This window comes from Terrapene carolina, unplaced genomic scaffold (assembly GCF_002925995.2).
Source record: "Terrapene carolina triunguis isolate 2854851 unplaced genomic scaffold, T_m_triunguis-2.0 Scaffold53, whole genome shotgun sequence".
Classification (NCBI taxonomy): Eukaryota; Metazoa; Chordata; order Testudines; family Emydidae; genus Terrapene; species Terrapene triunguis.
The window spans coordinates 6,279,785-6,350,587 of NW_020664404.1; the positions used below are offsets into that span (position 1 = coordinate 6,279,785).

At 42.8% G+C, this 70,803-nt stretch overlaps 1 protein-coding gene across 1 annotated transcript; it reads left to right on the forward strand.

Moving 5' to 3' along the window:
• Positions 1-32,742: 32,742 nt before the first annotated feature.
• Positions 32,743-60,287, forward strand: ADRA1A (adrenoceptor alpha 1A). Its single transcript, XM_024212154.2, has 2 exons — positions 32,743-33,625; positions 59,605-60,287. The coding sequence occupies exons 1-2, from the start codon at positions 32,743-32,745 to the stop codon at positions 60,123-60,125; spliced, it is 1,404 nt and encodes a 467-aa protein (XP_024067922.2). The 3' UTR covers positions 60,126-60,287.
• The last annotated feature ends 10,516 nt before the right edge of the window (positions 60,288-70,803 follow it).

Here is a 70,803-nt window from a genome sequence, read left to right on the forward strand (position 1 = left end):
CATTGCCCTTTCATGTTCAGCTCCATGACGCAGTTGCGACTCAATACACCAAACACCAGCAGAGACTCCGCAGCCAGACCCTCAGGCCTGTCGTACAGAAATCAGCAAACTCTTGCCCTCTAGAGACAGGAGACCTCCAACTCTACTGAATAAACTATTTGCCTCAAAGTCCTTTTGAAGCTGATGCTGCAAATGGATACAGTTTGATTCCCCCCTAGGGCCCAGGCAACCAACTTAACAGCGCATCAATGTCTCTTCCTCCAGACCTTGAAGTCCGATTCACAAGAGAAGCAGCTTTCACAACCATTCCCTTCCAAACCGACAGATTATTTGGAGAATTGTTGAATAAAGCAGCTGCAGACAGTGGCATTGCTTCTTTAAGAATCTGGCCCTCTCTTCCTATGATCTAATGGATAGTGCACTGGATTTGGGACTCAGGAGAATTGGGTTCGAGCTAGCAAACAAGACCAGCAAATGAGAGATTTGTAAGGAAGTTCTCCAGATTAAGGAGTGACTGTGTGACCCTTGGAGTGAGGCTTGCTTGCCTTGTGCCAGCTTGATTGAAGTTTATAGTGTGGTCTGTTTGGGGGGGTGTATGCTGAGCCTAGCAACCAGCTAGACAAGGCTAAGAGTTTCCTAACAAGGCTCTAGCCTGCTGTCCTTTGGTCCCTAGTCCCTTTGCAAGGGAGCAGAGCCAACTCAAGGAAAACAGGGGCTTAAAAAGACAGCTGCTAATTGACCAGAGGAGCTAGAGAACAGGGGAATTTTACAAGGGAGTTTGAAGAGGGAACATCAGAGCCAGATCTAACAAACATACTTGAAACTTGAGCCAAAAATCACCCTCGACCCCAAAAAACAAAGAACAAACAAACACCCTGCAAGAGTAAAAATAATGCAGGCAGAAGCCCAGCAGCAGAGTGGGGACTGATTGCAACGTGTATGATTACCTGCCTTGTGGGCAGGTGACATATGTCTGCATTTGTTGCAAGCAACTCATGACCCTCAGAGACCAAGTATGGGCTCTTAAGACCCGAGTGGCTGAACTGGAGGAGCTAACGGAGACAGACAGGTACACAGTTGAGACCTCCAGGGACACAGCAAATCTGACAGCCTCGGTGTTGTTGAGAAGGATGAAAGTCCTAAAGGAGAACATCAAGCTGGAGCAGAGGGAAATAATATCATGGTTGGGACCCTTCTTCCAGATGATGTCATGGTATCCTCTCACACTGACGATACCCAGGGAACCCCAGTTATTAGGAAGAGCCAGGTAATAATAATGCGGGATTCGATCATTAGAAATATAGATAGCTGGGTTTGTGATGACCGAGAGAACCACATGGTGAATTGCCTGCCAGGTACGAAGGCTGCAGACCTCTTGAGATATCTAGACAGACTTATATGCACTGCTGGGGAGGAGCTTGTTGTTGCAACCCGTGTAGGTACCAGGGACATAGGGAAAGAGAAAGGTAAATCATCCCTCTCCAATCTATTAGAATTCTTTAAGGATGTCAACAAACATAGGCAAAGTGATCAAGTGTACTTGGACTTTCAGAAAGCCTTTGACAAGGTCCATCACCAAAGGTTCTTAAGGAAAGTAAGCAGTCATGGGATAAGAGGGAAGCTCCTCTCATGGATCAGTAACTGGTTAAAAGAGAGGAAACAAAGGGTAAGAATAAAAGGTCGGTTTTCACACCAGATAGAAGTAAATAACGGGGTCTCCCAGGGATCTGTACTGGGACCAGTGCTGTTCAACATATTCATAAATGATCTGGAAAAGAGGGTTAAGTAGTGAGGTTGCAAAGTCTGAAGACCATACAAAATTACTCAAGATAGGTAAGTCCAAATCTGACTGTGAAGAGTTACAAAGGGATCTCACTAAACTGGGTGATTGACAAGAAACTGGCAGATGAAATTCAATGTTGATACATGCAAAGTCATGCACATTGGAAAACATAATCCCAACTATACATACAAAATTATGGGGTCTAAATTAGCTGTTACCACTCAAGAAAGAGAACTTGGAGTCATTGTGGATAGTTCTCTGAAAACATTTGCTCAATATTCAGTAGCAGTCAAAAGAGCTAACACTGTTAGAAACCATTAGGAAAGGGCTAGATAATAAAACAGAAAATATCATAAGGCCACTACATAGATCTATGGTAGGCCCACATCTTTAATACTGTGTACAGTTGTTCTGGTCGCCCCATCTCATTGGAAAAAGTACAGAGACAGGCAACAAAAATGATTAGGGGTATGGCACTGCTTCCATAGGAGAAGAGATTAAAAAAGACTGGGACTGTTCAGCTTGGAAAAGAGACAACTGAGGGGAGATATGATAGAAGTCTGTAAAATCATGAATGGTTTGGAGCAAGTGAAAAAGGAAGTGTTATTTACCCCTTCACATAACACAAGAAGCAGGGGTCACCCAATGAAAATTAATAGGCAGAAGGTTTAAAATAAGCAGAAGGAAGTACTTCTTCACACTACACGCAATCAACTGTGGAACTCATAACCAGGGTGAAGGCCAAAAGTATAACTGGGGTCAAAAAAGAATTAGATATGTTCAAGGAGGTTGGTCCATAAATGGCTATTAACCAGGATGTTCAGGGACACAACCCCATGCTCTGGGTGTCCCTAAGCCTCTGACTGCTAGAAGCTGGGTCTGTACAACAGGGGATGGATCACTCAATGAATTGCCCTGTTCTGTTCACTCACTCTAAAGCATCTGGCCCTGGCCACTGTCGGAAGACAGGACATTGGGCTAGATGGACCATTGATCTGACCCACTGTGGCCCTTCTTATGTTCTATCTGTGGCTCTGCCACTGGCATGCTGGATGGATGACCATGGACAAGTCACTTCACCTCTCTTTACCTCAGTTTCCCCATCTGTAAAATGGAGATAATGATACTGGCTGACCTCCTTTGTAAAGCACTTTCAGAGCCACTGAGTATTATCGTTGTCATTATGAGTGTTCTGAACCAGTTTTGCCCACTCAAGAGGTCTGGAAAAGCATCTAGATGCTTATCTGAGCTAAATCTTTCAACATTTGGAGGTTTGCCCAGGACTAGTCAGTTGAATCAGCAGCAGGAAATAGTCCTAAATGCAGGAGAAGAAGCTGACAGGCACAGAATACTGCATTCCTCCAAAAGCAGGCAGATTTTAGCTGACTGCTGTACCTGGCTGCCAATCAGTAAAGCCTCAATCAATTCCCAGAGATACCAGTGGCTTGGGGGGAGGGGAGGGATTGGTTAAGCTACAGTGAATTTGTGAAATTGAAAAATTGATTCATACTCTCGCCTCGTAGATGCCTCAGGGACGTCATTTTAATCTGTTTCCCAAAGTGAAACCTGCTTTGGGAAACCAAAGGAATTACAAGTGCAGAGTCAAGTTTCCCTGTATCTTGCCATTAGCAGGGTTTTGAAGGTGGAAAGATTTTTCACCCCAAAGGGCAACGTATTCTAATATCCAACCACTGTTACCAGTGGCTAAAGAGATGAGGACCATTGCTAGAGATGAATGCCTGCCCTTTCTCTCACAGCGTAGTATCTACCTGGATAGCCAGCTCAGTAAAGGAGGCTCACACTATCTGGGAGGAAGATTGTAGTGGTGTGTGCTGTCCCTTCAAAGCAGAATAAATGCCCAGCATGGCCCTGGTCCTGACTGAATGTTAGTGAGAAACTGCCTAAAAAGGAGATCTACAAGACTGTGGAATTGTATCCCAGTGCAAGTGGTGGAAGCCCCATCTCTTGAGACACTTTAAGACTAGACTGGCCAGAGTAGTAGAAATTAGATGGTAGGGAACAACTAAAACCTCTCCAGCGCATCATCAAGGATCTACAACCTATCCGGAAAGATGATCCCTCACTCTCACAGATCTTGGGAGACAGGCCAATCCTTGCTTACAGACAGCCCCCCAACCTGAAGCAAATACTCACCAGCAACTACACACCACACAACAAAAACACCAACCCAGGAACCAAACCCTGCAACAAACCCCGGTGCCAACTCTGTCCACATATCTATTCAAGTGACACCATCATAGGACCTAACCACATCAGCCACACCATCCGGAGCTCATTCCCCGGCACATCTACCAATGTGATATATGCCATCATGTGCCAGCAATGCCCCTCTGCCATGTACATTGGCCAAGCCAGACAGTCTCTACGCAAAAGAATAAATGGACACAAATCTGACATCAGGAATCATAACATTCAAAAACCAGTAGGAGAACACTTCAACCTCTCTGGTCACTCAATAACAGACCTAAAAGTGGCAATTCAACAAAAAAACTTCAAAAACAGACTCCAATGTGAAACTGCAGAACTGGAATTAATTTGCAAACTGGACACCATCAGATGAGGCCTGAATAAAGACTGGGAGTGGTTGGGTCATTACAAAACCTAAACCTATTTTCCCCAATACTAATTTCCCCCTACTGTTACTCACACCTTCTTGTCAACTGTCTGAAATGGACCACTCTCATTACCACTTCAAAAGTTATCTTTCCTCCCTTGGTATCCTGCTGTTAAGTGAATTGTCTCGTTAGACTGACCTCACACTTGGTAAGGCAACTCCCATCCTTTCATGTATTTATACCTGCTCCTGTATTTTCCACTTCATGCATCTGATGAAATGGGTTCTAGCCCACGAACGCTTATGCCCAAATAAATTTGTTAGTCTCAAAGGTGCCACAAGGACTCCTCGTTGTTTTTGCTGATACAGACTAACACGGCTACTACTCTGAAACCTCTCAAGGGAGACAGCATTGAAGATTCTATGGTACTTTCATCAAGAAAACGTGTATGTTAGCCATGGTATCCTGTCAGATTCTGTGGTCCTGACTATCGGAAATTTCTCCTGAAATTTCAGTAAGAATGTGGTAATCTTCACTTCCTGTCCTAAACTGTTATATAGTTTCTGTGCACCATTGAGTATCTGCTTTGCTTCATGCCAGAAATGGTTACATTTCAGTAATTCCTGTATCGTTTGTGTATCTTTTTGAGTTGAGAAAGCACTTTAGGATTATCGCTGATCAGAAAATGGATTTCCCATCCTGTGAATAATATTGAGATTTCAAAAAAAACAACAACCCTTTTGTATTGAATCAGGAAGAAAAGCCAGTTTTTTTTCACAAAGCAGAATTCAATATATAGATAGATTTATCTATATTTCAGGTCAACCAAAATGTTTTGTTTCGATAATTCAAAATGTTTTGTTTTGATTTTGACCCTTTTTATTATTTTATTTCTATAAAATAAATTACTAAAAGAAAAGTTTCTTCAAAATGAAAAATGAAAATTTCAAAATGTTTTTTTTCCAAATTTTAAACAAAATTGAAGTGAAATCAATATGATTTTGCAAAAAAAAAAAATTTGAGTTTAGTAGAAACAGCATTTTCACATAGAAAACTGTTTTGACAAATATTCTCCAATGAGCTCTAATTATTATCATCATCATCATTCATTTATGGTAGCTAGATGCTTTCCAGACATGCAATAAGGGTTGGTGCCTGACCCAAGGAGCTCATGGTATCATATATGCATGAGAGATTTAATGCCAATAAATTTAAAAAAATTACACACCTCAAAGACTGATCTCCTCAGTGATATATGGAGTACAAGCTTGATATGGTTTGAAAATTCCATGTATGAGAAAGCAGTGGATGTTGGCTAAAAGCATCCAGTTAGGTTACAGGGACCACAAGCTATAAGGAAAAGCATTGTGGTTTGCCTTGTACAGAAGTAAAAGGAGGATGTTTCCCAATGTAGCTGAATTGCTTAATATGATAGAAATGGGGAAGGTAGCAAAACCAGAGGAATTAAAATCAGATCCATCTGCTTGGAATTAGCTTCGCACTGGTAGATTGTACTAAAGGAGAATGGGACTACAGATGGGTGAATCTGAGCTATTTGGAACATTGTCAACTTCATTAGATTTCATCTAAATATGCTATTTTATTGAAGCCAAAACATTTCGTGGAGACGTATCTGTTTTGACAAAGTTTTCATCAGGAAGAGGTGTTTGGTACAGGACTCTCTGATCACTTCTGATGAGAGGAAGACAGGGGGAGACCTGAATCAAAAAGTTCAGGTTTTGATCCAAAAAAGGATGTTGTGACACAATTCCGTTTTGTGAAAACCTTCAAAAAAGTTTTGTTTTTGTTCCAGTGTGGAAAACAAATTTTGAAACCTCAAAAGTTGCCACAGAATGGAATTATCATTTGGACACTTCTAGTGTGAATTTTCCAGGGCTTAGATTGTGAAAAGGATCACAAACTGATCTAGGTTTACATGGACATTGGAGATCAGCAACCCGCTCTGCTCTCTCAGCTAGTGCCCGGATCAGTAGGAAAACTAGATGTCTTCAGGAAGGCAGGTTTGGAGATTTGGGGGGTAGAGGAGAAGCAAGATGAGCCATCTCAGGGATAAATGGATGTTTTCACAGCTCTGCCTATGGTCACCAAACCTTCCCAAGCAAGAGGTCCAAGAATATTTCACATAGCTCCATTAGAACTCAAAATTTACCAATGCTTGCTGCTTACATTGGAAAATAAAACAGGACCCAGAATAATTAACTTGGGTAATTGGGATTTCTGTGCTCTAGAGGGAGAGGTGGTCTGAGTAAAGGGCTGGAAGCTGGGAAGTCCTGAGTTCTAATTCTGTTTCTGAACTTGAGCAAGTCACTCAATCTCTCTGTACCTTAGCTTCTCCTAGGTAAAATATGGATCATACTTGGCTTGCAGATGTGTTGATTGTTTTGTAAAGGGCGATCACATATGATCTACAGTGTTTGGTCTCAGCACCATTATCCATAAAACTATAAACCTGCGGCCATTTTTCTGGTATTCAGGCCTTGTTTAGAATGTAGTGTGCTATTCCAAACTCTTAGTTTCTGACAGAAATATTGCAGGAGCTACCAAAGTGCAGCTGGCATTTCCTCCTCTTCAGATCAGATCGCTATCCTTTCCCACCATCTCTCTGGGCCTCTCTGGTTACTCAAGGCTTGTACCATAGGGAGTAGAGGGGGAAGAGAGGAATCTCAAGGAGCGACTTGAGTTCATTTCTGGCCTCTATACCACAAAATCCTTTATAGATCAGCATTGCTAATATAGTCTCCCACCTCTTCCCCAGAAAAATGAAAAGAAAAATCAGTGTATCATAGTTATCATCCTCCAAAAGAAAGTAATGAAAGCTATATTATTAATAATACAGAGATTGCATTTTTATTGCAAGTGAATAAGAAGAACCTGCAGGAACCAATTAACTTGAAATGATATGATTGAAAGAAAAAGCTTTCTGTACTTATTAACCAAACCACAAACTTGCTGCAACATGGTTTTTAAACACCAGTTTAACATCTTGTGAGGTTGTTTTTAAATCCAGGAAGAGAGCTTGGCCTTTGCCTACTACCCACTGTCTTGTGTGTTGCTTTTGTAAAGAAGAACATTCTAAGAAAGTCACGCTAGGTCATTATCATTGGCTTCTTGGGCAGATAAAGTAAATTAATATACTGCTTTTCTCATTAAATTCCTCTTCTCCTCCTTGCCACCTTCCTTGCTAAAATGAGTCAGAGTTTTTAAGACACAGTAGGATGGTAGCAAAATTAACACCAGGTTCAATAATATTGTGCTGCAGGGTTAAAGAACCACAATTATCGTTAGTTTTTCTCCTTAGCCTAAGTTGCTCGAGCATCAACAACAAAGAATTGACTTGCTCTCCCACCTGCCACATACACACTGTTTTGGGTTGGTAAACCAAACAGGAAGAACAAGAAAACCCTTCTCCCTCAATTTTTCCAAACTAAAATCTTTTCCTGATTGATCTCCCTCTTATTAGTCTCCTGGGGATACTATGGCTCCAGGCTGCAATGACTGATCTTAACTCCGAGTTCTCACATGGACACAGCACATTCTGTTTAGAGCCATGGCAAATTTTTGTAACAAAATCCGAAAGTGCGGGTTGATTTTCTTGAAACTTATGAGCTGGATCCAGTTTATGGTTTTTGCATTGAAAACATAAAAGTCAAACAAAACTAAAAGGCTGGGGTTGGCGGGTTTTTCAACTAGAACCTTATCCCAAGCCACGAAGTTCAGAGAAGATCTGGATCCGACTTACTTCCCCAAAGTTTGTGGGTGTTCAGATATAGGGTCTCAGTTCAGGCTCGTTTTTCAGTATAAAGAGAACTTTAAAATCCCACATCCCTGCCAAAAAAGTAGTATGCACAGACATCATGCAAATCAAAGGCCCCGATCCTATAAAAGGTTGAGCACACTCAACTCTTATTGTGGTGTAAGAGCAAGGTGATAGCTACATTAGAGATTCACAGGTGTAGGCCCCCAAAATTGCTTGAGTTTTGCAAATTCTAGGGAGCAGGGATTTTCAAAGGCACGAATAACTCGAGTGTAATTAATTTGTGGAAATGCCAGTAAACTCAATGGGTTTACAAACACAATTCCCATTTTGATTGATCATTGTTGGAAGGTTAAGGGGGGATAATAGTTTCCACTCACAGGGAAACGCTCATCTGAATATCTCAAAAGACTTGACCAATATTAATGAATCTGTAGAACACCTCTGTGAAGTAGGTACTTATGTTCATTCCCTAAGGCACAGAGTCAAATATCAGTCAATGACAGAGCTGGGAGTAGAACGTAAGAGTCCCGACTACTAGGCTCAGATCCACAAAGAGATTTAGGCACTGTAGCGGGGTGGTCACCCGCTCCTGCCTGGGAAGGGTTAAAGCCAGCCCTGCAGAGGGCTGGGGTTGTGGAAGGAAAGACCTGGGCTGATTGGGGGAAGTAACTGCAGCTGGGCCACGCCCCAATCAGGCCTCAGCTGGCCTGTATAAAGAAGCTGGGAGCCAGGAGCTTAGCAGTCTCTCTCTGCACTCAGAGAGAGAAGGGCCTGGCTGCAGGGAGTTGAGACAGAGTACCTGAGTGTGGCAGGGCTAGGGAAAGGCAGAGGAGCTGGGGAGCTCCAGCCTGGAAAGCCCCAGGCTGTGGCCTAGCATTGGGCCAAAGGTACTGGGGGTTGCAGAGGGCAGCCCAGAGGTAGGCCAAGGCAGCAGATCCAAACCCAACCTTGCCTGTGATGAGTAGCTGATACTGCAGTCTGCCCCAGGGAATGGGACTAGATGGTGACTGACAGTGGCCTTATTCTGAGGTGTGGTAGGGATAGTGAGTGGGGGTTCCCCTGGGAGGGGAGACCCAGTGTGTGTGGGTACTGCCAGGGGGCAGCACCCAGAGCAAGGGGCACCGGGATCCTGGGAGGGACACGGGGGCCAGAAGGGGCAAGGCGGATCACCAGCCTGCAGAGGGTGCTCCGGAGGCTGGATTGAGCTAATTCCCGAAGCAACCAGCAGGAGGTGCTGCAGGGGTGAGTCTGACCCCTTAAGGCACCTAAACCCCAGAGTTAGGCACCACTACAATCCACAAAACAGCCAGGGGGCCAGAGAGAAAGAATGACACTGTAGGATGGTGGCTTAGAGCACCCACCTGGGAGCAGAGGCACACCTGGATTCCTGTCTCCTTGTTCCAAATATAATTATTTATACTAAATTATTTATTTAGCAGGTGCATAGTCATCTAGCCAAGCGATGGCATCTTCAGTGGCGTGATGAAGTTCTTCTAGGCCACCGCTGAACCTAGGCAGCAGGCATTCCTCGACAATGTGTGTCATTGTCTGTGTTGTGCTGCAGCTGCACAAAGAGCTGTCACAATGGCCCCAGTGATACCGGTTGGCTGCACAGAGACCTTGCCCGGTCCGGAACCTGTTCAACAGGGACCACTGGCGATGGGGCAGGTCAAAACCAGGTGGGCAAATGGTGGGGTCGGCAACGAGGGACTGGTTGGGGATTATAACCGATATCCATTCCTCTCACCAGCGGGTTTCCACCCTAACATCCTGGCGTGGCGGATGAGATCATAATGGGCAACGTGACGGCAAACGTGCAGCTGGTGGTTTAAAATGAAACCGCTTCAATAGAAGAGATTGAGGGAGACCCACGTCTGACTGCCTCATAGCCCAGTTATTAGGGCACTGTCCTGAGAGATAGGAAACCCCTACTCAAATCTTTTCTCCTGCGTTTCTTGCAAGAACAGAGCTAAGGCCATCTGACTCTCGGAGACGGGTCCCCAGTTGTGGATCGCAAGCAGAGATAGGTGCCGGCCTGTAATCCGGACTTTGGCACCTAAATCCCTGAGCGGGATGAGGTTTAGGACACACCCCTTTTGTTAGCATCTTCCATTGGCTAGCTCAGGCAGCTCCCTGCCTAGCCTGCTGGCTTTTGTGGATCCCATTTGTAGGTTCCTATCTTTCCCCATGCATTGTTTGGGGAATCGAAGTGCCTAACTCCGGGTTTGTGGATCCCATTGTTGCTCCAGCTGTGCCGATGCAGTGTTTTAAGTGTAGACCTGCCCTCAGTGACACAACACTGAAGTCCTCTGTGGACCCTAGAGCCTGATTCTCCATTGCCAGGCATCTTGTATAGCTACTTACCCCTGTGCAGAGGCAGTGTAAAACAATTAAGTGGTAGCATTTTACTGCAGGCACTTGCATTGCACAGCTGTAAATGACTGCACAAAGAGAATCAGATCCCTATCCCGCTGCCCTAACCACAAGGCACTCAGTACCTACTTGGTAATTCCCATTTGTTATCACTGTGAGTGGAAGACTGATTCCTTTTATATTTCTACTTGGCATTTAACATGTGGTCTGAACTTACAAGAATTATTCCTTAGAAAGAATCACTGAGCAATTAACTGTAAACTAATCAGCCTCTCCTCCATTGACAGAATGAGAGAATTTGTGTTTCCTCCTTCTAATTGTGCCTGTAGTCCCTTAGGGCATGTCTACACTACGCGCCGGATTGGTGGGCAGCGATCGATCCAGTGGGGGTCGATTTATCGTGTCTAGTCTAGATGCGATAAATTGATCCCCAAGCACTCTCCCATCGACTCCTGTACTCCACTGCCGTGAGGCACAGGCAGAGTTGATGGGGGAGCGGTAGCAGTCAACTCACTACAGTGAAGACACCGCAGTGAGTAGATCTAAGTACGTTATTCACGTAGCTGAAGTTGCGTAACTTAGATCGATTTCCCCCTTCCCCCCCCCCCCCCCCCCCCCCCCAGTGTAGACCAGGTCTTAGATAGCCAGCTGTTTGTAGTTAGGGTTGGGTCCGGAGAGTGATAAATAGCACAATACATCATTCTTTCCTTATGAAATATATCATGCTTTTCCACTGTAACAAATAGCCCATTTCTTTTCACTCCACTATAGCACAGGTAATATGCAATTTCAAATTTAAACTGCTTTGTAATCCATGTGACAGTGGAAGTTGTTAGGAATAAATTGTGTTCTCCTGGACTTTCATTCATTACCATAGAAGGAAAACGTAGCACATTTAACCATATACTTTGGTATACAAGTTGGCATTCCCAATGTTATTTTGTTCTTGGTGCTGATTAGCAGTACTTCATTCAAAGTGTCATGGGAATATGAGGGAGACGAGGTAGGTGAGATAATATCTTTTATCTGACCAACTTCTTTCGGTGAAAGAGACAAGCTTTTGAGCTACACAGAACTCTTCTTTCTCTTTTGCTGACAGACAGGGCCGGCTCCAGGCACCAGCCCACCAAGCTGGTGTTTGGGGCAGCACCTGGAGGGGGGCGGCGCGGCGCTCCGGCCCGAGAGCAGGGCCGCGACTGGGCTCGCCGCCCTCCCCCCGGCGCAGCCTCTGGCTGCCGGGGAGAGCGGAGCCCCAGCGGGGCTCGCCGCCCTCCCCTGGGGGGAGGGGGGGGCGGGAGGCTTTTTTGCCTGGGGCGGCAAAAAAGCCAGAGCCGGCCCTGCTGACAGATGCTGGTCCCATAAAAGATAGTATCTCAGTAACCTTGTCGCTCTCATATCCTGGGACCAACAGGGCTGCAACAACACTGTAAACAATAAAGGAATATAAGAAATTTATTAGAGCTTTCAGTCCTCTGTAAGATTGTCCCTGACAAGAACACTGTATAGTGTTTTAGCATTTTCTAGTGTTCTGTTCTGGTGGTTTTTAAAGCACTTTCTGTTCCATACAACTTTCCAAAACAGACACGGAAAAGCCCTATTTTCAAACCCTGGCATCATACAAATCAACTCAGACTTAAGCACATACATGTCAGTTTTAGATGCTGATTTAAATGCCCAAATGTGGGATCTGAACATTCTCTGTGGGGGGAAGGCTTTGCAAAATAGACCCAGTGTATTTTACTGCTAACTTCTTGAATTGCAAATGAACTTTAAACAGCAAAATACTTCAGGGCCCAAACTGGTTTTATTTGTGTCTTATAGAATGACAAGTACATTAACAAAACAGGGATCCAGATCCAATTACTAATACTGTACCCTCAAAGTTTAGGTGTGTTTGGATTCAGGATTTTGCTTTAATCTATTATAGAGATAGGGAACAAATGTAACATTTGGAAGTGGAGTTGGCATTTTTACAGCTGAGCACTCGTGAGTATAAGTAGCTCCGTGCGGCCAACCCACAATATTTAAAAAAAGGTTTGAGCTGAGTCCAGTTCTAGAAATGGGTGAAGGTTGAAGGAGAAATCTTTCTTTTCCCTTCTGAACTTTGTTTGCTCCTTCATAATGTAAACTACTTTGTTTATTTGAGTGTTTTACAACAGATATATTTAAAAATGCAATACGCAGAGCTAAAGATAAGATATGCACCCAGTCCAAAGAAAAGATTCTAAGCACGACCCTTCCAGTAATTTACCTCTCCTTCTGGCATCCACGAACCATAAGCTAGGAATGAATAGCATCCTGTGATGAATGTGGGAATTTTAGTAATATTTTGGATTCATGTATGCCTCAGTTTCCCTAGGTGTTTTGTATTGCTATGAATGAGTGTAAAGGGAAAGGCCGAGGTGTTTGACTCATGTAGCCACCTGATTGGACACCAGCATTGAACGGAACAGAGCCTATGCATGTGAATGGAGGAGCCAGAAGAGACAATGGCAACCCAGATGACTGACTGACTTATCACCTGTGGAGGCAGCTGAACATGTGACCATAGCATGGGGAAGAGGTGTCAGGTGTCTGTGATAAAAGCTGGGCTCACAGAGGCACGGCAGCTCCCTCCTGGGACTAAGAGAGAAAGCTCTAGAGCCAAGAGAGATTCTACAGCAGCTTGGATTGGTGGAACCCTGGCTTTGGCCACTCTGAAGTCTCTAAACCTCTGGCTTCTCTATGCTAACCAAAGGACTTCTTGATGCTGTATCTCAGTTGACTAATAAACCCTACTCTGTTTTGAAAAGTCGCTGCAGATACCTGCGAACGTGCATTGATCCCTGAAGGGGATAAAGTCTCTGAACAGGAGTCTGTGTCACTCAGACTCCCTGGGCAGAGCTCATGGTGAAAAACAAGAGTGCTGGAGCCCGAAGGCTCAGCCTTGGAGGCCACATGACCTACCTTTGTGGAAGAGAGTGACCCCTTGGGAGACCATCTATGGTCCGGGACATAGCACAGATCCTGTAAATCCATGACGCCCTATTGGTATTGCACCATGCAGAATTAAGCTATGGGCTCCAGCTGCAAACTGAGGCTCCATATCTGGACTTAGAAACTGTCTGCTCACTGTATACCTCAATGTTCAGAGGACTCCAATGCTGGAGTTAAGTTTCAGCCCACACGAGATATATATATATAATATTGGAGCTGGGTTTAGCTGCTGAATAACCCCCTCTCTGAACTCCCATAGAGCTTAAGGCCAGAAGGGAGCATTAGTCTGACCTCCTGGCTACCACAGGCCATCCATTTTCACCCAGACACCCATGCATTAAGTCCAGACACTTTGGTTAGATTAAAACATTTCAGTGCTTAGGCGACTGAACTGTGTGTCACAGGGAGAGAACAGGAGAGATCGAGGCACCACCGATCCCCGAGACCCCTGTAAAGGCAGGGAATTGATGAGATGAGATATACCCACATGATCCAAGCAGAGAGCCAGGTCCCATGTGCGGAGGAAGATGGAAAAAAACCCAAAGGTCCCAGCCAATCTGACTTAAGGAAAATGTTTGTGGGTGTTCAGATCTGCAGGCTTTGATTCAATTCCATTTGTGTACTCATTTTCTCAGACAAAAAGGGACCAGGATGAAAAGCTGCAGTAGTCATCTGCTCATTAGAGCTGGCTAAGACTGCACTTCAGGTCACTACCATGTTTTAATTTTCTTTGTCACACTTACAATGGTACCAATTACACTGGTCTACAATTTTTGAGAAGTTGTCTGCTTCAGAGATAAAATGTGCTATTTATTATGTATTTTGATGTGAATTCAAATATGACAATTAAAACAACTGATTGGCTACTGTTTCTAAGATATTTAAGTTTTTACATTTTATGTCTATGTATATTGTGTAGATAGTAGAGTTTTAATCATAAATTGTAAACCTAGGTCTTTTCATGTGTTTATGGTTTACATGATAATATTTCACCTGTCCTGTTTATGTAACACTTTAAAAATCAGCAAAAGGGTTATATAAATAAAATTTATTATGAAACAAAAGGCAATAAACTATTATGTACATAGTTTAGTCCTATTCAGTGTCTACTCGGCACTTCTTGGCTTGTCTCTTGTATTCATTAAATGGAGCATCTCTTGTCACTGTCCAGCAATAGTCTGCAAGCATTCATGGGCTCCAACTGCTCCGCAGTTCGGTGGAAAAAATTCTAGATGAGAGTGCAAAAAATGTATCTTTAGTGACATGTTGCAACCAAGGCTTTTGTATGCCTTGAGGAGGTTTTCCACCAACAACCTGTAGTTGTCTGCCTTGTTGTTTCCGAGAAAATTTATTGCCACTAACTGGAAGGCTTTCCATGCCGTCTTTTCCTTGCCACACAGTGCATGGTCAAATGCATCATCTCGAAGAAGTTCACGAATCTGAGGAGCAACAAAGACACCTTCCTTTATCTTAGCTTCACTTAACCTTGGCAATTTTCCACGAAGGTACTTGAAAGTTGCTTGTGTTTTGTCAATGGCCTTGACAAAGTTCTTCATCAGACCCAGCTTGATGTGTAAGGGTGGTAACAAAATCTTCCTGGATTCAACAAGTGGTGGATGCTGAACACTTTTCCTCCCAGGCTCCAATGACTGTCGGAGTGGCCAATCTTTCTTGATGTAGTGGGAATCTCTTGCACGACTATCCCATTCGCAGAGAAAACAGCAGTACTTTGTGTATCCAGAATGCAGACCAAGCAAGAGAGCAACAACCTTCAAATCGCCACAAAGCTGCCACTGATGTTGGTCATAGTTTATGCACCTCAAAAGTTGTTTCATGTTGTCATAGGTTTCCTTCATATGGACTGCATGACCAACTGGAATTGATGGCAAAACATTGCCATTATGCAGTAAAACAGCTTTAAGACTCGTCTTCGATGAATCAATGAACAGTCTCCACTCATCTGGATTGTGAACGATGTTGAGGGCTGCCATCACACCATCGATGTTGTTGCAGGCTACAAGATCACCTTCCATGAAGAAGAATGGGACAAGATCCTTTTGACGGTCACGGAACATGGAAACCCTAACATCTCCTGCCAGGAGATTCCACTGCTGTAGTCTGGAGCCCAACAGTTCTGCCTTACTCTTGGGTAGTTCCAAATCCCTGACAAGGTCATTCAGTTCACCTTGTGTTATGAGGTGTGGTTCAGAGGAGGAAGATGGGAGAAAATGTGGGTCCTGTGACATTGATGGTTCAGGACCAGAAGTTTCATCCTCTTCCTCTTCCTCGTCTGACTCAAGTGAGAATGATTCTGGTGCATCAGGAACCGGCAGTCCTTCTCTGTGGGGTACTGGGCGTATAGCTGATGGAATGTTTGGATAATGCACAGTCCACTTTTTCTTCTTTGACACACCTTTCCCAACTGGAGGCACCATGCAGAAGTAACAATTGCTGGTATGATCTGTTGGCTCTCTCCAAATCATTGGCACTGCAAAAGGCATAGATTTCCTTTTCCTGTTCAACCACTGGCGAAGATTTGTTGCACAAGTGTTGCAGCATATGTGTGGGGCCCACCTCTTGTCCTGATCTCCAATTTTGCAGCCAAAATAAAGGTGATAGGCTTTCTTAACCATAGTGGTTATACTGCGCTTTTGTGATGCAAAAGTCACTTAACTTCTGCTATGTTTGTGGTGATCTGCACTGTTCACACAAGTACGAGGCATCTCTGCTCACTTTGGCTAAACAGAAATGTGTTCCTTTGCAAAATCAAACACTGACAAATAAGAGAGCACGACACTGTATGATTTCTAAAGCTGATATAGGGCAATTTGTTCAGCAGAGTGATGTAAGCTTCGTTATGATAGCATCATCCATGATTTCTAGGAATAACATGATGCAATTCATATCATGTATGACGCAATACCAGCTTCAGATTGCATCATTCATTGTTTTGCCTAAAAAGCAAGTACTGTCCAAACCCAGTCACAGATTTATTTATAGATCCAGTCAAAGATGTATTTTAGTCATTTCTGGTTTAAATTGAGATCCCTTCCCTTTATAACTCACTTATCCTCCGCCATTCCCAAGTCAAGGGTCGTATATACTGACCCAATAGCATATCTTGAAAATTAGAGCCAATCAACAATTTTAAGCATCATTTTCATTCTCAGTGACCCAGAATTAGTAAAGTTTGACTACATTTATTTCAGAAGCATTTTGGCTGTAGAGCAGTGTTATCTACTGAAATAAGGAGACCATTTCTGCTTTGAAAGTCTCCTTGGGAAGAAATACTCTGAGCTTAGGAAAAATACACAGCACTGTTGCATTAAAGTCACGGCTGGTGTCAAAACATTTTGCCTTTGCAAGCCTAATTAGTTATTTTTGCCTGCTGAGGTTTTTAAGCAGAGTAGTTAAATATTCAGTCAGGAGGGTTGGTTATTTGCTTTGTTTTTATTGCTTTGTTTTTAATGAAATGTTAATTTGCAGTAAATTGTATTATACAATCATAAGAATCTGGTTCTGAGGAAGGGAATTACTGATGTGTGTATTTGAGTAATAATGGCCAAAGAGCCGGAAAACCTAAGAAGAGGAATACATTACTCAAATACTCACATCTTTAGGGAGAAATGACAACCTGTTTGCTTTAAGGGTGTGAAAATGCTCATCAAGCCTGCCTCAAATCCCCGCAGCCACAAGTCTGCCACTGAGATGTAAATCACATGTTTTCGATAAGCAGAGTTTGTAACCACACTAGGAGTCTGGAAGTTGTTGATTCACTCTGTATAATGCCATTTGGGCTTTGAGATCTTTACATGAAAGAGCTTATAAAAGTGAAAAGAGTAAAGAACAATTATTTGTATTCTAGTGATACCTGAATATCCTAATCAGCACCTGACTTGCTGTACAGAAATGAAGTAAAAAGGCAGCTCCTACCCCATATCGCTTGGCTTATGACAAAACACAACAGGTGGATGAAGAAGCAAACAGATGCCAGAAGAAAGAAGCAAGCTTTGCCCAAGTAGCATTGAGAGGGTTTTGTTGGCAGCACAGAGTTGAATCTGAAGGAGGATGAAGCAATGTCTTTACGGATTTGGGGGGAGGGGAGTTTTTTCATGTAAAAACCTCCGTAAACCTGCTTTGTCTGTGTTGTCTAGTGGTTAGAGCAGGCGCCTGGGAGCTGTGTGTATTCCCCCTGCATAATACCATTTGTGCTTTGAGATCCTTGGCACTATAAAAGTGCACATCCCAATGAAAACTGTCTAGTAGTTTAGAGCAAAGAGCTGGGAGCCAGGATTGCTGGATTGTGGGCTCTAGAGAAGTGCAGAAGATTACAACGATACAATAAAGAAATACACGCTAGGGCGCTCTTTAAAAAAGGAAAGCAGTTATGTGACTTCCTCTTGATCTATGCCACAGATTGGGGAAGGGGGAAGAGAGTCAGAATGTATATTTTGCCATTGCTCTATTTGTTTATCACTGTGCAGAGGAGAAGTCTCCTGCCTCCTTGATCTAATGAAGCAGATCAGAACTGTAATGCACCTGGGATCAAACTCTTCTCTTCAAAAAGCTTGATGCCACAGGACCATCTCTAGCACCTTAACCCAGATGATACCAATGGGAGCCAACCTATCAGAAAAGCCTTGTCAACAGGGCCAGTTGAAAATGTTCTGGTTCTCTAGCCTATTCATTGGAAAGGACTCCCAAGGAGTGAAACGAAATGAGAAAGCATCGCAGTGTTGATTGTTAACGAAGACCAGCAACCGCAGACTAGGCCGTTTTTCCCCCCTACCAGGCATGTCAGAGGGTGTCATTTAATCAGTGGGAATTATCATAGCGGTTGAAGGGGGGGATTGTGGATACATCTAACCCAAAATCCACATAAATAAAATATCATGTGTAGTCTAAACAGTGTGAGCAAAACTCCCCTGCTACCTTGGGATGATATTCCCCCTTCCTGTCCCCTAATTGACTCTCCGTCTCATCTAAAAACAATCTACTTTTGCTTTTCTTTCTTTCTTTGCTGTTATTTACTATTTAACTGGGTAAAATCATCGACGGGATAGAACTCGAATGTTAGGCTATGTACAAAACAAAGCTGTATTTGCCCCTTTAACAATGATTGCACTGTTGCCAATTCTCGTGATGTTTCTCCTGAGCCTTGGGATATTTGTTGTCGTTTGTTTGTTTTTTGCAATTCCCAACTTCTGAAGGTCTGTGATTATGTGAGACTCTGGAAGAAAGCTTGAAAAATGTGAACCCTAACAACTGAAAAAGCAGAGAGTAAGTTAAAAAGAACTCAATGTTTATTGTTTACAATCTCATGATTGGGGGAGGGGGGCTGACTCATGATTTTTGAATGCTTGGGGCTGGCAATACGATATTGTGTCACATCTCATGAAGTCATCCTTTGATGTTGGTATAGAGCATGGCCTAGTGGATAGTGGACAGGGACTTCAGCTCTGGGTTCTCCTCCCAGCTCTGTCACTGACCTGCTGGGTAACCTTGGACAAGTCACTTCCCCTCCCCGGGCCTCAGTTTCTCCATCTGTAAAATGTGGATGACACTGACCTCCCTTGAAAAGCACTTTGAGATCTATGGATAATTTCATAGCTTTCTATTTGTATTAGAGCGCTATTAACTAGCTTGGAGAATGGAAATTGGAAGAGAAGTTGTTCGTGGGTGTGCTGCAACCTGGGTGTGGAGCAGCTGCTATTGTTATGCAAGAGTGTTGGATGTGGCTGGAGAGTTCAAAGACTCCCCCATCAAGTAGCGATGCAGGGCTCTGACTGCTGATCAGAGCAGGGCGGCCTCCTGCAGCTAGAAGTAGCTTTGGTTGTCGCCTGCTAGACGGATATAAAAGAAATGGGAACTTTATACGATTAACACACGTCCTCCTAGCGTTCATGTGGAGAACAAGCTAGCCTGTAGTCAGCTCTGGGGCTGTGCAGGAGTGGGAGTACTCCGGCTGCATTATAGACTAACTGGATTTTTAAGACAAAGTGGTCTCTCTCCTTCATTTGGTTACCCCAGATGCCACCCACTCTTCCATTGGTATGACACTAGTTATTTATCTATGGATTTATACTACTCCCCCCATCGCCTTTTCTTCTAGATTCTAGAACATCCCCTGCTGGCCAGTCTGTGACAGGATACTGGATTTGATGGAGCATTAATTTATTCTGGCAGTGCACATTCTATGTATAATAGAAAGAGGCCAGTACTCTCAGCAGAGTTTCCAGGGTTCCAAATATTGACTTCAATGGGTTTTGGGTCAGATACCTCAGTCCAAGGGATCATCCTGTCGTCAAAAAGTTGTACACCGCTAAAATGACTTACTGTTGTCATATTTCTTTTAAAGCTGCTGTCTTTCGTAGTCATCTGCTGGGTTCTTTTCCTGTTTATGAGGGTCTGGGACAAGATATATTGTCAATAAATAATGAGGAAACGTACTTCTGCAGAAAGACTGGTAAATCAGTAACACCATCCATCCTTTTCACATCCCCTCTAAAACACTATTGTGTAATGTTGCTGGCAGAGAATCGCTGCCTGGAGGTGGCAGTGGGTAAAAGAGCTCTGCATTTACAGTCTGCAAAGTGCCAAGGGCTTCTTCTAAATGAAAGGTCCTATCTATCAAATGTAAGTGATGGTTATGCTCTAAATTGCTTAGGAGGGAAATTCAGGCAAAAGTTGCTGTTCAAACACAACAGGGAGATAGGGACTTATAAGAGATGACAGAACAATATACTAAATTGTAGGGCAACCGAAATCGAGGATGGCAGCACACAAAGCCCTGGCTCTATAATGATGATCCCAGCAATCACTATGGCATGAGAGGATAGATAAAACTCAGACTGAATTCCAGCTCCAGGCAGGAAAAGGCATCTATATAAACAAAAGAGAATTTCTTCCCCAAAAAGTTTTCAAAGTTGAGATTATTTAACGCAATCAGGGAATTGGTGATTGTTGTTTTGGATAGGAAAGTAAAGGTGCAGACTTATAATGAACTGCAATATCAGACCTAAAGCTAAACCAACGAGGAGTACTTGTGGCACCTTTCAGACTAACACATTTATTTGGGCATAAGCTTTTGTGGGCTAAAACCCACTTCATCAGCTCAAAGAGCGGAGTACATGAAAAGATGGGAGTTGCCTTACCAAGTGGGGGGTCAGTGCTAACGAGACAATTAAATTAAAGTGGAAGTGGGCTATTCTCAACAGTAGAATACCAATGGAGGAAAAATCACTTTTGTAGTGATAATGAGGGCAATGTAATCAGGGTGGCCCATTTCAAACAGTTGACAAGAAGGTGTGAGTAACAGTAGGGGAAAATTAGTTTCTGTAGTGACCCATCCACTCCCAGGCTTTATTCAGGCCTAATTTGATGGTGTCCAGTTTGCAAATTAATTCCAGTTCTGCAGTTTCTTGTTGGAGTCTGTTTTTGCAGTTTTTTTGTTGAAGAATTGCCACTTTTAAGTCTGTTATTGAGTGTCCAGGGAGTTTGAAGTTTTTTCCGACTGGTTTTTGAATGTTATAATTCTTGATGTCTGATTTGTGTCCATTTATTCTTTTGCGTAGAGACTGTCCGGTTTGGCCAATGTACATGGCAGAGGGGCATTGCTGGCACATGATGGCATATGTCACATATATCACCTAAAGCTAGTTCTGTATGAGGAGCTGATGAGTAATACGTTGTTATTTCTATTCCAGTATTGCCTAGAAGCCTCAGTTGCAATCAGGACCCCATTGTGCTAGGTGCTGTACATGCACATAATAAGAGAATAGTCTTTGCCCCAAAGAGATTTCAGTCCAAATGGACAAAACCGACAAAGGGTGGGAGAGAAAACAGAGGTAAAGCGACTTGTCTATGGTACCAAAGCAAATCAGAAGCAGGAACAGACCCCAGGTCATGTGATTGTGTGTCTGGTATACTATGCACTGGGCCATACTACCCCTTGATACATGTAGGTGGCTATGCAATCTACAAATACCTCATTAAAGTGACCATTTTAAAATACATTGCTACAACATACAATGCTCTTTCCATGTATTTATATATTCCCCCCCCACTGGAACAATTCTTTTATATAATACCTTTGAGCCCAAAAGGATCCCAAAGTACTTAACATACTGAAAGCTCAATTCAAGCTAGAGCAGAGAAAGTGGCACAAAACCCCACCTTCACCGTGAAAGGACTTTGTAGAAAAGCCACATGACTATTGCAGAGATGTTCAATCTGGAAACTTGGGCTAGACGCAGAAGATAAACAAGAAGGGGGGGGGGAAGAGAGTGAAACTGAAGTAGATTCTCAGCTCCTGATCGATCTGCTTCAGCAGTAGGTAAAATCAATCTTCCTGAGGTTAGCAATAGGCCTCTCTGTGGTTGGATGTTACCAGATCATCTGAGTCATAAGTCATGCCAAGAAATTCATTAAAGCTATTCTTCCTGAGTTCCATGCAAATAAACATATAAAAATATCTATCAGTGCCAATTGGTCAGCCTTCAGACCCACAGCGATCACACAATAGCCTCAGAGACAGCTCCTCAGCTGCTGGAAATTGGCATAACTCCATTAATTTCAATGGCCCTCTGTCTCTAAATATATCTCCCCCAACCTCTTGTCTCTGTTAAATTACGTGAACGAAACCATTCCAGGTTGGTGTTAGTGGCTCACTTCATTACTAACATTTCTAGGGTGTTCCACGGATGACTGGAAAATAAAACTATTAGAGGGGTAGCCGTGTTAGTCTGGATCTGTAAAAAGCAACAAAGAGTCCTGTGGCACCTTATAGACTAACAGATGTATTGGAGCATAAGCTTTTGTGGGTGAATACACATGCATCTGACAAAATGGGTATTCACCCACGAAAGCTTATGCTCCAATACATCTGTTAGTCTATAAGATGCCACAGGACTCTTTGTTGCTGGAAAATAAAAGTATTTTGCTAGTGTGATTAGCAGTTTTAGGGATGAGGCCGCAAATCAAGGGTTGTGTGTTAGACTTAGAAATGGACCAAGTTTGGAGGATGGACCCAGCTTTCCCAGATGTGGAGCATGTTCCAATTCAGAGCGAGTCTTAAATTCTTTAACAGTGGGATTTTCATAGACTCGAGTCCCATTGATTTACAATCACTTAGGCACTTTTGCATAGGCCATCTTGAACTCCAGGGCTGAATTTTCAAACTCCCACTGCTTTGAAAATTTCAGCCCTCGTCTTTTATCAAAGACATTTGTAAAAACCCCATCATTGTTCCTGTGCATAATTTCCAGCAAACTAAGTGCTGCTGTCCTGCAGAGAGAATAACTCTAATCTGACTGCATTCAAGCAGTACATGTAGATCTGTTCATCAATGTCTCTCCAGTAGGTTTAACGATAAGTGTTATGCCCAAATAAATTTGTTAGTCTCTAAGGTGCCACAAGGATTCCTCGTTGTTTTTTCATGTATTCAATGATCGTCTTCAGTGTATGAGCAACTGTAACCCACCAGCAGTGATGCTGGCTCCTTTCTAAATACTCTGGAGTTGCAATTTACCTCCAACTCAGCTGTTCTATGAACCTCCGGCTTTCCTCATCTCTGGGGAAATCCTTTACCTGCTGAATGGGGGAAAAGTTTAATGGAGCGTATTTAAATCATTTTGCTCATCAGTGGGTTTTTCCTATTTACCCAGGTGTAAACTGAAACTTTCCTAAACCCTGGGGGCTGATTTCTCAAACCAATACTTTTTATCACTTTGTTTTAACAAAGCCAATAACTTGATAGATAGGCTTGTCATAATTTGATTTTTATTGTTTATAATATTGATGGATAATAGTGTTTATTTTAAGCATTTTTGTCTATTTTTATTGATTTAAATTTTCACAATTGTGGGAAATCATGGGGTTTAAGAATTTGTTTTTATTTTTTATCAGTTTAAATGTTCACAGTTGTGAGAAATTATAGAGGAGTCAAATGATAATTATTTAATGATAGTAGCCACTGAGATCTGAAAAGTTAAATCACACTGTTAATGTTGAAGTTAAATTAGAACCATTAAAACACATGGTCAACATCACATTAAAATGTACAAAATAAATATCCTGAAATCAATAAGTTCTCAAGCAGCATTTTTCTTACTTTCCCTATATGTAAATTTCAATTATTATTGATTGAAATATTTTTTCCTTGATGCCTGTGTGCATGGTGAAATTGACACTTACCAGTGTTTACTAGTAAAAATCTAATATTTCCAAGCCTATTAAAGGCATATCAAAGAGCTGGCACCTAAACCAAAGATTAAAATATAAAGATCTCCAGCAGCACGTTGTAGCTTATTTTTCAATTAACTCATTTAGGGGGAAAGCCATATTTTTAGATGCAGCTAAAAGTCGTGATTATCCTCTCACTTACAGTGAAGAGGCTCTATTGACGCAAAGGCCTGAATTCACATTTATATTATGGGTATGTCAGAGATGTGGCTGCAGCAAAGAGGGTTGCTTTGATCTAACATCAGACAATAACAGAGAAGCCGTGGCAGCACAGTCAGCAAACACAACAAAAGGAGAGAAAAGTATTATTATTCACATTTTACAGATGGGGAAATCTGACGCATGGGGACTAAGTGCCAGATCCACAAGGGGCCTTAGGTACCTAAAGCCTAGATTTAGGCAACTAAATCCCAGTTTTAGGCACCATTGTAATGCACAAAGCCCTTCCCCCCGGCTTGGCTTGTAGGTACCTCCACACATTCAGTGCCTACATTTTTGCTACAAAAATCAGCCTTTGTGGAGACCAGTGATTTTCAAGGCACCTAAAAGTCCTTTTGTGGATCCAGACCTAAGTGACTTGCCAGAGATTGAATACAATGTCTGGGGTAGAACCAAAAACTGAACCCACATCTCTTGAGTCCTACTCCAGTGCCTTAATGCTGAGACCATCCTTCCCTCTATGAAACTACGCTACTACTACCTAGGCCATCTCCACCTGATGATGTGACTAGGTGTATGTCATCACTGCATTGTAAACTCTGATCTGTGGGACCCAGGCTTGTGTATTCGGTGTTTCCAAGCCCACCCTTGAGCATCCACACTGAGTTGCAAAACCTGGGTTAACAATTGCTAGGCCCCGTTCTCTCCGCTGTGCTAACGCATCTATACTGTACTACAGAGACCTGAGTCAGGTCTGCGGCTTGAGCTGCATCCACACCTTAAGATGACAGGGAGACCCAAGATTGACCCATCTTCCTGGCAGGGTCCTAGGACCTTGGCCCTGAGTACTTGCTGACCCAAGTCAGACTGATTCATGTGTGAACGGAAAAGGGGCTTGGTCTCAAATCTGAGTCAGAGCGCTGGCTTAGTGTGCAGAGTAAACATACCCTCTAATGGACAGACCATTTCTGGACCTCCAATAGCATGTTTTATATAGGCATATAACGGTCATTGTCAACCACTCCTCTGACCTTGGTCTGCTCAATGGTCTCTCTGTTTCCATGAGCTCCTCACTGCAAATGAATTTATGTTTCTTTGGGGGTTGGAACTGCAGTCTGACACTCTCTCTCCAAAGGGGAGTGAAACAGAAGGGTGTCCTAGGACAAGGACATTAATCTTAAATAAAGCGATTCCTCCGGAGCATGGCATTGATAAGTGCAGTCATGAATCTAAATTTCTTTTTAATTGTGTAATTAAGGGTGTGGAGTAAGCTTGCAGTGCGAGAAGGGTTGTACACGTCTAGACCCCTACAGTGAAGAAACATCAGCTCCATTTAAAATCAGTCTTGCTTCAAAACCTCTTGCTCTTCTCATTTTGATACCATTGCCAGTACCTCCAATTCCCCTAACTCATCAAAAGCCAGGTCTGAACCACTTTCCTTCATTACTCATGGAAATGAGGACATTGGTTCAGGCTGATACCCCATGCAGATAGCCAGCGCAAGGCTATGAACCACTCAAATCCAATTTAAGCCCTCAAAATAGACCCTAAATAGGCTTTGTTTTGGCTCCCTGAATTTCACCCTAAGAACACGTCATCAAGCCATGTAACGGAGATACTTAAACTTTATTTACACCAATGAGAAAATCATGTTCTGATTTATAAGAGTACACGACATATGTATATTTCTCAGCGTGACTTTATTGTAAAATACCAAGAACATGCCTTTAATAGAGTTTGTTGGAAAATGCCAATTGTTTTTTACAATAAATTTTGTAGAACTTTTTTTTCTTTCTAAACTTCCCTCAAGAATATTTGGGATTTTCAATGAAAAACTGAAACTGCATTTTTTTTTCTAATTGTGGTATTTTGATTTGCCTCCTTTCTCTCCCTATTCTCCCCCAATTTTCCAGTGCAAAACTTTCTGCATATTTTTTTTTTCAATTTTTCATCAAGAAACTGAAAAACTTCAACAGAAATAAAAAATTTCCACAAAATTGGTTTCCACTGAAAAGTGATTGTGATGGAATTTTTTCAACCAATTCTAGTCTTGAGCTGTGAACAAAACAACTGCTTTTGATACTGCCTATCTTCATTTGACATTTCTCTTCACTCCAGATACCACTCATCACACTGAACGCTCATTCCAGTGAAAGGCTAACACTGAAAATTCTACTCACTGTAACAATATCTCACGAACAAGCATTTTCTGGTTGTGAAATGAAAACCCATAACACTTCAGGACTCTGAGATCTCCTATGAAAAGCTGAGTAGTATGATCATTTTAGTAATAATGCTTCCCTTCTCCCATTTTTGTCTGTCTTGTCTATTTGGTTGTCTTTCACTATTTGTTTGTACTGCACCGAGAGCCCTGTCACAGGGTCGGAGCAGGCTCGCCCACTTTTGTGCCTGCACCCTGTGTTTAGGCTGGTATAATAAAGAGCCTTCTTTTGCTGGATCACCCAAGTGTCTTTATTTACAGTATTTGTGCAGCTCCCAGATCCCCCAACTGTTAGTACCCCACAGACCCTCCTCAGGCCCTTGAGGTGTCCTTGTTGGTAAGGAGACAGAGATACTACCCTCCTATCTCCTCCCAGGCTAGCCTCCTCACTGAGGTTTGCCCAGAGCTTTTATAGCCCTCTCCTGCTCCAGCCCAGCTGTCACTACTTAGCTCCGTGTGTTCCTCTAAGCCAGCCCTCGTTAGGGCTTGCAGTTGGGCTCCCTGCTGAGTACCTGCATCTCTACACCTGGCCTCCTGGCCCCAGAGCAGGCTGCAGCCAGTATTTTGGCAGGGCTTCAAAGGGGGTTTTACCCCTTCCCCTGCCACAGGCCCCAAGCAGAGCTGGGCGCTCTAGAGTATTACAAATAAGAAATACAATCTTGAAAATACCTAGTAGGGATGAATGGGCAAACCTCAGAAGTTTGAGCATTTGTGAACCTCTTGAACTATTTTTGAGGTTTGCAAGGTTTGAAAAAACTCTTACCTTCTCAGATCTTTTTCTTCTGTAATTTATTCCCATGGGGTTTTTTGTTTTCAAACTAAGCTGGTGAATAATGAGTAACTGCAACTGTCATAAGATGAGGATGGATTCTACTTTTCAAACTCATTCCCGAATAAAAACATTTGGGATCTTCTCAACTTCATATGCTTTTTTGTTGTTCTCTTACACTTTTCTTACCTGCAGTAAAGGCCAGCAGGTGATAGCGAGCTGTATAAAGTTGTGAGCGCATGGGGTCTAGGAGTCAGCGCTTCTAATAGTCTCAGCTCTGCAATTGATTTTCTCCTTGCTAACTTGATGAGCACTCAAACCTTGCTTCACCACAGTTCACCAGTCTTTAAAATGAATATTACTCCCCAAACTCCAGATATTTAGTGACTTCACATGGGTGTTGTGAGACTAAAGGAATTAATGTTTGTAAATTACTTTGGGATCATTTCCATATTAATGTCTAGTATCGATATCATCATTGCTGCTTTCCATAGGTTTGATGAGAAATTCTTTTGGTATCATTTATCTCACTATAATGTACACAGATTGGATTCTTTAGGAAAGAGCAATGAGATTTTAAGTGGCATTGAGATACATATAGGGCCAGATTGTCAGCTGGTGTAAGTTGGCTGATGAAATTAATGGAGCTATGCTGATTTACACCAGTCTGGCCCATAATGGTCCCTGTACATTTTCAGTGCTGAAGCCTGCAAGGTGTGGTTTGCACCACACAAACATTTAATCCACTCTAGATGAAGTCCATCGAATGGAAAATCCAGACCCATTTTGATTTTCATATCATAACCTTTGATAATGCTTCAGACCCTTAGAAAAACACTGTTTTCCCCCCCACCTCATGGGAAATTATTCACAAATAGAGGTGTGCAGTGTTCTCTCTCTCTCTCACACACACACACACACACACACACATATATATATATATATATATATATATATATCAACCCCTCCTTGGCTGTCTAGGTTTCAGCTTCATTGCATATTCAGTATTCAGGGCAGGTTTGTCAAAGCACTGTGACTAATCCTTTTGTGAAACCACATGTGTGACTGAGGCAATGCTCAGAGCTGGACCTCAGTTAGACAATGATTTGGGGCTCAGTTCTGAGACTACATCAAGGAAAGGGGATGATCCTGAAAACGGATGCGTGCTTTTCATCAAATTTCTACCACATGGGGTCAAAATAAGAGCTGGGGGTTTTGGGTTTTTTTTTGTTTTGCTGGCAATTCTGAAAAGTCGGGGTGGGGGGCGGGAAAGAGGTTATTTTTCTTGCCTTGATGTTCAAAATAGCCAACAACGTTTTGGGCAGCCAGAATCACATTTTGTACTCTGTCATTCAAACTCAAGAAGGGAAACACCTCATCAGCCCATTGTTTGAGCTCTTTTATTTTAATGGTCTGATTGACAGATGAAATTTTTCCATATATTGTCGTGAGCTGTTTTCAGTGGTTTCTTGCAGTGCCTTCAGTGAAATAAATCCAATAATCAGTGATTTGCTATGTTATGTGGTGTCTGTCGATGCTGGTCCATAAGGCTGTTCCTCCTTTCTCTCTCTTTCCCTGTGAAGCTGTCTAATTGGTGCTCCTTACATGCTGTTATGCAGTGAGGGATTTTAATTCCAGGATAATATTGTGCAAGGATCATGCTAATAATTATTCCTTGCACTTCTCTGGCACCTTCCAAAACACTTTGCAAACATCAGTGAATTCAGTCTCACAGCATCCCATTATTCCCACTATACATGTGGGCAAATAGAGCCATAAAGAGTTATGCACATAGTGACACAGCATAAGTGGCAGAATTAGGAACAGAATTGCCTGACTCCCCAGTCCTAGACTTTCACCACTAGATCATGCTTCCCCTCTCAAAGTTACTAATCTAAGAATTGTCCCTATGCCAGCAAAAATGATTGTGAATCAAGAAAAGACCTAAATTTGGCAAATGTTGAGTTTGATTAATGCTAATCAATGAGCTCTACTTCCAAGTAAGGGGCTCTTTTACCCCTTTTATGATGCTTTGGATGCTCAACCTGCATCCAAACCAACTGTGCCTCTTATGTTTCCTCCTTCCACTGAGATCCAGGGAACTATGTGGCACCTGATTACATGTTAAAATGAGACCATGGTGACTCTGCCATATTGGAATAAATCAGTGATGCATCTAGCCCAGTATCCTGTCTCAGACTATGGCTACAGGAGTCAATATAAAAATCCAACTCTTTTCATCCTTCTCCCTGTAGGCATCAAATCTGAAGGCAGCTTTTCTCACACACAAACACACACACACACACACACTTTTGTGAAGTCGTTCAATATTTTTTTATTCATGTGTTAGTTGATATTGATACGGCACAAAACCGAAAGGCGCCAGTTCAATAGGTCAAACGAGCCACAAGCAAAATGTCAACCCCCACAATTTATTATCTAAATACAAGATTTTCATGCTTAACTTTCCTCAACGTCTTCCTAAACCAGACACTATTTCCTAATGCAATTCCCCAACCATTTAGTTAAGCCCCACTCCATCACCCCCTCTCCAGGGAAAACCTGGGGAAAGAGGAGGACCGTTGCAATGTGGACCAAATGGGGAAAACATGCAATAACTGTTTATCTTTGTTTAGCTAATCTAATCTCTAACAGGGCTGCCCCTGGGGGGGGGGGGCGTAAATGGGGCAATTTGCCCCAGGCCCCGGGCCCCGCAGGGTCCCCCATGAGAATATAGTATGCTATAGTATTGCAACTTTTTTTTTTATGGAAGGGGCCCCCGAAATTGCTTTGCCCCAGGCCCCCTGAATCCTCTGGGTGGCCCTGATCTCTAATCCAGTGCATATATTCTATGGTGTGTGTGTGTATATATGAATACTTGTCAGTCCTTGTTATTTTCTTCATGATCATTTTATCTGGCAAGCACTGCACGTTTTATAGTCCAACAGAGCTGTGTGAGACTCATGGGTTGTTTTTTTCCCCATGTAATTTCAGGTGATATTTTGCCAGTTCATTTTAGGGCAATTATCAACCCCATAAATTTTGTGAATGTGACATTTCTGCCAACTAGCTATCTTTCCCGTTTGAAAAATACACTTTCTGAATTCTCACTCCTTTCCCATGCAAACCCGGTAAATCATCGCAAAAGACAATTGGGCATCCCATAAGTGCTCTTAGTTTCTAAGCAATACGGCAATGGCAGGAGATTACGGTAATGGCAGGGGATACTGCCTGCTACAGCAGCAGAGCAGTAAAGTTGCTGATGCTTCTTGACAGTGTGGCGCTGAACATTGCAAGTGGTAGCGAGCGGAGGTTTCAGAGAAGCTGGCCCCAAGCCCCTCAGCCATTGGGACACAGGGAATTAGTGTAATTGTGAGTCATCAAAACACAAGGGGAGTTAAAAAGGGGGTGAAAGGCTGTTTGGAATCTCCGGCCGAGTTCCCCATCCCTGCATGCAGAGAGGAGACTGCAGTGCTGTGCTGTGGGCTGGCTGTGAATGTCCTTCCCAGATGCTCAGCAACAGGAGCTGTGCAGCCTTCCAGGAGGTGAGTGTGGGTGAAGGGCAAAGATAGGGCAGAGTCTCACGTCTGGAGACTCTAGCACGCAGGGTGAGGGTCGGGACAGATGTTGGGCTGTTTGGAGCATATATGTATTATACCTCCTTCCTTGTCTACCTCGCGTACCTTTTTTCTGCCTTCTCCTTTCCTTTACTTGCTGGGAAGTTTTATTTCATGCACTTGGGAATGAAGTTTGATCATTTAATTCCCTCTTCCATCATCAGCCTTATAATAAATACTAATAATATCAGAAGATGCTTAAAACTATGGGGGTTTCATTTTTCATTTATGTGCTTATTCTTAAACCTTCCTTTTCCCTGGAGTAACTTGGGGTCTCATTCCCTCCTGTGGAAAGACAAATGTAAATGTAGCATTGGAAGAAAGGCAAATTCCCACTGTGGAAAAAAAAGAGACCTTTTCTTCCCCACCGCCCCTGTGCATCTGAATTGGGCATCTACAGGTGCTAAAATAAGACTTTTATTTTTACTTCCATCCCTGTAGAAAAATACACACTCCTGGGATTCGTAGATGAGATGATTTTTGCTGCTGGATTGTTGGGAGTGTGTTTAATCAGACGGGAGAGTTAATTTGCAAGACATAATACAGTGAGCTTGCCCATAAGAATTTACTGAGGTTCTTCTTATCTGGGAACTGAGGTCTGTGTTGCTATTGATGGCCTTTCAAATATCTGATCAGTGCTTGAACGGGAAACCTAGACCATCCCTAACATTATAAGAGATGATTAGCTGTCACTTATAGCTAACCTTCATGCCCTTTTTGCCTCAAATTCCTATCTTCATTCTCACATTTCCATCTAATGTATCTTTTTTCCATCTTTATTCGGCCAAGGATGAATTTGGCCTCTAGATGTTTTGAAATGCTATTCCAGCCAGTAAAAACTCATTCTTTCTGCAACACCCCATCGATTTCACAAGTCACTTTCCCCTGTAGCTTTCTAAAATGTACAGCTTATCCCAACTAATGAGCAGTTTGATCTGCAAGGGACTCACTTTGGGGGAATCTAGACTAAATTCTGGACTTGCAGATTTGGTTCACAATCAGTTTCTAGTTCTGATTTCTGTCCCTTTGCATCTTTAATAAATGGTCCCTGTAGGCAAATTAATAATCAGGGTTGATTGCTTTACCCTCAGGTCAATAGACGGCAGGCTTGTTCTGAACGTATAATATTGTTTCTTAGCTGGGGCTGTAGAGAGGTGGTCAGAAAAATTGATCAGGCAACAAAAATTCATATTGGTCTGTGTTGTCTGGAGCAACATCGGCCAAATAGCAGGGCTTCCACTGAGTGGAAGGGACTGGGATATTAATCTAATATCGTAGCTGATGGGGAGGGTTCACTAAAATAGATTCCCAGGCTCCAGAAAATATTTCTGCTTGGGAAACCACAGCAGTAGGTAGCCATGAGCTCTCTGAATCATGTTGTCCATGTCTTTTTACGTCCCTTAGGTGGGCCCCATGTCAGGGAAGAGCACAGTATCAAGGTGAAAACCTCCCCTTTCCTTTTGAGCCTACAACAAGCTGGTGTTAATAAGCCCAGATCCTCAGCCTAGGGGACCAAGTGGCAAGACAACAATTTTCCCAGAGGTTCATAAACTTCTGATCAATACGTCAAGACCATGAAGCCTGCTACGGATGAGCATCCTTCAGCTGGAAAATCACAGAGATGATGGGGCATCATTACCACTGCCAAGGTTTCTACAAAGCCAGGTGCGAAATAGAATTGCAACACAGAGAAGGCCAGCAAAAGTGTCACCAACTTCCTTTTAGGAGGAATCCAAATTAAGACACTGGGGATTTTTACATTATTCCCTTCACCTCTACAAACTGAGTCTTACTGTCTCCAAAAAGCAGGAATGATTTTGGCACTGCAGCTCCATTTCTCCTGAGACAGTTATCCTGGAAAGTAGGAGAGATGTCCTCATTGGTGCCCCTACTTTACACCATACAGCTGAGACCCCTGCATCCCAGGAAGAATCCAAAGGAGGCCAGACTTGGAAAGGCTTCAAAATTGGGGCTATGTTGCTAATTAGCTGCCAAAAGCCATCAGAAGAGCAGAAGCTTAGAGAGAATTTTATGGATTTTCCAGTATGTTTCTGGATCGGTTGCTTATCCTGGTTTTGTGTTTCTAAGGCATTATTATTTTTGTTATTATTAATCATTATAATACCTTTTACCAACGGAGCTGGGCAAATGTTGCCTGCAAAACCTTCAAAGAGTTGATCTCAGCACTTTAAGCAGTAGAAAATCGAGTGCAGCACAAGAGTTGGATGAACTTAATCTGCCAGCAACAATGGTTTTCCTCCCTTTAAATTCCTCTGACTGTTCAAATTGCACCCAGACTGTGGGGATAGTGAACAATTTTAAGGCCATATTATTAGGGGTTATTTTAGGGGGGCTGATTATTTTTGGGGTGCTGGGTAATATTCTGGTTATCCTCTCAGTAGCCTGCCACAGACACCTTCAGAGTGTCACCCATTACTACATAATCAACCTGGCTGTTGCGGACTTCCTCTTAACTTCCACTGTCCTGCCTTTCTCAGCAATCTTTGAGATTTTGGGCTACTGGGTCTTTGGGAGGATCTTCTGCAACATCTGGGCAGCTGTCGATGTCCTATGCTGCACGGCTTCCATCATGAGCCTATGTATCATCTCTATAGACAGATACATTGGGGTGAGCTACCCACTGAGATATCCAGCTATAGTGACAGAAAAGAGGGGACTCCTGGCTCTGCTAAGTGTCTGGGCTTTGTCTCTGGTGATCTCCATTGGACCTCTCTTTGGCTGGAAGGAGCCAGCTCCCGAAGATGAGACCATCTGTCAAATCACTGAAGAGCCTGGCTACGTATTGTTCTCTGCTTTCGGCTCCTTCTACCTCCCCTTGACCATCATCTTGGTGATGTACTGTAGAGTGTATGTGGTGGCCAAAAGGGAAAGCAAAGGCCTAACTTCTGGCTTGAAAACGGAGAAATCTCATTCGGAAGAGGTGACCCTCCGGATCCATCGCAAAAACACCTCGGTACGGAGCAGATCTGCATCCTGCCCAAAGAACAAAACGCACTTCTCCGTGCGTCTCCTGAAGTTCTCCAGGGAAAAGAAAGCGGCCAAGACCCTGGGGATAGTGGTGGGGTGCTTCATACTGTGCTGGCTTCCTTTCTTTATAGTCATGCCTATTGGTAAGTAAAGCAAACCACCTTCACCTTTTATAATAACTTCCGGGGGGTAGGGGGATCTCTAGTTGCCTTGCTATGGGTTAGAGCCGGTCCGCAAAACTTCGACAGAACCATTTTCCATTGGAAAATGCAGTTCCATCAAAACTGAAACACTTCTCAGAATCATGTCAACTTCACCAATAATTTGTTTAGTAAAATCTAGGGGGGGGAATTTTTTCCCCACAGTGTTGCAAAATCTCATTTTGACATGATTGGAATGAAACGGTGTGATTTTTCATTTTGAAAGGACGGTTTGTTTCCATTTTTTATTATACATTTGTAAAAAGTGGAAACCGAAACAAAACATTTTTATTGAGCAGAAATAAAAAATTAAAACACCATCAGATTTTTCCTTTGCAGAGCATGTTACACATGTCAGGTTTTGTGACAATTTGGAAGAAAATCAGTTTTGAATTCCTCCACCAAATGGAATTATTGTCCTCTGGCCAGCTCTACAGACATTATGGGCCAAATCCTTAGCTGGCATAAAGGACACAAGCACTGTTAACTTCAAAACCAAAGTATCTCTTTGCAAATTTACGGCCGGATTTTCAAAAGAGCTCAGGGACCAGACTTTCAACTGCTCAGTACCCACAATCAAGTCCGGATTTTCCATAGTGCTCCCATTGTGACAATTATGGACAGATTTTCCAGAGCTAAGCACTCAACAAGCATCCAAAGTGCTGAGACCTGTTGAAAACCTGGCAATTTACCTTGGTGCCTAAATGAGAATTGAGCTCTTGATCATCTGCTCTTTAGTACTTGATCCAAAGCCCACTGAAACCAATGGAAAGGCTGCCATTGACTTCAGTGGGTTTTGGATTAGGTCTTTATTGCAAAAGAATTATTTTAGCTTCCCTGTATTTTGTTGCAAAGGTGACCTTTTATTAAAAAAAACCAGAGAGCAACTGCAACTATATTTCTCTTTGAAAAGAGTGATTAACTCAACTGTTTGCTAGTTGCAAATGGAATGACATACAGTTTCAAAATTTTAATGCATCCCTTAAAAAAAAAAAACTTACTCTGCATGTTAACAATGTTTGTGATGTAGCACAAGAGTCTGGTGTAGGTAGTAGCTGGATTAGCAGACCAAATGGAAAAAAGAATGAACCACTCAAATTCTAGTGGGTTATGCTCATGGTTCTGTTTATTGTGGTTTTTAAATTCAAGGGCCAGGTAGGTGTTGGGAATCAGTTCTATGCATCAGTGTTTCTGTTACAGATTTAGCCGCTAAGTTCAAACTTCAGCATTGGAAGGTTTGTTTAGAGAAAATGATTTTAATACAGAATTACTTACCCACTGTAATGAAATCCAGGATTCCACATGAATTACTGTTTTAGATGCCTGCAGAGCTTCCCCTCCCCCCCTATTTTGGGGATACAAGCAAAACACATACGAAAGAAAAACAGGCTATAGTTTATAAGCTGTGGTTATTAAATCAGTTCTTGTTCAAACTAGTTAAATCATCCCAACCATCAGCAAGCTAATCTCTTTGCAGCGGCCAATTTTTGCCAGAAAAAGCTTAAACAAGAGCTTTGAAATTGTGCCCTTATTGGAAAGCCTTATACAATTTCAGAAGCATGAAACCAATGAGGCTCTTCAGCATCTTATGGAAATTACCCTAAAAACCTACAGAGTGAAATGGAAAATGATCTCCTTTCATCTATAGCTGCTTTGTGCCATTCTATAGGACTCTAAATAGGGATATAATTCTCAATCAAATTCTAGGGGAAGTTTTAAAAAAATAACTTAGAAAGGTGACCATTTTCAATTAACTTCTATAGGATTCCAACATAATATTTCACTAAATCCTTTAGCTGTTATTGTCTCATGAATGTCAATGACTGCAGAGTCTATCTAATTCTGTCATCTGAAATGCTGGTCAATACTGGAAAAGTGTCTGAGTAAAGACTTAGACATTGCATAAGGAAAAACCCTGGGAGGACTGGCTCTTTCTGCTCTGAGTGTCATTCTGTTGGAATGTTTGTTGCCAAGATGTCCCAAACATACCCAAAAAGGGTTTGAGAGCACATTACGCAGACTTTGGTAAAAAAAAGCCGCAAATGTGGCTGCCCACACAGAGCTGCTGCTGTTGATCCATTTGGTTTAAGTTGAAGAAAACTTCCTTATTCAAAATTGGACTTTGAATCTTTGATCCCTTATAAGGAAAGTTTCCTAAGGTTAGTCTTCCTATCTTTACATAGTTTCTCTGTTATTTTAGAATCACATAATAAGTTTTTCCAAAAATCTGTTTGTCCTTTTTGTTAAAAGAAAAAAGAGTGGTAAACAGAACAGCAGCACAAAGGGACATATATTATGCAAAACCACTGTTACGTCTTGATCTAGGCTGTTTTCCTACTTACTTTGTATCACAGCCCCATAACGCTTAGCTTTTTTATATAGGGCTTTTCATGCATCATTATCCCCTTTTTACAGATGGGAAAACTCTGGCCCAGTGAGGGAAAGTGACTTGCTCAAGGTCACAAAGGTGGTTAATGACAGAGTCAAGCATAGAATCCAGGGGCCAGATTTCAGAAATGCTGAGCATTAACAATGCTTGTTGAAGTTAATGGGAGCTGCAGGGTCTCAACAGTGCGGGCTAGAAAATAAGAATTCCATTACATGAAAAGTTTTGAAGTTCCACAGTTTGTACAGCACCTAACACCATGGAGTCATGGTCCATGACTGGGCTCCTGGGCATTACTGCGATACAAATAATTATAATAAAAACCATTTCCCAGCCAATTCTATTTGAAACCTTTGACGCATTATGCAACCATATAATAATCAGAATAATCCTCGAAATACCCCTTGGAGGGATGTGGAAGTAACCATCAGTGAAAGCCCATATTAGTGATGTTGCCTTAAAGACTAACATATTTATTTGGGCATAAGCTTTCGTGGGTAAAAAACCCACTTCTTTGGTTTTTACCCACGAAATCTGTTAGTCTTTAAGGTGCCACCGGACTCCTCGTTGTTTTTGTGGATACTGACTAACACGACTACCCCCTGATACTTGATTAGTGATGTTGTGAAGTTTGTGAGAAAATAAATGCAATGCTGATCTCTTTAGCAGGATATGCAAATTTAAAATATTGAACATCCAAAAGAAAGAGAATCAACAACAGACCCTTGAAACCTATTGTAATCTTGCCCTTTATGGAATAAAACAACTACACCTCTACCCCAATATAACGCTATCCTCGGGAGCCAAAAATTCTTACCGTGTTATAGGTGAAACCGCGCTATATCGAACTTGCTTTGATCCGCCGGAGTGCGCAGCCCCGCCCCCCGGAGCACTGCTTTACCGCCTTATATCCGAATTCATGTTATATCAGGTCACTTTATATCAGGGTAGAGGTGTATATGAAGAACTGCTAAAGAACGTTAATGGAGGTGTCTGTTCCCATGTAGATAGCTCAGTGCAAGTTGGGGTCCACAGATCTATCATCATAGTCAAAGGCAAGGTATAGTTAGAAGAGCACACCAAGTCTCTGGACATAATGAGAGCATGTCTGGGGAAACCTAGTGGTGTGGTGCTAGATTCCTGGCTGCTCTGTAAAGTGCATGTCAGCCTGGTTCAGACAGGCCAGGTAGGGTGCAAAGCAAAGCTGAGAGTCAGCAATCAGAACAGGATCACGAGGAAGGCATACAGCAACCTGCACGACATGCTGTTCAGTGACTGATCAATGATGGGTGCAGAGATGCAAGGGGGAAGCTTTCTTCTCTCTGCATTAGTAACCAATGTGTCCATAACAACAGTGTCTGTATCAATTACCTGTGCCTGGACTGGAAGAGGGACACTTGCAGGACCAGTGTAGTGTATCAGAGGGGTAGCCATGTTAGTCTGGATCTGTAAAAAGCAACAGAGAGTCCTGTGGCACTTTTAAGACTAACAGATGTATTGGAGCATAAGCTTTCGTGGGTTAATGCCCACTTCGTCGGATGCATGTGTAGACATTCCACTTGCATGCCTGCTCGCAGGGTGTACACAGGAATTCAAACATACCCAGGCTTTACATTGGGGGAGCATGTTCTTGTGAGCGACAGGTAGATCATTTCATCAGCCACAAGTTGCCATGTGCCCTCTCAAATACCTTAGGCAGAGAGAGCCCTCCAAAGTAGTTCAAGACCAGCCCCTGAATGGAGAGTGCTGGACAATCCTCGAGGTGAAATTAACACAGATAGGTGACAATCAGGAGGGGTTGGTTTAAAATCAGGGTAGGTAATGCCCTCCCAACCTTTCCTGAGGATCTTCCACTGCATGGGCACTTTCATTTTAGGCCAAGCTTTTAGGAGCCTTATTCCCAGGATAGACAGCTACAGGATAGGTGTTAAGCCCATTTTACCCCCTTCTGGCTTGGTTGGGATGCTGTTTAGTAGAGCTGGCTGGAGAACAACAATTCTGTTTGGTGAAAGCTTCCGAGATTTTGGAAAAATCATGCATTACACATTGGAACTAAAAAAAAATCCCCTTTGAATGTTTTGGTCAAAGGGGGATAGTGTCGAAAGCTGTTCATTTTCTACGAAAACAGGTCAGTTTTTTTAATCTGCTTGCTCTCTCTGTCTCTGTTTCTCAAATTGACCAGAGAGTCCATCCTGGACCTCGGAAACCTTGCCAGCAAAAAACTCAGCAAAATCAATATGTCTCCACAAAACATTTCCGCTTTGATGAAAACAGCAGGTCTAGAAAACAAAATTGTCAAAAATATTCCAGCCAGCACCACTGTTGAGGTTTGCACACCCCCTTCCCGGGCAACTCTCAGCTTTTCCCGGACTGCATGTGCCCAGTGAACCGCAGCAGAATGGTTTCCCTTTCCAGGCCAGGACTAAGGGAGACCCAAGTGGGGATTGTCTCTCAGCAGCACAAGCTAAATTTAATCTGGAACCAGGAAGAACCACAAGGTACTTTGTGTCCAGCAGTAACTTCTACAAATAGTTTCTATTATTATCTATTATATATCCTGTCTCTTCTCTGCCATAAGGGAAACTAGAGTTTGATGGTGCAAATGCCCTTTATATGATATTTGCACCTTCTTTTGAACTGCTTAAGTCCTTGGACAAACCCTGACCCCAGTGCAGAAATTGACCCATTTTGGAGAAATTCTGCCTGGCTTCACCTATGCTCCCCAGTGAATGTCACTGCACAGGAGTGACTGAGGACAGCCTTCGGGCCTTAATGTTTATGGTGTCCACATCTGGTTGTGAAGGATGGAAGAATAACATCCATGTAAGTCGGCAGCCATGATCCTAACACATTCATTGTGAGTCTGTAGTGGGGCTGCATAGGCCACTTCTTTCTAATGGGCCAGATTGCATCTGGGTTGCGATGGCATAAATGGGGGGTGGGGGGGAGAACCAGGATCAAAGAACCTTCCTCCATGTTTCACCCCTAGGGAGAGGCCAACAAGGACTGCTTTGAGGCTGCTAGCATTAGCTACCCTATGAGCTCACCCAGTGAGCCAAGGCAGGCATGGAAATCCACCTTGCACCCTGTGGTGGGGCTGCAGCTCCCAGCATGTGCTGTCCTGGAGCTCACAGAAGAATCTGAGCTGAGTCAGCCGGAATTCCCAGCTCCTGCTGCACCTCCCCCCACAATGCGAGCTGGGGCTTAAAGCTGCAGTCCAGCATTATTTGGGGGGAGCGGATAGGGATATGAGGCGGAGGACGGGCAATGTCTGCCTTTTGAACGGCTTGCTTTTTCCCTCTTAGAAACCCTGCAATATTTTCACGCTCTGCCTTTCCACTGGCATGGACTGGAGTCTGCTCCTGATTAGAAATTACCATGGGAACAGCTACCTCTCCGAGGACAGTTATGATCCATTCCTTCACAGGAGGTGGCTAGGAAGAGGCTGATGGTGTGCCCTCACATGCCGTCTCTCAGTGCAAAGTTTCCCACTGACCTTCCTCCCCTGGACAGCGCAGCTTCTCTAATCCCAGCCGTTCACTCCCTTCCCCTGTGGTTAGTCACTTACGTTGCACCTGCCAGTGTTGCTTTAGCTTCCCCATGTTGTTTACCTCCATTACAATCCTGCTGGGTGCTGATAACAGCTTTAAATGCTTTGAATACCGCCCCCCCCCCGACACACCATGATTGGTCTGCGATTGACAAGCTGATGATGTGGCAACATTCTGGCATTCGATTCAAATGGATGTGATGAGTGCAGGTTGTGTATTAATTAGCAAGGGATTATAGAATGTGCATTGATTTACATAAACAAAAATGCAGCACCTAATTAAGGAAGGACGGTCTTGTCGCTACGACACAGGACAGGAAGTCTGGAGATCTGGATTCTCTTCCCAGTTCTGCCGTACCCTTCTTTTCATAAATCTGGGCCAATTTCTTAACATCCGTGTGTCTCAATTTCCCCATCTGTAAAATGGGATCATAATTCCCTGCGTTGCAGAGGTTTCATGTTTTGTACAGGTACTTTGAGCTCCCTGGATAGAAAATACTATAGAAGTGTAAAGTAGCACTGATAATTTATGCTCTTAAATATTTGAAAAGATTTGATATTGGTCTCTTCAGTTTATTAGCCAAAAGGTCTAACACATGATCCACTGGGTGGAAGCTGAAGCTAGACAAATTCAGACTGGAAAGAAGGCATACATTTTTAACAGTGAGGATAATTAACCACTGGAACACCAAGGGACGTGGTGGATTCTCATTATTGACAAGTTTTTTAATCAAGATGGGATGTTTTTCTAAAAAATCAGCTCCAGGAATTGTTTTGGGGGAAGTTCTCTGGCCTGTGTTATGCAGGAGGTCAACCTAGATGATCACAGTGGTCCCTTCTGGCCTTAGACTCTATGAGCAATAGCTAATGTAGCTCTGTTCTGGAGTTAGAATTCACAATTCTAGATCACAATAGGTGAATTTCATTCCTCCAGAGCTTGGTTCAGATGACCACATACAAATCTGGATGCTTATCAAAACTGGCTGAAATTGTACAGCTGAGCCAGAAATCTCAGAAGAACAGGTTTCCTGGCAGACTGTGCAGCATTTCTGCATCTGCTTCTGAACAGACATGCCATCAGAACAGCCTGCCTCAAAGCAGGTTCCTCCTCCTGTTTGTCTCTGCCAGAAACTGCAAGGGAAATGTAGGAATATCTCAAAATATGAGAGCTTGAGTTAGGTTCTAGAAATGGAAGAAGGTTTGATGTGTTCACAGCTGTGGTGGAACTAGTCTGGAGACGGTGCAAAGCAGGGGATCACACTTTGGTATGTCAAAACTTGCTGCAGGGCTGGAGAATGCTGGGGGCGGTAATTCATAGCAGTCTCTAGAAGCCTCCCTCTGGTGGGAGCTATTGCGAGATATCTCAGGCTCTCCTCAGGCAAAGCGATAACACAGGACCTCTCAGGAAGGGGGTCACAGTAGGATGGGGGGGCTCCTTAGGTACAGACTAAGTTGGGATCCTTGGGAACCAGCTCCACAGAAGCAGAGTAGCACAACTGATTGTTGTTGGCTGGACACCTACTGTAGAAGGCTGGACTGTATTTACTGGGACATAATTGTTGCCTCAAGGACTCAGGAATGGGAGAAAAACTAGGGTCCATCCAGGAAGCTGAGGATGGACATGATCGTGGGGACAGGGCGCTATGCTGGAAGGAAGTTTCCCCAGGAGAGCCCTGTTTATCACTAATCCTTCCTTGTTCTTAGGACACAGGGAGCAGAGCGGAGGATACCCAAGGGGGTATTTGTGTTTGTAACATAGCAGTAAATTAATCTTGGGAACTGGCACAAATACTTTGGAGGGAACCATCAAGTGCTGCCTACATGCCTCTCTGCAGTAGGATTCTAATTACTGTTTTGTTGTTGTCGTGTCCGAAGCCCAAGAGGACAACAGCTTGCAAACGTCACTAGAGCTAAACCTTCAACTGCATCCTTCCGGAGCATGAGAAGCCAAGTGCTGTCTGTGCTGTTGATGGGATGTCACAAGTAGCCACAGGGAGGGGTGTAGTGACAGCCACAAAGTCCAAGATGGGGGCAGATTTGTGGATGGTCATATTTTTCTTTTGGGTTTGCTTTGGCTGAATATGTTATAACTCGTCGTGTCCCTCAAAGCTGCAGATTAGGGCCTTTGCAGGCTTCCCCCTCCCTCTGGCCATTTCACAGAGAGGCCAATGGACTCGCAGAACGGAATTCCCAAAGGCCATGCCAAAAACAATTCGTCCCACCTGTGCTACAAGAGAGAAATCCGCCCATTGGGCCTGGCTTGATATGGCTCATTAAACAGGAATATCGGAGATCTGATCTGGTTCTGTCTCGTGGGAGAATCCTGTCCCTTGGGAGCAATTTTTGTCGAGCCTTAGAGTTTGAAAATCAGTTAATTCAGCTGCCCATCCCTCACCTTTCACCCCACCTACTTACTCTACTCCATTGCCGCTCACGCTCTGTAATGGGAATCGCTGGCCCAGATTAGGTTCACAGCATATATAGATACAAACATAAATGCTCTTACTGGAAGGTTGCAACATAACACGACTTTATTCCTTAGAATTCAGACCAATACCACACAACAGCAGAGACGCACAAGGCCAGCTGCTCCCTAAGGCACAGTTCACCACAACCTGTTTTAAACTGACTCTTTCCAGGCAGACTAGTGTCTGCTGGCATGTTTTGTTACAAAGCTCCCTCCCCAGCAAGCAGGACCAAGAACCCCCGCCCTCTCTCTTAGTTGGCTATTCCTCAATAGACTCACATGGATCACATGACTGGGGGGTAGGGAACTAGTCTGGTTTCTTGCCAGTGCCCCTGCTGCCTTGCAGTTTACACCACGCCTTTGCCATTAGGCCTGCGTCCTACCCACCGAGTACATCTGGGCATTGGTGACCTGATGGGTGGAGCCTGGAAGTACGATTTTGGAATAATGCAAACAGCCAAAGGCATTGGGAGCAATTGAAACAGGATGTTCAGGGTCCTCAAGAGGCACATAAACCAAGTGTTATGACTTTGCACAAAGGGAAATACCAAGAGTCATGAAGCTGGCAATTCATCCACCTTGCATGGCATAACCAGCAAGTCAATGGCAGTTGCCATGCCATAAAAGATTAATGGGCCTAGCTAATCTGTGATCTCTTCCCAACACTGGCAAATGCTAGATGCTCCACAGGAAGGCGTAAATCCAAAATCTAATTTTTCAAGAGGCCTTTATTTTATGATCATGATACTTTGCACTGATGCAGCATATCGTGCCTTTTATCCCAGAATCCCAAAGCCCTCTGAATGGAAGGACCCACCGAGTCCTTTTGTGAGGTAAGGGTGGTGGTTCCCACTTTGCAGATGGGGAAACTGAGGCACAGAGCAGTGACATGACTAGAACAACATATCACAGTCAGTAGAGCCAGGGACAGAATGCAGCAGGCCCAACTCCCAGTCCCCCGAGCACACTGCCTTCCCATGTACTCATGGTCAGTAATAACACGGGGAAAAAATAATAATGGCTGACAACTGATTTTTCACATTTTTTCACTGTGAAATCCTGGGGTGATTTAGGAATGTATCTAAATAGCAAATCTCTCATTCTCCTCATGAAATCACAGCAAGAAAATCAATGACAATGAAGAAAGGAATAAAGAATAGAAACAACCATTTATTTTAATTGGGGCAGTGTAGCACTGGACTGGGTTTCAAAAGACTTGTATTCTATTTCTGGCTCTTCCATTAACCTTGGTCATGCCATGGCCCACTCTGTGCCTCAGTTTTTCCATCTGTAAAATGGGGATAATGATACTGTCCTCCTTAGTAAAGTGCTTTGAGGTCTATGAATGAAAAGCACTATATAAGAGCTGGATATTATCGTTAATAATAATAACTTAATGTGTGTGCCAAACTAAATATAAGGTAAGGTAAGGTAAGGTATGGAACTTCCGAAATCCTTGCATGAGGGTTCTATCCCATCTTCCTGGGTGGCGGAGTGGTCTGGAAACTTTTCCTGAATTATTCTTTTGTCTCATGTAATTTCAATGTCCTCACATTTTGCTTTGCCACAAAGTGCTGTCTAAAGGGTTTTGTGTTTTTTTTTTCCACATCAAATATGTACATTTCCAACCTGAGACTTTTTGAATGTTGCCGTTTGGAATTGGGCCTGGGTTGGGATGAAAAATTCAGACGGTGTTGACATTTTTTTGCAGAACCAATACTGTACTCCAAATAGTTTCACTTGTGTTGCAGATCCATCTGTCTACTACACTTGTCACCCCCCACCACCATGGTATCTGAGCACCTCACAATTTTCAATGTATTTATCCTCACAAGAGCCTGTGTGGTAGGGAAGTGGTATTATCCCTATTTCACAGAGAGGGAACTAAGGCACTGAATGAGGAAGGGCCAGACATTCAATGGAATTTAGGCATCTAACTCCCATTGATTTTAATTGGAATTAGTTGCTTAAATACCTTTAATGTTCTGGCCCTAAGTGACTTAGTCACACAAGAAGTCTTTGGCAAGGCAGGGATTTGAACCCACATTTCCTGTGTCCCAGACATAAGAACGGCCATACTGGGTCAGACCAAAGGTCCATCCAGCCCAGTATCCTGTCTACCAACAGTGGCCAATGCCAGGTGCCCCAGAGGGAGTGAACCTAACAGGTAATAAATAAATTAATGGAGATATCCTATCTCCTAGAACTGGAAGGGACCTTGAAAGGTCATTGAATCCAGCCCCCTGCCTTTACTAGCAGGACCAAGTACTGATTTTGCCCCAGATCCCTAAGTGGCCCCCTCAAGGATTGAACTCACAACCCTGGGTGTAGTAGGCCAATGCTCAAACCACTGAGCTATCCCACGCCCCCCCCGAGCAAGTGATCTCTCTACTGCCATCCATCTCCACCCTCTGACAAACAGAGGCTAGGGACACCATTCCTTACCCATCCTGGCTAATAGCCATTAATGGACTTAACCTCCATGAATTTATCTAGTTCTCTTTTAAATTCATGGACTAGTATCTTAACTACATGCCACGGATCAGCATTAAAAGCCATCATAGTTACTGCTAGTTTAACTGACAGCATGGGACAAATATAAGTGCAGCTGTGAAGAAAACATGATGGCTTGAGATTAGAAGTTAATGTGAACCTTTATTCTCATTTCACATCCCTAGGCTCCACTTTCTTGAAGTTTCCCGAGGAGTGATACTCGACTGAAACTGCTGTGTTTTGTTTGAAGTGGAAGTCACCCAAGTTCACTTGAACAGGGCTCCCGCTCAATCAATATATTGACTCCAATTCTGAGTAAGACAAGCCACAGCACATTTTACCACCTTCTAGGTTTCATTACGAGAAAGTTTCACCCAGCTCGTGCAATCACTCTATTCCCATAGGCTCTGCTAGGAAAAGGCTATTTCCCTTTTTTGAAATTTACGATGGTTGTCAGGAGAACTTGCCTGTCGTATAATAAGAATCCAAACCCAACATAGAAAACAATTACTGCCAAAGCTTGCAGGAAGTCATAAATGACTAGGAGCGGTGACATCGGTGTGCTTGGTTTATATTTTATTCCTATTCTATAAAATACCATAGGGGCCTCTTCTTCTGAAATATACTATACCATATCATGAAAGCCTTCTGCCTTATAAGCACTATCAATTTAATGCCAGATTCTATTACCCTTTTTGATGTTGAGTAATATCTTATGTATCTGTTCTGGCTATTTAGATTGGAATCTCTTCAGGGCAAGGACTGTCGCTCAGTGTGTTGATGGTTGTACAATGGTCCTATCTCAGTTGTGGCCTCTCAGAGTTACTGTCATTAATAATGGTTCCTAACTGAGTTATAAACTGAGATTCCTGATTAAATTAATTTCTGGTGGAGTTATGCAACAACCTCAAGTAGAAGGATTCGTGGCGGATATAATTATTAATAATTGCAATTATTATTTAACGAGGCAGTGCCCAGGACTGTGCTCGGAATTTGACTGGGAAAATAAAGACACATGATGTGGGCCTGCCTGCTCAGAGCTGACAGTGTTGATTGTCAGATGTGACAACGAGTGAGCAGAGTGGAATAAAGGAGTCACAAGGGTTGAGTAATAGGGCTGGGTGGCTAGTCATTTATGTGCATGCATCGTTTCTCTTTGCAGTAGGATAACCTAGTATAAAGTGGTCATCAAGGAGCTAGCTGGGTTAATCAGAGTGTTATGTGCTTAAGCCACCCGTCCCTTACTGCCTGTTTAGTTAGGAGCTGACTATGGGGTGGCGTGTAGCTGCTGCACCCCAAGAGCAACCAGAGAACAACATGGGACTTTCTCCTCTGCTCCCTGTTTGCACCAGGGAAGGAGTGAAGTACTTTGCCCCTTTTCATGCAACAGCCCCCTCTCTCCTGTATATCCTGCCATCTGCTCTGACCAACAACTAACCTGGTGGAGGCAGGGGTCCCCCCACTCCATGCCCCTCTCCGCCCCTTCTGGCTTGCCAGTTACTCCCTGCTCTGCAAGTAGCCTATGCTCTTCCCCAGCCTAGCAAAAGTCACAATTTAAGCAGGGCTGTGCAGAGAAGAAAGGAGGAGACCTTACGCCCCCTTGATTCCCTGCACAGCGGAATAAAGGCTAAGACTATCCAGCCCTAAATGGTGTTGATGTTAGAATATATTATATGTGGGCCCCAGGGACAGCATTCAGATCGAGACTCCCTGTAATAGCATCTTAGCATGTTCCATAATGACAGAGAAGCACTGCAGCAGAGCAGGGTGGCAGCAGGTCAGTGAGATGGAGCGCATTTGTATACAACAAGAAGGGTACATGTGCGTGGGTGTGGAGCCGTTGAATATAAAGAAAATAAACCGAGAAGAACGGCAGCTGGAATATCTCTTTGGAGTGTTTCTTCAACACAAGGGGAATCTGCCATAAACATGGATTGCAAAGTCCTTGTTGGTTTGGGGATGAAATCCTGGCCACGTTGAACACAACGGCAAAAGTCCCTTTGACTTCAAAGGGGCCTGGATTTCACCTGTGGAATTTAGACCTGTGTCCCCCGAGTCATATTCCAGCCAGTTTGACCTAAAAATGAAAGAAGAGATTTTTAAACATTTGCCTTTTACATGGTAGTGACTTAAGCTCTGCATGTAAAGCTTGCCTGGATGATTTACCTGTCAAATGGGAGACTTTCCCTCCTCGCTAAAATGTTCTTGTCTTCTATAGGAATGATTTCAAGTCATCACTTTTATGCCCCTAGAGTACATGAGCCAGGAGGAATGTCATTTTCCACTCAAAAAGATGTCAGAGTGCTTTTTATGCATCAAGAGGTGGGACTGGATGAGCCACAAAAGTTTGGGTTCAGTTCAAAAGTTTAAGGGACATATTTTATTCATTTGCACTGGGGTGTGAATCCCAGTATTACCAACCCCAAATGTTCAGAAATCATGTTAGCCACCCCCACAGCCCGAGTGGCTTGGAAATGAGATTTTTTTTTTAAATAAATGTTGGGCTCTTTTTATTTGCCTTCTGGGTTTTGAGCCTTTAGGGTTCATATTTTCAAGCTTTTTTTCTGAAACCACGAGGGCTACTTTTTTAATAAAAGCTGGGATTCTCCGTTAGTCACGTGACTCCAAGAGCTGGGGCCTTTAGAGAAAACATAAATAGCATGATAGAATCACAAGGGTTGCAATGCTAGTATCCCAAGTAATTTCATTGCAACCAGGTTTTTGTTTTTTTAATCAGTAATGGAGTTGATCTATCAGTTGCTCCAGATTTACAATGATGTAACTGAGAGCAGAATTTGGCTCCAACTGTTTAGCTGAACATTCTGAGTCTGCAGATCCGGGCTGCAAATCTGGCAATTACTGGCTTGCATATGTGATATTTGGTGTTTGTTTCTTATGCCAGAAATATTTATTTTATGTATATAACTGGCACTTATCATAACTAGACACCACATAACACATAACATAAAACACTCCTTAAAAAATCCAAGCAGAGCACCCAGACACAGTGACATCTGTTGATCGTAATAAATATTTCCCAATTCCAACACCCATCCCAGCCTCCCGCCCTCACTCAATCAATCCAATCCATCAGTTGCCTTCCCCTGCACTGTGTAGCAAAAGCGGTGGGGAAACTGGCGAGTTCTACCATAGGTGCTGACTTCTACTGGCGCCGGTGGGTGCCTGACCCCCCTCTGCCCCTGCCCCCACCCTGACTCCACCCCTGCCCCACCCCCTCCCACCCCCATTCCCCAAAGTCCCCTCCCCAACTCCTCCCCGTCCCTGCCCCTATTCAACTCCTTCCCTAAATCCCTGCCCCGACCCCGCCTCCTCTCCTGAGTGCACCACTTTCCCGCTCCTCCCCCCTCCCTCACGAAGCTTGCTACAGCTGTTTTGTGGCAGCAAGCGCTGGGAGGTAGGCGGAGGAGCGGGGACGCAGCGTGCTCAGGGGAGGAGGCAGAGGAGGTGGTGAGGTGGGGTGGGGTGGGGCGGAAGGTGAGGTGAGCTTGGCTGCTGGTGGGTGCAGAGCACCCACTAATTTTTCCCCATGGGTGCTCCAGCCCCGGAGCACCCACGGAGTCGGGGCCTATGAGTTCTACTGCATGCTCTAGCGATCCTTGAATTCAAAGTCTGGTGCATAAGAGCAGCTTTTCTCTTGCTATTTTGGCATTTCCAATTCCAGCCGATTTAAGAAGTGCAAAGAATTGGAAGGTGAATAAGAATAAACCACTTATCCAAAACATTCCAGAATCCTGGAAGAGGGTTCATAGGCACTGAGTTTCTCCATTCTGCCTGCCCACTGGTATTAAGAAATAAACCGCCCTTCTGTATTAGCTACATTAATTTAGTGCTACAAAAATCTGGAGCATTTCCTACTTTTCAAAGCTTATTTGATCCTGTATTTGTTCCCACTAAAGATTCTTTCCATAGAAGAGGGCTGGGTGAGACGTGCTTCAGGGCAGTAAAAATACAGAGCACAGCTGTGATCACTCTGAAGAAGTAAGATATATATATATTTCTATGGCATATTTTCTATTTGACCTGAGAATAAGGAACAATGTAGGTAGGGAATGGTCACATGGAATAAAATCCAGTGCAAACTCCAAGCTTGGGAGCAAAGGCAAAAATGGGTTTAACCATGTTTGGTGAGCTCTGTCTCGCAAACTGCCTCACTTTAGGTATTGAAAGCCATAGATAACACAGGACCAATCTGCCCGAGGGAATGTCTGCTGCTCAGCCTTCTGTCTTCATGCTTTTTAATTTGTTTTAATTTGTATTTCCACTGGAGCCCTCAGGCACCTTCAGATGCAACCCCCTCATCAAATAACACTTAATAATAAGCCTCATTTGTTTCTATCATCTCAGAATGTGCTTATGAACCACTGCTCTTTACTGGATGGAATGTGACCATTTGTGTGTATGTGATTGTTTCCCACTCATCACTGCATCTTACAGAGAATATAAAGCCCTAATATTTCTACACAAGCATGAATATTTCACAGGTTACTGCTTGTTCCTTAGTTCATCCCTGTGCTCTTACTCCACCACTGGACTTTGAACACACATATGGAAGAAATGAAGTGGGGAACATAACCTTGAAAATGATGTTGTCTAACATCCCTGATTCATAGTCCTTTACATGTTTTCAGAACATTCACCAATATACCATTCCTACAAAGGTCCTGAGGACACAAAGACTTAAGGGTTACTAACCTCATGCTGCTTCCTATAATGTGGAGTAGGATACCACTATATTAAATAACATGGAAGGCAAGAAACCTATACAGGCTGGGGACTCCATATGCCATGTGCTTTCCATTAACACATCCATACTTGACATCAGTACTGATGTTTGAATACACTGTAATCAAGCAACTCCATAACTTCTAAGTAATTGATTTACAGAGAAATCAGAGAGTGCCTTTGCACCTGTCTTGGCATTTAATCAGCAGCAGGATGTGGAAAACATGCAGCTGTTGGCTCCAGAAAACAAAGTTAGCAAACATAAAAATAAAAGCTTACATTGAGAAAAACAAAATCCTCACACATTGGGGGATGGAAGGAGGAGGGGTAAATGATGGGAAATGTTTAATCTGGAAAGCAAATTAAAGAACTGACAACACTAATAACAAATTTTATTTCTGAACAAGAGGAGACTGAATCATGCTAATGACTCTCTTAATAAAACTTATGTTAGAATGCAAAACATAAACCAAGGATCATTTAACCAATCTACAATGCATAGGAATTAAAAGTTGAGTTAATCTTTTTTTCCTGGTTGTCAGCACTACCTGGAGGGAATTTAGGTAAACCAGTATGATATGAACATGGAAAAGCTTAGCGCCTGATTCTCTAGTGCCTTGTACTTTATGTAGTCATTTACACACTTGAAAAGTGAGTTCAGAGTGGGTGTAAAACACAACTGGTGTGAATGGAGAATTCTGTTTTGGTAACATTTTTTCACTCCCTTTGCACAGATGTAAATAACTCTCCAAGAAGAAAGGAAATGGGTTACCTAGGGAAGTGGTGGAATCTCCTTCCTTAGAGGTTTTTAAGGTCAGGCTTGACAAAGCCCTGGCTGGGATGATTTAGTTGGGAATTGGTCCTGCTTTGAGCAGGGGGTTGGACTAGATGACCTCCTGAGGTCCCTTCCAACCCTGATATTCTGATTCTATGAAATTAACAATGGTGTTTACCAGAATTTAACCTTTTACTTCTGCAAAAGAAATACTAGCTAAGACATAAGAGTCCATGAGGATTAGATTGAATTGGATTAGTTATGAGATATAAAGCCTTTCATGGCTTGATTGCTGGTTGTGATCCAATCTATGTCAGCAGTCACTTGAAAAATGGTAGATACTGACAGGTTTTTTTGCCGGCCTACGTCAAACAAATTAGCATTCTCAGTCCAGGCTGCTAGTGGGTGAAATGTTCAGATCAAAATTGTGACTAATTGGCAGACACAACAGAGTGGATGAATGTGGACTCTGAAATCCCTCCTTACCTCTAGGGAAGATGATCCAGCCAGAACAGGGTTGTGGCACAGTGACAAGAAGCTTGCTCTGCTGATGCTCAAATTGTATCTTGTTCTATGCACAGAGTTCGATAGAACCCAAAGTATTTTAGTAGCAGTTATCCTTTCTTAACTCCCTGCTTGCTTCTTCTCCCATCCTTTGGCTCTGCTAGGAAACATTGCAAGTGCACTGTCCAACACTCACATATGCTAAGCACTAGCAGCATCAGTATAGGGAAATAAGTAATTAACCAGATGGTGAGGAGGAAAGTACATGAACAATTCAAAGTGAATAATTTATTTAACACTCTTTTTTTTCTATCTGTGAATTATCCTTAAGCAGACTTTGATTTTTACTAATTCATTTATTATCCAAAATTGTTTCAGGGATTCAGTTTTTACAGGCAGAAAGGGCCATTAGATCATTTAGTCAGACCTCCTGTATAATGCAGGGCAGAGAATTTCACACAGTTACCACTGACCACCAGCTAGATGGCATGGCATTGTACGCAGGAACAGGCCAGGTTGGGTTTAATGGATGAACAAGCCATTGACAGAAATGAATGGTGACACTGTATTGTTCCCTGTGTCTACAAAGATGCCCTGGGATAAAGAGAAGAAGATAACCCCAGTATTCAGCCCATTCATTTGTGTTTTGCTAAAGCATATCTTCCAGAAAGGCAGTCTGTCTTGATCTGAAGACATCAAGTGATGGTTTGTTCAATGATTAATCATCCTCATTGTTAAAAAAGGGTATTACAGTAAAAGCTGTGTTATCCGGCACTTTACCAACCGGAAAGCTTTATTAACTGGCATTTCTGATATCTCCCAATACAAATCTTCAGTCTAGTAACCGGGACTAGTATACAGCCCAGGAGGTTATGCAATTACGCATTCTGCACTCTATGTTTATGCAAAAGAGGCAGAGAACAAGTAAGCAAGCAAGCTGGTATCATGGATTTATTCAAAAAAGCAGCTTCCAGGGGGTGTCATAGGGCCATTACAGATTCAGCCCAGCCTTCTACACCCTCCACATTGACAATGATAATTGATGTTGATAATGATGATTCTGAGGCACTGCAAGATCCTGAAGTGCCTTCTGAATCATCAAAGAAAGATTAAATTATGTTCAGTATTGTTTTAGTGTTAAGTGTAGTTTTAGTGATCTGGGTGACCTGAAGTGTCATAAGATAACCTACTGTATAGAAAACTTTCCCTGTATACACCTAAGTGCTTCAAGAAACCAACCACTCTGCAATGCAGTACTACTACTGGATTGGTGAGTACCTGTATACTATTTTATACTTTATTCATTTTATTGTAGTCTAATTCTTTGAAAATTGGTATTCCATTGTTAAGTCCTAGTTAACCGGAATTTTTGATTAACCGGCACCTCCCATACCCCCAGCATGCTGGATAACAAAGCTTTTACTGTATTTCTAACTTGAATTTGTCTTGCTTTAACTTCCAGCCATTGTTTCTTGTTATGCCTTCAAATGCTCTGAATGAAATACCTTAAGACAAGTCTTAACACCACCAGTTAAAGATAATTTCCATTCAGCACTGAATGCATCCACCTCTGGTCTTAAACACATTGTCTATTTAAATGCATACAGCGACTCTACAAAATATTAAAGGATTGGAAGAAAAATATCAGATCCAGTGGGTTCTCAACCTAGGGGTCATGAACTCCGCTGGTGTCACCCTGCCCTACTCATTCAGCTAGATGGGAAGGGAGCGTGGGGATGTGGAGAAGAGTCATGGCATGGAAGATGTTGATAACTACTGCAGAACCAGTTGAAACTGCTGGGAGAGTATAATAGGCAGAATGTAATTGCCCTGTATTGGTGTTTGTGCAGTATATCAGGGCTAACACATTTATTGTTGCAAAATATACCATGGCTCTACAATGACCAGAAATAATCACAGAATCATAGAATATTAGGGTTCGAAGAGACCTCAGGAGGTCATCTAGTCCAACCCCCCTGCTCAAAGCAGGACCAACACCAACTAAATAATGAAGCCCTTGGTTTCATATCTCAGTTGAACAACTCCACATTTTTAGAGCTGAGCAGGAACTGGAATTTCTTGTTTTGTGGGACATTCCACCATTTCTGAATATATTTTTGTTCAGGGGAAAGTGGTGAATTTTGGAAACTTAACATTTTAGGTCAGTTAAAACATCTTGTTTTGATTAACATCAGAACATTTAGTTTCAATGTAGACTTTTTATTTAATTTTAATGTTTTTATCATATGAAATGAAATTTCAAAATGAAAAGTCATTTCTAAATTAATATTCTGTACTAAAAATGTCTAAATGGAGCACTTCTATGTTATTAAAATGATTTGCTTTTTAATGAACATTTTACCAAAATGACACTTTCCACAGAAAGTTTTGGTTTGAATAAAACAGTATTTTCTGACAGACTAGAATGTTTCTCTAGGTTTTTTTTAAACGATGCGTATGTACACTGCATATCATATTGTTTTGTAAATTATGCTTTTCAACCAAATTCCTATATATTTGCATTCATGATTCTTACACTGTAACATTATGGAACAAGAGCCAGTGTCGTTATAGTCTTTGAGCACTCTGTGTGTTCATTTCTCATATTTATGGTGCTATTTTTGGACAGAGGATTGGGCCTTTGTATTTATTGGTAATGAGTTTATATAAGTCATCAAATAAGTGCCATAGTCAGTGGGGTTCCTGTCTAGCTTTTTCCAAGCAATGTGATTTTGATTCACTCTTTCAAGGGCAGACAGTACAGCAGAATCGTGGCAGGAGATTACATTAGTCATGTCAAGCCTTCACTTGGTGCAGAATAAAAATTATACTGTTTTTGCACTTCATTACCCTTCGCTGGTTTGAGCACACTAAAGTGCCAAAGGATGTCGTACATCACACTTGGCATATTTCTCCTTGTTTCACATAGCAGGCGGGTGTAATACAGTGACAGACTCATGAACTGATAAAATCACACTGCAGAATGTAAGATTTGTAAGTGCTGTATGGAGGATGGTTTTGTGATTAAGGCATAGGATGGGGAACCTGTAGATCTGGGTTCAATTCCAGATTTTGTGCGTAACCGGGGAAATTCACCTAAACTATGTGTACTTTAGTTTCCCTAGCAATACAGTGGAAATAATATTTATCTCATAGGGGTCTTATGAGGGTTCATTCATTAATGTATGTAAAGTGCTTTGAAACTCATGGATGAAAGATAAATAAAAAGTCTTTCTGTCTGTAGAAGATACATAAAAACATAGCAGTCTCCTGTCATTCACTTCAGTTGACATCACTCGGGACCTTAGGGCTTCTGTCTGTATTAGCTGGAGTGTAATAATAGTAACTAGACACGGACAAGAACATCAGCCCAGATGTAATGGGACAATCTAAAACTTTGGATCAAAATATATCCCTAGCTTTGGGGGTGAGTAAAGTTCTGGCTTCAAGTTCTGCAGCATGAGACCAACGTTTTATAGCTACAAAGCACTACACAAACGCTAATTACACCAACAGTTTTGTATTATGTCCATTATACAGATGAGACACAGCTTAAAATGTCTTGCCCAGACCACACAGTGGTTTAGAATGTAAGTCTCCTCAGCTCAGTTTACCAGTGCTCTGCCCTTGTGCAAGCCATTTACACTGGTGTAAAGAGGGTGCAAAATGCTACTATTTTGATTTAGAAGAATTTTACATTCACTTTGCCCTGATGTAAACACCACTGAAGGCATGTGCAACACCACTGAAGTAGACATACCAGATCTCCAGTTGGTGTAAATCTGCAAAGCTTCATTGATGGTTGGCCCAGTTGATGTATGTGAAAGCACAATTTTGTCTAAAATGTGCAAGTTACATCTATCATGGGAATGAAAGAGTTAAGAAAGGAAGATGGTGGCTTCTACAGATGGCAACCCATGTTTACTGTTAAAGCTACTCAATGTCCTTTTCATGTACAATGTGCTGTTCCAAGATAGGAAATCGCTACACTGATCAACCAAAAAGGTTATATTAATAAATTAGCCTACAAATTCTCCCCACCCACCCATTAAAGCAGGAGTCTGGCTTTGACGCTGGCTATTTTCTATTTTTAACAGTCTTTGGCAGAGTGTTAGCATTCCATTTAAAAGGAGCCAAAAGTCACAGCAAACAAGAATTTTTTTTCACCCACTACTACATTTGGCTTAATAGAGCACTTGCTGGACTTGGATTTCATTTACCTTTTCCATTGAAACAAAATGGGAAAGGAATGGACAAACTGATGTCAGATTAATTCAATGGAATTGGGGCATCTTGGTCTCCTTAGGTTCTTTTGAAATTCCCAACCAAAAAGAAGTGAGATAATGAACAGCTGTAGGGCATTTTGTTATTACAGGGAAATAGCATTTGTATATTAAGAAATTTCTGGAGTAGTCACGAAGAAAAATCATGAAATACCGATCTGATATCTTTTGTACAATAGTTTGGATGATTCATTTGGTAAAGAATTAAAATATTATCAGTATTGCATTGAATAGGAAAGGTATTTTAAACTACTTTCAGTCAAAAAAGGCACATTCGCATAGGCAAATGACTGGATTTGTTTAGTTTGGAAAAGGGGACATGATAGCAGTTTTCAGATATCTAAAAGGGTGTCATAAGGAGGAGGGAGAAAACTTGTTCATCTTAGCCTCTAAGGATAGAACAAGAAGCAATGGGCTTAAACTGGAGCAAGGGAGGTTTAGGATGGGCATTAGGAAAAAGTTCCTAACAGTCAGAGTGGTTAAACACTGGAATAAATTGCCTAGGGAGATTGTGGAATCTCCATCTCTGGAGATATTTAAGAATAGGTTAGATAAATGTCTATCAAGGATGGTCTAGACATTATTTGGTCCTGCCATGAGGGCAGGGGATTGGACTTGATGACCTCTCGAGGTCCCTTCCAGTCCTAGAATCTATGAATCTATGAATGCACTAGTAGCAATTGTGATCCACAGCCAGACATCTACCTGTTTGAAAATAAAGAGCAAGGTTCTCTGCTGTGCCTAACCTGACTGTCAGGGAATCAGCTACACTCTCTCATATGTTGCCCCAGTCATAGCCCTGGGGCATCTTAGAGCAGCCTAGTGGCTGCTGTAATTTGCACCAATTGGCTGTGGTCCCTAAGGGACCTTGCACCAACTGAAGATAACTAGATTACACTGCACTCTGGCCACATGTTCCATTCCTCACTTGCCCCCAACATACTTCCTGTGCCCATCATTTCAGCTCAGAAAGTGAGGGTTTGTGTTATGGTGGGTAGACATCGCTTTGCATTTGACAATAGGGATTGCATTCAGCAGAAGCAGAATGAGAGTCATTATTCATTCTCATCATTTGTGTGCCTGGTTTAGGCAATATCCTTATACCTTCTCACACACACATTCGCCCAGAAAAACTCTCTTCAGTGCATGCAGCTTAAATAACTTTTCTGAATTTTCTAAGTTTCAGATTGAACACGTATCCGGAAGCAGTTGAGTTCAGATCCTACAGATGAATCCATAAATTCCCCTACATTTTCAAAAGTCACCTCATCTTAGGCTCCCCTGAAACCAGAATGAAACGCTGTAAAGTTCAGGAACTGCTTTCTGGCATGGTTCAAGAGCAGAGAAGCATTAATGCAATGAAGTTAGGATCCACATCCGAACTTCAGCTTGGGGGTTTGGTTGGGCACACAGAGGTCTGTGGGTGATCTGAACTTCCCCAACATTCAGTTAGAATTTGAGATCTTTTGTTTTCATTCAGGCCCATGTCTCTAACAGTATTGTTGTATGTATGATTTTGGAGAATAAAAATGATGAATGCTTATGTACTGGCAAACTTCATGTGTTGTGTAAATAACTACTACAATATCCCTATCAATCTCAGCATGTTTATGATTTCACAGGGGCTGGGCGAGGGGGATGTGTCAATGTTAAAAGAGCTATTGATCAAAATCTTGACTGTAAAGACCCAAACAAGCAAATTGTGTTTTCTGGGAATTTGGGATGATGTTTATATCAAGATATGTTGTCCAAAGTAATCACTGATTTTGGAATGATAGGATCACATTATTGGAGGCAAGTACTTTGAAAGCATAATAATGAATGACCTTTCCCTCAAAAACTTGTTAAGGATTTAATGCAATGGTGGATCTGCAGCAGAAAGTGGTCCTAGAGGCTTTTTTATTTACCATGGGCCCCCAGAACAGGCAATATTTTGACAGCATGGAATCCAGTTTTCTGTTTCATTCACAACCAGACAGCACTATTTTCATTTCCAAGAAACTTGAACATGTGAGCTAGGGAATTGTGGGATCTTATTACAGGCGAATTTCTAGTGTTATTCTGGGACCACTAACAGCAGCTTTGTAAACAATTCTCCATAAGCATCAGTGTTACATCTTTGGTATCCTAGCTGTGTTTCTATATTTTGGTCATTATGGCCCTGATTCAGCAAATCACTTAGGCACATGCCTCTCTTCATGTTACAAGCATCATTTGAATAATGTCGGTAAGCTTTTTTACTATAACTCAAGTTTATGGGTGAAATGTACAGTCATGTAGCAGGCCAGTCTGAAGTCTATGCACCACTTACATCCTCGGAACAGAATGATACCTCACATGCTAGCAATACTTTTAGTCACTTTGCTTAAGTGGGACATACCGGGTGCATAGGCATTGTGCTGGGCCTCTGCCCAAGAGTGAATTTTACTCTACAAGCGCCAAGCCTCAGTTGCAGAATTGTGTCCAATCCTGGGCACCACACTTCAGGAAAGATGTGGACAGATTTGAGAGAGTCCAGAGGAGAGCTAAAAAAAATGATAAAAGGTTTAGAAAACCTGATCTATGGGGAAGAGTTTAAAAAATTGGGCATCTTTAGTCTTTAAATAAGGCTGAGGAGAGCTCTGATAGTTTTCAAATATGTTAAGGACTGTTATAAAAAGGACTATGATCAATTGTTCTCCATGTCTACTGGAAGGTAGGACAAGAAGTAACGGGCTTATGCTGCAGCAAAGGAGGTTTAGGGTAGATATTAGGAAAATCTTTCTAATTATCAGGGTAGTTAAGCACTGGAGCAGGCTTCCAAAGGAGGTTGTGGGATCCCCATTATTGGAAGTTTTTAAGAACAAGCTGGACAAAAACACCTGTCAGGGATGGTCTAGGTTTACATTGTTCTGCCTCAGCGCAGGGGACTGGACTTGATGACTTTTTGAGGTCCCTTCCAGCCTGGCATTTCTAAGATTCTATGTCAAGCTGGTTGAAAAACAGTTTTAAAAAAATCACTAATTTCATAAATCCTTTTTACTGTTTTCTTTTAATTTCAACAAAAAAAAATGAAAATCAAAAAAATGTATCCAGCGCTACCACTGACCAAATAACTTAAAAAAAACAAACCCTAAGTGGTGACTTTTCTGAAGGAGTAGATGTGGCATCAATCAAAATCTGAATTTTTGGCTATTTTAAAAATTTTGAAAAGCTCTAGTAGGAATCTTTAATTAATCTTTAATCTTTCAGCGCATGGGATAAAATCTTTAAAAAAATGGAAAAGTTAGCAGAAAATTCTTACTTTAAGTATGTTTGGGATAGTTGCTCGTTGTATCCTTTTACAAGAAGGTGAAAAGACTGCCTTTGCCAAAGACTCGAGTATCAAAGAATGTCGTGAAATGCAGTGAAAATAGCATAACTCCCTGGTCATTTAGAGACTACACAACTGTCCTCCTCCATCACCATTCAGAGCCTCATTGCAACAGCTGGGATAGACCACACAACCCCGGCACTTAAGCTAACAAAATATTTAGTAGGTGTTTGTAGTACAGGGTTTATGATACACGTTCCAGCCTGGAAAATGGCAGGGGTAGGTATCCATCGAAGCCAGTTCATTACAATAGATGTCCTGTACTATTAGTCAAAAACAAACTGCTGGCATGCTTTGTGGCTTTTGTAAATCTGTGGGGACAGAGCGTGCCCTGAATGGCTGGCTGCTTTCTTTGACAGGAGAAGGTTTTCTTAAAAATCAATACATTAATTGAACAATTGCATTTTTTTTTATCAGAGCGTTAACCAAGGAGGGAGATTTTTAAGTCTTGCACACATATCTGTACATTTGCTCATGTTGCAGGCAAGCTGGAGCCCAATGTTATTAAGCAGAGGGAGACTGGTCATGTGATCCCTTAAAAAAGGATACCTGTACGGCCTTTTCACTGACAATCAGTGTTCCCTGTAGCTGACTACAGTTGAACAAAGCATCAGCCCGTTTTGGCTTTGAGCCACCTTTCCCTTCCCTTTTTAATTAGCTCCATGCGAAACATCCTTACAAATTCTAGCAACTTCAGTTAACCACTGCTAAGCACTCTCACTGCAGGATAGTAAAGACATTTTGAAACTCCTACGGTTTATACAGCAATTGCTCACGGGCCTGATCCATGCTCATTGCAATCAATGAGAGCCTTTCCATTGGCTTTTATGAATTTTGGATTAGGCGCATGACGCATAAAAATCTGTAGGCTGGGATTTTTGAAGGATCCTAAGTGAGGGAGGCATCCAGGTCCATTAGGATCCTTTAAAAATTCCTGTCTGAAAGGGATCATTGGGCTTTCCATTAGCTGGGATCCCAGAGGTGGTGATTCCCTGGCCATTTCAAATCCTGTTAAGTTGTCTCCTTGCTTATCTGAGCAGTCTGGTGCTTTAGCTCCTGGGAGGAAGTAATTTCCCTTTGTCACCTCATTTCACCAAACTATGGACTCTGTAGAACCTAAAATATGAAATTACTGCTGCATTTGTAACTGAACAGATAGGTTCCCCTGGAACAGTTATTACATATCGTCTATGTAATTGTAGAGCACCATAAATTCTGAAATGTTCTCTTCCCCAGGAGGAATGAGTCTGTTGTTGGAGCATCCAAAAATCATGAACGTTGTTGTTTTCATTGTTATCTCTCTTACACTTTGACTATCTGCAATTTCTCGCCAGTTTTGTCTTAACACTCCCTGTATTTTCCATTCCAGGCGTTTTCTTTCCTGCACTCAAGCCCTCAGACACAGTTTTTAAAATAACGTTTTGGCTTGGGTATTTGAACAGCTGCATCAACCCGATCATCTACCCGTGCTCGAGTCAAGAGTTTAAAAAAGCATTCCAAAATGTCCTACGAGCCCAGTGTTTCACAAGAAAGCAAGCAGCCAACAAGCATTCCCTTAGCTTCAATCTGAACCAGCCAGCTAGCCCCAGTATGGACGGTGCCAAGGATGTTGTCCGTATCCCTGTAGGATCGGGGGAAACCTTCTATAGGATTTCCAAGTCCAATGGGGTCTGCGAGTGGAAGATTTTCTCCACCATGCAAAGCATGTCTACAAAAAGTGCAATCTCTAAAGACAAGTCCAGCTGCGCCAGAGCCAAAGTGAAGAGCAAAGGTTTCCTCAGGACATGCTGCTGTACTGGCACATCAAGGAGCGTCGCTCGGGAGAACCGTAAAGTGCCAACCATTAAAATACACACTATCTCCCTCAGTGAAAACGGGGAGGATGTCTAAGGGATCGAGATCTCTAATGGGACTGGGGAGGAGGAGGGGAATCTTTACATGCAACTGTTCAGCTCTGGCAACCCTGCTCTGCTGGCATAGTTCTGTGAGCAGGAAGTTGTTCTTCTTAATGGGAAGTAGGGATGGATGCTGAAGTAGGGGGAGTGGCCTGAATCAAAGGAGTAGCACGTCGTAACACAGTGTGGGTCAAAGCTTTTTAGAACTGAAGTCATTGAGAGTTGTGGACTTGATCCAAAGCCCATTGAAGTCAATGGGAATCTTTCCATTTATTTTAATGGGCATTGAAGCCCCGAAGCACCTTTAAGCACCGGCTCCTTGAAATGACTGTAACATCATTTCCCTACTGTTTAAAGGCCTTGATTTTCACTGTCTCTTCTTTTTAAAGCTCCAGCGATTCTGATTTTGAAGTGCAATCGGGTGGAGGGAGGGGGACAAGAACATCTAATGCATCTTGCGAGAGAGAATTATAAATATACCATGATGGTTTCAGCATGGGTACATTCGGAGAGCTCTAACTTTAGAGCCACTTCATGATATAAACTTTTTTTTTTTTTAAGGTTGGACCTGTTGACCCAACAGCAACAGAAGTTAAGGGAAAGGGGGAAAGAAAGCATTCATTGCAATGTTTTGTATCTCTGAATGGTCTCAGTTAAGGGAGTTCTGACATGAAGACTTTTCAACTTCCAATCACCTCTGCTGCTCAGTTATGGTCCAGTCCTTAGAGGCAGTGAGCACCCTAGATTCCTGCTGACGCAAATAGGGAGTTGACAACACATTGGGTCAGATCCATAGTTGGTGCAGATCAATGTAGTTCTGTTGACTTCAGTGCCAATGAAACTATGTTGATCTACACCAGCTGGGGATCTGGCCCTCTGTGACTTGCAGAAGTCCCCTGACCCCAAAGCTGTCTGAAGTTCAGTGGGTTCAGCTTTCAGGGCTTGGTGAGGATATTCCCTTCTGCTTTGTGTTTTGGAGTCTAGTAAATTCCATCTCAAGGAAACACTTGATGAAAGGGGGTGAATTTCACCTCGTTTCAGAAACTTGCCACAATGTTCTTTTCTTTTTTAAACACACTGGTCATCCCAGACTCATTCAAAATGTTTCTGAACCTTAATGCTTTTAAACCAAAACTCGAAACCAGGCAAGATGTGTGTATCATGTGGTTTCCGGGAGACCTTTGTACTCAGTCATATTTTCCAGTCTCTATAAGGTCCAGGGGGGGCCATTTAAAAGTTCAGCACTTCCTGCTCCAGCTTCTTGCCAGAGCCACAAAATCTTCCTATGATGTAGCACAAGACTCGCAGATGTCAGGCTGCCCTGCTGTGTATTTGTACTGCATTCTCTTCTTGATGCCTTCTCTGCAATGTACTGAGCCTCTCACACGGCTCTGAGCACTAGGCTGTTCATTCCTATTCAAATCAATGGGAGTTACATGCACAAATGAGTTAAGGATGTACCCCAATGAGAATGGGCCCTCCCTTGTAGATGTGGGTGAAAAAAGCATTTGGGAGCCTGTTATATTTTCCCGTAGCTATTCAAACAAATAAGCAATTCAGGAGTTGAAAGAAACGGTGGGAGGAATTATTTGCACAATATCAGAAATAAGCAGCTCATAACATAATTACCCACTGAGCCTGCCAAGTAATAACGCAGCTTCCTTGGCATGAAGCATTGACGTCTTTCCCAGTATGGAAGAGCCAGTTACTGTGAGGCACTGAATGCCTATTGATTTGAATGGGAATTATAGGTGTCCAGCACATTGAGAGGACATTTGGAATTTTGCAGGGCAGGGCTTTGAAAAGGCACCAAATAATATTGATGAGGAATCATTATTCATTCATCTCTCATTCAATAATAACTCCTGCATTTGGCAGTGTTTGATCTCCCCCCATGTCTTTCATTTATGCATCCCTAAGACACTTGTTAGCTTCTGAGAACCCACGCATCACCATTGGGTCCTTACAAATTGTCTTGGAGACTTTGCAAAACTAGAATTTACAGGGTCGCTTCACATAGGTCTGGCAGCGTAAAGCAGCCTTGAGGTGAGTGTAAATGTAATTTGCACCCACACTGAGGCTCCTTTACACAGCCAGAGTGGTATAAAGCAGTCCTAGTGTAAATGAGAATCGAGCCCAAAGTAAACAAGCAGTAAAAACAGCTAAATAGGAATACCATTTTCTGTTCAATAAACTCCCAATCAAACCATCATCACACCTTGGGGGCAAGTTCACAAAGGTATTTAGGCACCGAAAGATGCAGATTGGCACCTAATTGGAGTTACAAAAATGCCTAAGTGAGTTAGATGCTTAACTCCCATTGACTTTAGGTACCTAATCAGCTCAGGCACTTCTGTAAAATCTAGTAGGGGCCTATCTGCATATTTAGGCACCTAAATCTGGCCTTTGATGTCCGACCACCAGAGATCAGATTCCAACTGTCCTCACAACAAACTTGCTCACAAACAATCTAGAAGCCATGAATTATTTGCCCAAATGAAGTCATTTTGAATGATGAATTCAAGAAAATTTGCAGACAATTCACAAACAGAGGCAAAATTGTCCAACTTAAATTTTTACTCTGCTCGACTCTGAATGCATTAAAATCGTTGTTTAAGATTACTGAACTCACAGTTGTTAACACAGTACAAAGTGCCCAATCCCATTGAGGCAAGATCCTTGCTACCGATCTCAAAGGGATCAAAGTGAAACCTGTAAAAGGAAGGCGGGGGGAGGGAGGGAAGGGGAATGTGCTTGTTTGCGGATCAAATTGCTGGTATCAGTTCAGATAATGCCAGTGTGTTTCAAAGATTTCACAAAAGTGGAGAGGCATGAACCATCTTGAGAAGCTGGCATTTTCTTTCCTCTACAACAATCAAGAGCACTTTGGGCCCTCTATGGGGCCAATGTCATTTTTCTCTCAACTGCCATTGCCTCAAATAAGTGTTTTGTGTGAGTTTACAGGTGCTGAAAGAATACAGTGTGTTCACAGCAAATTTGCAAGGTGGCAGTTGACCTACTAGGGGTGATCCCGAGGAGTGTAGATTCTGCTTCGCTCCTCATCTTAAAACAGTTTGCAGATTTTCTTAAGCAGCTAGGCAAGAGGCAAAACATAGGCCTACCAATGTGCTTGTTCCCTCTGTATGATATGTCGGGAACATGAGTTGTGTACAGGTTTCTGACATAAGCAGGGGAGAAGCAATTTGCAGTGGCATGTGGTCCAAATCCCTGTAGGAACAGGGGAACCTTCCAAAAGATTTCCAAAAACAATCACATATTCCAAACCTGAGATGTTACAGATGGCATACAAATCCCTGTAGGAACAGAGGAACCTTCCAAAAGATTTCCAAAAACAATCACATATTCCGAACCTGAGATGTTACAGATGGCATACAAATAGACAGGTCACTTCTGGATGGAAGTCAAATTTCCAAAAAAAGGAATAGAGTAAACCAAGAAAAGGGCTAATCCATGAACACTTCCTGTAATGTAATCATTACTCACTTGATAATCCCAGTAAAATTAACGGGGCTAAAGGGCTGCAGGATCAAGTGATTAATGGCTGTCCTCATTACTAGAATCACTGATCATAATGGGGAGCCAAAGTTCTCCAGGTAAATGACCAAACAGCCAACCATGCACCCAGTGAAACTTAAAGGGATCTTCATTAGGCTGCTGCTGAGATTCCCTTTCTTGCCTCTAATTTGCACCACCCAATACCATTGCTTTTCAACCTTCAGGCCTCTGAGCGGTAGTCCTTTAGATTGATCACTGTCACAATGTTTTGGGCACCCATCTAACCCTCCCAGGGGGCTGCCTGCCAGCCTGCCAATGGTGATAGAATGTTGCTGCAGATTAAGGACAGGCCTCTTATTACCAGCTGAGTTTAGGTAGAAATTCTGTTAACCTAGCAGCGTTAGGGCTCATATCCTCTGAGGACCAGCTGTGTGAGGCCCTGTTGACCCCAACTGAGCAAGCTTCATATTCTCTCCAGTAGAGGATAGTGGTACAAATACACACTATCCTGTATGTTATAGCACAATTGGGATACTCTCTGGGAATACGACTTGTTTTGGGAAAGGGTGATCTAGAGTCCGTGACATAATTACTGCTGCTATTTAGCGCTTCAAGCATACTATTTAGTAGTGGTATAATTGCTAATCTTGCTGACATTAATTCATTTCTCTTTCCACCTATAAAGATGCTACCTATAAATAGAGGTTGACAGTACACTTGAGCTGTCCAGCATGAGAGCTAAATTAAATTATAAGAAGGGCAGTGCTGAGGTTTTTCCAATTCATCAAAGCTTCATTGTATTCTGCAGGTCAGTAAATGACACTTCGTAGCTTTCTTTGCACTGAGGGAGTGAGGCAACGAGTTTAGTTGATTGGACTAATTAAACACAGCCATTTGTTCAGTTCTCCCATATGAATGTTTTATAAGAAAACTGGAGAATGTCTTAAATAGTTTAAATTAGAGATGGGATCAGATCAAAACCCTGGATCTGAACCTCTCTGACTCTCAAATGGTATATAGGCCTGGACCCCAAATTTGTGACACTAGCCCATTTGTCGTTAAACCACCCTTTAGAACTGAACTGAACCTTTCCAAAGATTTTGAAATAAAGTCCAGGATTTGAAACCAGCAAGTGTTGAAATACGCCATGAAAACATTTATTCTCATGGTATTTCAAGCCAAGATGAGAAGCAGAAGAGATGGAAATCTCACAAGAAAGCCCTGCTCTTGCGAGGTTCCCAGCCAAGTTTTGCAATCTCATGGGGTTCAAATATTTTGGATACCAAACCTGAACTCTAAAACATTTGAAAAGTGCCCATCGGAGTTTCTTAACACGAACATTACTGGCTAGAGCTTGAAATCTTCAGAAGCTGGACGCACAGTCAAAGCCTACGTGACATCAAGTTACTGACCAATAACATCAGATGGACAAACTGTTGTTTTCGTCACTCATCTCCTCACCGTCTTCTGGACTGCACGGTTTACACTGTTGCTTTTTCAGAAATGTATATTTTTATATGCTGTAAAACAGGGGATTATTGTACAGCTATAAATAGGCTGGAGCAAATGGGACAATAATTTCAGAGTAATCCTAAAATAATGTTATATTAAAAACCTGAGATGTTATTCAAAAGATGGCACCATGTTCAGGTGGTATAAAAACAGACAGGCAGTCAGGGTCATCTCTGGCTCAGAATGCTCCTAGATGTGAAAGTCAAAGGCCAGAATGATTAAGCGTTTAACCCCAAAAGTTCCTCTTCAGCCTTGTTGAGATACTGAGAATTGCCTCCCACGTAAACACTGGCTATTTTATTGTTGGGACATGATCACTCATAGTCCAGTCTCTCAATGCACTACATCCCAAGAGTAAACTAGAAGAGGACCTTCTGGAACAAAACCCCAAATCCAGAATGGCAGGAGGTCATTAGAAACTGATGTGGCAGGGGGGATGGTATCTCTCCACCAGAGCTACTACTCCCTGCCAGTCTGCTTGTCGAGCTCAGAATCTGAACTTAGATTCTCTGCACAGCAGTGTAACCAGATAGTTACTAGTCTGCTTGGCCTGATTTAAACACCTCCCATGGAGAAGGAGAGGCTGAGGAAACTGGGCTTGTTTCGTCTGCAGAAGAGAAGAGTGAGGAGAGATTTGATAGCAGCCTTCAACTACCTGAAGGGTGGTTCCAAAGAGGATGGAACTCGGCTGTTCTCAGTGGTGGCAGATGACAGAACAAGGAGCAATGGTCTCAAGTTGCAGTGGGGGAGGTCTAGGTTGGATATTAGGAAACACTATTTCACTAGGAGGGTGGTAAAGCACTGGAATAGGTTACCTAGGGAGGTGGTAGAATCTCGATCCTTAGAGGTTTTTAGGGCCTGGCTTGACAAAGCCCTGGCTGGGATGATTTAGTTGGTGTTGATCCTGCTTTGAGCAGGGGGTTGGACTAGATGACCTCCTGAGGTCTCTTCCAACCCTAATCTATGATTCATGGAACACTGTTAGAAGAATCAATTTGAGGAACCTCCCTTTCAGTCATACTCACTGTATGCTAACATGGTGTATTTGCCATTCTGTCACCCTCTGCAAAGGCCATCTGTGATGACAGAACACGATGCTCCACACACATACCCCTTTTAGCTTCTATTCAGAGGGGATAAAATTGCTCTTCTTTCGGAGGATCCTGGAAATATTCAAACTGTGACACTAGCCACTTCTCCACTAACACTATCATTGCTGTCACATTTGCCAGCAAGTATAAATACACACAGTTGGTTTCGCTCACCCAACAGGGAATTTCTGTATGAAAACTGCCGAAAACTTTGCTGAACATAGACGCTCGTCAAGTTGACGGACGTTTGGGTTGACGGTTTCCAAATCTATTCCGGGAACTCTGGGGAAAATAAAGTGACTGGCAGCCCATATGTTTCTTGTTTAAAGTGAATTCGGCATTGAGGAATGATTGACAGCCTGGAGGAGTGAAGGTCTCTATTATCCATCAAATAGGCATTCGCAGTGCAGCTTCCCTCAATGCCCTGCCAGTTACTATTGTTTGTATTACCAGAGCACCCAACTGAGATCAGGGCTCTATTGTGCTAGGTATTCTTCGAACGCATAGTGAGAGAGAGCTGCTAGCCCAAAGAGCTTACAATCTAAATAGACCAATGGTGAGAGGGGAAGTAGAGGCACATAGGGCTTGCCCAAGGTCAATCACTGAGCTGGAAACAGAGCCCAGGTTGCCTGACTCCCAGTCCTGTGCTCTGCGTACCAGACCATGCTGCCGCTCTGATTTAACTGTTCTGAAAGAACCGCAGAGAAAGCTGAGAGAGGAGTACTGCCCATTCCATCGTTTTACTGAGGCCTGGTCTACACTGTGGGGGGGAGGGATCGATCTAAGTTATGCAACTTCAGCTACGTTATTCACGTAGCTGAAGTTGACGTACTTAGATCGACTTACCGGGGTGTCTTCACCACAGTGAGTCGACTGCTGCCACTCCCCCGTTGACTCCGCCTGCGCCTCTCGCGGCGCTGGAGTACAGGAGTCGACGGGAGAGCGCTCGGGGGTCGATTTATCGTGTCTAGACTAGACGCGATAAATCGACCCCTGCTGGATCGATCGCTGCCCGCCGATCCGGCGGGTAGTGTAGACATACCCAAAGTCAGATAACCAAGACCCCGGTCCTGAGCGGACCTGAGCATCTCCCATGGAGCCCTGAGCATCTTCAGCTCCAAAAGTCTCTGAGGAGAACTCAGTATTGTCAGCACCACACAGGATGCTCTCAGCTATTTGCTGGCTTCAAAATGTATATTGATACCATTGGCCAAACCTAAGCAAAAAGCCACAGAAGGAAGCGGAGATGATCAGCATTCCACCTTCTGGAGTTTGGTCAGACTTTATCATCTATTGATTTTTCGGGTTTATATTCCCTCTAGCAAACACTTTTAGAATCCTATTGTCTGTAACTGTGGATTTTTTCCATTATCATTGTAAATGTCTGACACTTTTTCTGATTCATGCTAAGCCTTGGCCCCAATGGTATCTAGTGGGGGGTGAGTTCCATTGATTAATTATCCATTGTGTAAAAATTATCCATTGGGTAAATGGGTTTCTTTTGGCACCTCCAGTCTTACTATGATAGTAAAACATCCCTGCTTTGACCTTATCTATTTTGTGGAAGGGAAGAGTTTATTGAATTGGATGTTCTGTGGGTCATATCCTGCACCCATTGACATCAGTAGCATAACTCCCATCGATTTACAGCAGAATTTATTTTAATTATAGACATATCTATGATGCTCATCCCACCAAAGCAGCTGAGCACCTTGTTAAATGAGTGAATTCTCATAATGCCCATGTGGTAAGAAAATGATGTTCCCATTTTATAAGTAGAGAAACTGAGGCACAGAGAAGTTAAATGACTTGCCGAAGGAAGCCTTTAGCAGCCATGGGTGCAGAATCCATATTACCAGGCAGCCAGTTGCGTGCCCTAATCACAAATTAATCCTTTGCTCCTAAAACTGTTTGAGTGAGGAAGAGGATGAGTAATTAACAAAGCTGAAAATTAACCCCAGGCATGACAGGTTACAGCCGATGGCACTTATTTCTCCAAAAATTCAAGCCATCAAAGATGCTATGCTAAGCACAATACATCTGTAAGAACTCAACGATAAACTATAAGTGTTTGCCAAGCAGCAGAGAGATGGGAGGGCATAACAGCTAGCAAGAAAACATCTTGTAATGATCCAGCCTTGTTTAAGGAGCTGCTGTTTATCTTTGTTTACCACATTAGTCACAGTCTATTTCAAATCATAATTTCATGCAGCACCCTTTTAATCTCACTGGCATTTTGGCTTTTCATTTGTTTTCCCACCAAGCCCAATAGTCCTAGAACAACTCCCATAAACCCACAACCAGTTGTTTACGAGGCTCGCTTTCTTGCCAAATTAAAATGAGACACTCAACGAACTCAAGGGAGAAGGGTGGAAATATCTGTACAAATAATCCAGTGGTTTCCTAGCATGACACATAAGTGAACAGAATTGTCAATATCAATTACCTGCAACTAATTAAAAAACGTCATCAACTCCCTTTAAAGGGCATTCACGGGCAGATATTGTAGTATTCAGGACAGTATTATGAAAAAATCCTAGATTCTGGGAGAAAGTTTATAGTGCATTTAAAATAAAATTCTTCTACCCAGTTTGATAAATGGAATTGAATCACTGTAGCTCCCAAGAGGAGATTCAACATTTGTATTAAAGGTTCAAGTAAACAGTCATGCCTTATACAGAGAGTCACTGCATATTATTCATGCTGGCAAAGAAGGGGAAAAAAGAGAACAGATGAGCTATGGAGGAAATGAAAAGATAGAAGGAAGAGCTATGTATTGGACTCTACTGAAGTATGAAATAATGTATCTTTTAAAGGTATGACGCACAGAAAAGAGCTAGGGTGATGTGGATTATTATCTCTCTGTAATAGCAAATACAAATCCATATTGAAAAATATCTTCTGCTTTAAATACTACGATACCTTGCAATCTCTTTCACCCATAGTCCAGAGTGGCCAAGTATTTATACTAAAAACAACACAAAAATGTGAATTCATAGTACTCTGTTTCAGGCTGAACAGCAAAATGTGTGCCTCTTGATCCATATTTATCCGGTAACACTTGGCCTTTGTAAGACAGTTCTGTGAAGCAAGACAGAGCTCAGAAATCCGACCAGCATTTCTACAATTTTCCACATGAAAAAGCCTGCCCACTGATATGTGAGATCTCAGCTAACGATCACAGCACCATTATGTTTTGTGAGACTATAAATATCTTTGCTGAATGTTGCTGGCCGGTCAGTTGTACTCTATATGTTATGACAGTCAGAATTATAATGTTTTTAATGCTTACCTAGTTTTTGGTAGCAGGAATATGCTCGGTTTCCTTCCGTTGATTGCAGCATTCTACATCCACACCGTACAAGATGGGCTACCAACATTTAAGATATTTCGCTCTCCTGGAATAGGTACCACATGTTCTGAATATGGTGTTTCAATGTTATTAAATTTTCTATATGCTGTTTTTATAGACCCATTGTTTGATATGTGACATGTTTGAACAGTCATGCTGGTCATTTTCTTGAACAAAATTGAATGTTTATGAAATATTACCAGGTAAACAAATAAATTATTGGGAAAAAGGAGATATTTTGTGAAACGTCAACCACAGTTTTTTTCAAAATCCTTTGGGTTTCCTATAAATGTGAGTTATCCCCAGTTACAGATTTTTCCCTATGTGCCAGACCAACATTCCATTATTCACATTGAGTCAGACCTTACTCCACAGATGATCCCCATTGATTTAAGTGGTGCTGCTCTGTAATAGGGTGTTCACCCCACACCAGAAAGGAAGGGGTTAAAAGCAGGCTAGGGAGGCTGTGCAGGGAGCAGCTAATCGGAGGGAGGCTGCATGGAACAGCCAATCAAGGCCCAGAAGGCTCACATAAAAGGACCTGCAGGGCCAGAATGAGTCAGTTGCTACAGGGGGCCCAAGGAGAGAGGTCTGTGTTCCTAGTGGTCTGCAGGAAGGTAGTATGTTGGATAGGGTTACCATACATCTGGATTTCCCCGGACATGTCCGGCTTTTTGGTGCTCAAATCCCTGTCCGGGGGGAATTTCCAAAAAGCCGGACATGTCCGGGGAAATAGGGAGGCATAAGCCAGGGTCCGCCCGGCCCTAGCACAATCCGCCAGGTCCGCAGCGCAGCCCAGCCGCTCCGGCTACATTGTAGCGAGCTCGGGCGAGCGGGGACCCCCCGGCCACTGGGGGACCCTTCCTGTGGCCCCGTTGCCCCACGCAGCTCGGAACCCGGCACCGCGGGAGCTGTTTCCGGCGGGGACAACAGGCCGGGGAACTTGCTCGGCGGCGGCAGGAAGGAGGCGGCGTGGGCCGGGGCTGCAGGGACCCACGCCGATGAGTGTCTGAAGCCCCCGCCAGGCAGAGGCTGCCGGGTGAGCGGGGAAGCAGGGCAGGCGGGGAGGTGCAGAGGCTGCAGGGCGAGGAGGAGCAGGGCAGGCAGGGGCTTAGAGGCTGCAGGAGCAGGGCAGGTGGGGGGGTGCACAGGCTGCAGGGCGAGGAGGAGCAGGGTGGGCATGCGGGGGGGGGCAGGGGCAG

Excerpts from the sequence above, each read along its gene's own strand:
- ADRA1A (XM_024212154.2), top strand. The coding sequence starts at position 32,743 with ATGGTTTTCCTCCCTTTAAATTCCTCTGACTGTTCAAATTGCACCCAG. Across the intron at positions 33,626-59,604 it reads CTTTATAGTCATGCCTATTG|GCGTTTTCTTTCCTGCACTC; the intron begins GTAAGTAAAGCA and ends TTTCCATTCCAG.